Raw genomic sequence first — 72,089 nt, forward strand, 5'->3', positions numbered from 1 at the left:
CACTTAGTAGGGTGGAACCTATGGCTGACTTTAAAACTGACAATATAGAAATGGATATTGGTCCCATTCCTCACTCATAGCCTACACTTTAAAAATAGAAAATATCTAAATTCTACACGTATATGATTGTCATTCACACATTCATTTAATCAGTAAATATTTGAGTGCCTGAATTGCTTAAATCACTATGTTAAATATTGGTGATACAGGAGTGGATGAGTCCTCACGGAATTTATATTCTGGGGCATTGGGGCTGAATGATATCAGGGACAAATGAATTATAGACACTAAATATTATTTAAATAAAATTGTGGTAAGTATTACCGTGGATAATCAGAGGATGCCTTGAGAGTGTACGACTGGGGGACCCAACCTAGGCTGGTGGTCAGGGAAGGCTTCCAGTTTTAACCCAAATCATGATTTTTACTGTGGTAATTCGGTACCTAAAAGACTTGGCTGAATTTTTCAGCCCACATGTGGAATCTTGCGACTGTGGCTTTGCTTACAGCCACAGTGGTTGCCAAGTGAAGCCAAGGTAGATGTTTTTCCAGCATTTGCCTTACTTTCACTTGACTTGAATTTCAGCGCAGCAACATTAGTGGAGCACATTATTGCAGGACTCTGGTTTTGGGAAGTGGAAAAAAGTGAAGAAGGGATTCTATCCTTTATCTACACCAAGATTTACATGTGGTTTTGCCACTCTGTAACCTGGAACCCCTCCTTATGAAAGAGAAACTATTATTTTACAGATGAGGAAGCTGAGCATGGAGGGGTAAGCAACTTGCTCAAAGTCACACAGTTAATAAATGCCAGAGCAAGAATTTGAACTCAATCAATCTGGCTTCAGAATGAAGACATTTAACTTCTGCTTTAAACTGTATTGCCTCTTGTCAGTGCTGGGCTTAATAAGGGGATCTTACTAGGGTATCACGTTCTGAGGTTATTATATAAATCCAATGTGGTATTTTTTTCTGACAGCTTGGGACAGATTGCTGCTTGCTTGGTTGAATACCTGATAAAGTAATTGATGCATGTTTGGGAACCATATTGTTAGAAATGTCCACATCTACAGACACTAGAATCACTTGCAGTTGGTGAAATGGTCACTTTAGGAGGCACAATGATGCTGAACCTGGCCAATGACACATGTCCTTTTCTAAAGAGGGCAGGCAGAATTGATTACACTGTTTATAGATTTTCTATTTGTTTTATTTCCTTTTTCTAAGCCTACATAATTGAATCCTAGCAGGATAGGTACACTTTGGATATAACACCACTGTATGTTGATTTGTTACATTGCTTAAGTAGTAGAGTCCTTTTATAGACAATATTTCTCTCTTCCTCCCAATTTTCCCAATCTCCTAATAGAAATTGTAGGAAACTTGGGAAGGGAGAAAGGAATATTCTTTGAATCAAGTAGGACTCAAATCATACCACTTAGATTACTATTTCTGAGAGGATGATTGAGACACTGCATTTTTAGAATAATTTTTATTGGAGTATAGTTGATTTACAATGTTGTGTTAGTTTCTGCTGTACAGCAAAGTGAATCAGTTATACATATACATATATCCACTCTTTTTTAGATTCTTATCTCATAAAGGTATTGAGTAGAGTTCTTTGTGCTATACAGTAGGTCCTTATTAGTTACCTATTTTATATAAAGTAGTGGGACATTACTTTTTTAAGCAAGCTTCTAAAGTGATTCTTACACAGCCTAAAGTTTGAAAGTTCTCTGTGATTCTGTCCTATCCTAGTGAGAGGATCACAGTGGGTCATTCTATCTACTGGGTTAATAGTGGAATCTACCTTTCATTTTCACATTTCCTACAGTTCTATGACCTGGTATTATATCTGTGACCCTTAGTGCCTATTTCCTGATTGTCAGATCTAATGGATCTCAGTGGACTAAGTAGGTCACTCTTCCTGTGCCAGAGAGAATTTCCCCAAGTTAAGTTCATGCTACACTTAGAACAAGGAGCTTGAGTACCCAAATATCACTCCAGGCAAGATTCATGTCTGTTAACTCTGCCTGTATTAGTCAGGGTTCACAGCTGCAAGCATCAGAAACAACTCTATGTTGAGCCCAAAGGGAACTTCCTAATTACCTGGAAAGCTCTGGGGACTACCAAATCAGTGGGGAACTGGAGGATTAGGTGGAAGAGCAGGCAAGAAGAGAAGAACTCTGGAGGTCTGATGACTAGGAACTAAAGCAAAGATTCTAAAGCAGGAACAGGCTGGTGTTTCTCATTGTACCCCTTAAAATTCACCTCCCAGGAAAGGGTGCCTGACCTGCTGAGCTGGAATCAGGTGCATCTCCTTGTCTGTGCTGAGGCAGGATGGGGTTGGTCTGGACGCCTTAATTCCTACAGAAGGCAATGGGTACCAATTCCCAATGCAGCTGCACACAAGGGAAGCAGCTGCTCTCCCAAAGGGAGGCTCAAGTCGGGTTGGAGGCTGGGCAGAAAAAATGACAAAACTCCCATGCCTACCTGCGAGGCATCCTCCTCCTTGCAGGTAACCACACATCTTATTCTAATTTTGGTACCACAATCTATGCTATTCTTCTCTTCTAAGAATTAGGAGCTTTTAGGGGAATATTCTTGTGAGGAATATATGGCCTCTTAACACAAAGAAAAATACATCCAAAAGGTTCTTTCCCTCTTTTTCTGCATATCAGCCAGTTGCTTTTATACGCCATGGAAAGTAATAAATAAATTAACTAAGCAAGTGGAAATGGTCAGAAGTATGGAATGGCTTAAAGAAAGTACATTTGTTTGTTTTCTCTAATAATTGACTTCTAGATGCCTGAGATCACTTATTCATTCATTCATTCATTCATTTGGTGTGTCCTAGGGTCATGTCATTATTGAAGGTGTCCTGCTGAGTTGGAGCAGCAGCTACTACATGCAGTCTCTTATTTATCACTCCTTTCCTGGATGGCTATGCCTGAGCTCTAAGTTTTGCTCCAGTTTGACTTACCTACCTCTGCCAGCTTGTAAAAGTCTCATTTAATTGTTCATCTGTAACTTTGGAAAAATTATCTTAATCTTTCTACTGGGATTTATTCAACCAAATAGTGTCCTTTGTTAGAGAAGTGTATTTACATCGCTGTTGTTAGTTTCCTCTAACTATAGGAACAAACTTGACATGGCCAAAGGGGCTGGCTGATGGGAGACAGGAAGGAAATATATACTCATAGATAGGTAAAGATACTGAGAGAGAAAGCAATCAGAAATGTGCAAATATTTATGAAGATATGCACTAAAATGTTCCTGTAATTCTGACTCAGATCCTAGGGTGTACATTATAAATAAAATACCAACTATTATTTGGGGGTAAAAATTGATAATCAGCTTACAGTGTTTGAAAGGAAAAAGTGATACTGTTTTGGCAAAGGAAACCAAGGCAGCAGGAAAGTTTTTGATTTGGAGTTGATGACATAGTAGGTAGCAGCTCTACCAAACCAAAGATAGAGTCGGTAAAAGAAATCCAGGCAGGATTCTAACGGTATACCCTTAAGCACACACTTGAAGCCATCATTGAATATGAGGTACAACATGCCACCTTTTGAACTTCATTACCACTTACTCCCCTAAATTGAAGGCATATTTGAAATGCTAAGCAATTTACCCTGTATATCAAGGATTACTGTCTTGCTCAAACTATAGGTGCCAAAAATATTGACACATGACCCAATCAATGCAAACAACCTATTACTTACTTTCTGATTGACATGTAACTTTTGCTTAGTTAAAAATTTCCCTCCAAATCATTCTAACGATTACCTCCTGACTCCTCACGTATGAGAGGAAGGGAAGTCACAATCCCATTTTTACTTTTCCAAGTCAAATTCTTAGCAAATTTATTCCAGATTCAAAAAATAATTGCTATTTTCTTTCTATCTCTTCTCGGGGGGAGAAAACCTTCAAGGGCTGTCGTGCCTTCCTCTCATGGTGTAGCTGGGAAATGTACAACTCAGAGCTGCTAATGCATGGAATAAATGGACAGTCTTGCTAACTCCTATTATCATCATTGTGTCTAGAGTCTGTGTCAGTTCGAAACTAAAAAGTCCTCCTTTGCGTCTACAGTACTTTAAATATCCCAACAGTATCTGCATTTATATAATGCCCATCTGCACAATATCAAATCATCTTGACAAATGTTCCATATTTCTATCTTTGTGTGTGTGTGGCTAAGAAAACTGCGAGGTTAAACAAGAACTTTTGGGGGTTATAAACATGTCTAAAACTTGCAGTCTTCACTGATAGTAAAAGGGTCATGTAACTTGGAGAAAACATGGGCAAAAATGAATTCAAGTAGATCAGAAATGATTAGTCAGCTCCATTTTATTTTCTACCCCACTATTTTACATCATTTATTTTAAATGCAAGAGACTGGAAAAAATGGACTTCTATTTAATGAGATTTGATTTATTCAACCTCTGTTATTACTGAGAATAGGATACCTTGTTGGAAAATAGATTTAAAATAATGCGTTTTGAATAAATTATCAAAATTTATAATTGATGAGTATACAATAATATTGATATTACTTTACATTTGCACAGAATGTTGGCAGTTTACAAAGTAAATTCTTATGCATCATTTTGCTTGATCCTCAGAATTCTCCAGGTATTATTATTCATATTTTATAGACAGGATCTGAAAACTCAGAGAAGGTTAAGTGACAGCTAATAAGTGAAAAGCAAGGAATCAGTCTCTGGTTTTCTGCCTCCAAATCCTTTTCAGTAGTCACTTTTACCCAAAATAACAGAAAGATGGACCTTATTATCTCTTGCCTGCACTGGTTCAATGGCCTCTTATCCACTACTCTGGCACTATCTTCATAGTGCTCTTGATCTTCCCAGAAACAATTCAAATCAGCATTCATTCCTAACAGACTCCTTTTGGAGCTCCTTTGCCTAGAAGTTAAATTTTCAACTCTTACTTTGTCATCCAGTGTCCTTCACAATCCTACTTACGTTTGGCCTCAACCTGGTGCCTCAGTCCCTTGTCCCCACCACATGGCCTATGTTCCAGCCATAGCAACCTTGAGATTTCTTCAACACAGTGTGCTGTTCCACAGCTTGTATTTTTGTATGTGCTCTTTCTTTTCCTTAGGATGCCTTTACTTTATCCTCTACCTAATAAACTTCTACTTTTGACCTGAGAATCAGCCCAAAGATTACTTCCTGGATGAAGCCTTTCCTCCCTTCTTAGGACTCACATACATTAACAGGAAGTTGAAATCACGTGAATGAGCTTCCTAAGGGTATAGACCATGTCTTGTTGATCTTTACATGCCTCCCTCTCCCCCGGACCTAGTACAGTATCTGATATTCGATAACTATTTAGGGAATTAATAAATAAGGTATCAATCATTTCTTTAACTGCAGTAAAAATATCTTCATTTATTAGATATCAAAATTATTTTACAGTATTCTACTTCCAGGTATATATTCAAAAGAATTGAAAGCTGGATCTTAAAAAGATCCATGCATACCCATGTTCTTAGCAGTATTATTCACAATAGCTAGAAAGGTGGCAGTAACAAAAAGCACATCAACAGAAAAAGTGGGTAAACAAAATGTGGTATATGCCCACAATGGAATATTATTGACCCATGAAAAGGAAAGATTTTCTGACATATGCTACAACATGGATGAACCTTGAGATATTATACTAAGTGAAATAACCCAGTCACAAAAATACAAATACTGTATGATCCCACTCACGTGAGGTACCTAGAGTAGTCCAATTCATAGAAGCAGAAAGTAAGAAGATGATTGCCAAGAACTGGAGGTTTTAATGGGTATAGAATTTCAATTTTACAAGACAAAAAAAGATCTGGGTATTGGTTGCACAACAGGATGAATATACTTAATGCTACTGAACTGTATACCGAAAAATGGTTAAAATTTTAAGTTGCATGTACTTACCAGTTTTAAAAAATTAAGTAAAAAAAATCCTTTTTTAAGTAACATTTATTTCATCATGAAATAAATGAATGAACTAAAGAAATTATTTTGAATATTGCTGTATGTATTTGTGGTATAGAGAAAAAGATAAGATGGAGCAAAAAAACAAAACAGAAATATAAAATATTTCTATTCTCAAGAGCTGGCTTTCTAATTGGAGAGACAGAAATCAGATAGAAAAAGTGCCAATATAATTTTAAAACAATAAATTCCCAAAACAATAGTGTAATCACTACTGGAGTCCTGACGTAAGATTGAGTAGAAGAGATTTGAGTTAATTTAGATTGATTGCAGAGCTCTTTGAGGAGGAAGTGAATGTGTAGCCTGGTTTTGAAGATCCAGTCGAGCGAGTATTGACAGAGCAGCAGGCAATGGGCTCTGGAAAGATATAGAGAGGGACATGGATGAGCTATTTATGAGAGGGATATACTTGCTTTACAGGAAGTACTTTACTAAATTCTACAACAGTTATCAAGTAAGTACTACTTAAGATCTCTTTTATTTGAGTAAACTGAGGCACAGATAGGTTAGGTAACTTATCCAAAGAGAATGTATAGTAATTGGTAGAGGAAGGTTTTAAACCCACGTCACCTGGCAGCGACACCAATGTAATTACCCAATAATGTTCTGTGCTCTACAGTCGATGCCATCATAAAGTGATTCTCAATGTCTCAAGTCTATATCCTCTTCCAAATGTCCTATGATTTACAGATGATTTTCAAAAATGGAGCACAATCCTATAGGAATCCAGTTGATTGAAAGTTTACAGACAACTTGATGAAATAAAATAATTTAATAACAATATGACATATTCAGCTTAGAGAAACAAATGTCTTGACGGTGTTTTGTCAGTCCATTTGACATAAAGATTGAGGTTAGGGAATCTACTTCTCTGGGAAATAGTCTCTATCATCATCTGTAGCACTCCAACTCTATAGCTCCATGGCTGTTCTTCACATACAGTACTCTTTCGTGGTTTATGATTTCGTGAAATTTGCTTTGCATCTTGCACAGTATTTTCAGATGTATCAGGCTGCAGACTGTCATCAACATGTCTGACTTTCACCAGAATTTACATAGTTTTTTTGTTTTTTCCATGACTGCAGCAGATGTGTTACATTATTTTCAAATGAAAATAAAATATGGATAATAGGGATTGGGTGTGTATGATTGTGGTGGTAGGAATGGTCAAGAAAAGCCAGCTCTTCCATATTAAATAATATACATTAATATTAAATATGGGAAAAGACATCATGGTTTGGATGCTGGTTACAGAGAAAGAGTGTATTAATCTACATTAAATTATTTAGAGTCAAATAGCGAAAAGAACAAGGTGATGATTATTTAATCTTCATTCTGACACAAACTGGCAAGCTGAGAAGTACTTTACCATATTCAGTTTTTTTTTCTGTTTTAACATAAAAAAAGAGAAGAAAACATATAACTCAGTAAGGTTTTGTTAAATATTTGAAAACTATATTTAAATGGTCAGGTCATAAGAACTTTGATAAAAAAGTGAGAAAAATTGCATATTTTGCTGGGTTTCAAGCTAAAAGGAATCTTTTACTATTTAAGCAACACTAGTTAGAAAATGTCTTTTGGAATCAGATCAGTGGAGACATGAAAGACAAGGAGAAAACTGTTCAAGAACCTCCAAAGCCCTTTTGGACAGCAGACCACTGACAAAATATTTCACTTTATTAACTATAAATGAATTAGAGATATGTGGGTTGTGTTTTCCCCTGAATGAATAAGGGCTTAAAATGTAAAGGAAAATAACTTTTGGCAAATCCTGTCTTGTATTTTGCTAAACCTGAACCATTTTTGCCAAAAGTTTACTTTGGTGGCCGAGTTTGGAATAGAATACAGAAGTACAAAAATAACGCATTGACTTACATAGATGTATGTGTTTTAAAGCTGAAAATGTTATAAAATCAATGACAGTTTAAGATTCTTCTAGGAACAGATGGATTCATGCCAGAAGTCACGAACAGCCTCATTGTCTTTTGGCCCCATGTCTGGGTGTGCCAGAACATTTCAAATTTTGCCTTATAAAATGTAAAGACCTGATGTAAGCCTGAGAGGTAAATATGTTTCAGGAAAGGTTCTCTTTAACAAACTCTAAATTTCGGATCTCTGCCTTCAATTCTTATTTTCTGACCTGTTGTGGCACACGTGTGCCACCTTCACAGGGTCAGCAAAAGCAAGAAGGCTGGTGGGCCGTATGTGCTTAATTGGTGGACCCTGCACTGCTGTGGTAAGATTATGGCAGCTGCCCCAAGATTCCCATGTACAGTAGGTTTATCTTAGGACAATAGTATTATTTTGATAATTTTTTTCATTTAATTTCATTTATTATAAACAGCAGTAGAACTTTATCTTTTTTTTTTTTTTGATCTTTATTTAGGCTATTAAATGTGACCTCGAGAGACTTGAATTTTAAACACATCACAGTGGCAGACCAATGGGAACTCTTTTATTATCTTGAGCTATGTCTATCAATGCCATGGCAAGTGGTTAAGTTAGGGTATGAGGAGTAGATAGGGAGGATCAGGTGTACTGGTCATTTGGTATTGGGTATGGTTCCTTAAGCAGCAGGTCCTCTTCTCATATGACACCTGCCCACTCCCTCCTGCACATACACATCCATGCATATATCAGGAAAACAAACCCCAAAACATTTCTTGTTTTAATAACATTGTCATCATGAAGATACCACTTCAGGATATTTTAGAAGAATAATTAAAATTTCCTCATGTCTACAGTATTCTATCCATAAATCATTCTATTCATGGTGCCTACATCAGTGTTATTATTCCTCAAGAATGGTAAAGCAATTTTTTAATATTTACTTGGAATTCCAAGAGTGAAAGCTCTAGAGATGTATCTTCCAATTTCACCTTTGAAACTTAAGACAAAAACAATAACAAAACAAATAGCAAAAACAATAACAAAACCAAAAGGCATTAGTCAAAGTTTAAAGTCTCATTGTCAACTCATAATTTTCAGTCGTACCTCGGGATGGATGCAAATTCTACAAGAGGATGTCTCATCTATGGATGAGTGAGTTAGGCTATTTATGTTAGCGAGCCCAGAAAAATATAGAAAGATTCTAGAAGTCCTTTGCTCTTCATCTTCCTTCTCATGTGCTTTAAGAAGTAACAAAGACACGCCTACCATTTTGGCTGTATAAATGAATAAATAAAGAACTACTGTGACTGCGACGCTCAACCTGCTTTACTTATAGCCTGCTCACCTAACTGATCTTCCTACATGCTTGTCTGAGGCCCCGGCTCATGATTGCTCTAACTTTAGCCACTTGATAGCTTATCAAAGGGTCGATGAGGGGCGTGCTCCTCTGCTGGTAACCGGTGAGTCAACCTGCCTTCAGTTCCCCCTGTAACTCGTAACCTCCCCCTGCCCTGGGAGGGAAACCTGCTGCCATGCCCTGCCCTGCCATCAGCCACACATGGTGGGGTGTTGCTCCAGGATCTCGCTTTAGATGCGTAAGGTCCTCCATCCATTAAACCATTAAAAAAATTACTGGGTCTGAAATCTTGTAATTCTAATATCTTTTAGTAATCCATTTTCACACTATTTCAGGTGAATTCCTTCCTTTATGTATAAGGAATCTGCACCCCAGTGCCCCAGTGTGCAATAACAGGCTGCAGGCATCCACACATATATAATCAGCTTTGTTCATCATTTATTTATCTGATTTCAGCCTATTAGAACAAGATCACAAAGGATTTGATCTAAAGACAAAATTAATTGTATATACACATACTGGTTCAAAGCCAGTCTTATGCACACATGGATAGGCAACTACCTATATGAGGACATTATAGGATGCTACAAGGCATACCATCTAGGAAAGGGACAGGGATTCTGGCCTTTTGCTACTGCCTTGGTTGAGCATTAAAATTAGCACTGTTCTTTGTAACACATTTGTGAATAGAAGTCCTAGTTTTGAGATAGTTATGAACATGTACATTGGAGAAGCTTTGTGTAATGAGGTAACTGGATGCTAGGGCAGGAGAAGGAACAATTACCAAGTTGTTTGTTTATAGGCTAGTGGTAGCCTTGACTTTCCACTTGGTTTCATATGTTTCAGGGCAAATAGTTTGGATCATAGCATTTAGATTTTTGTAATTAAAATAGGTAATTAGGAGGGAGATGTCATGTAGATGAGGATTGTAAGTGAACATCAACTATGAGCTAGCATTTTCCTTATCTCATTTCATTACCCAAACAACCCTGTGAGGTAGGAATAACCTCCACTGTTCAGATGAGAAGATCAACTTAGAGAGATGAAATATCCTATCCAAAGTCACACAGCTAATATGTAAAAGTATAGAATCTGAGTCCAGGTCTCCGAGGCACAAAATAGTATTCTGTGGCATCCCAAGACCTATACTATAGTTTACGTTCTATATGTAGCTTAAAAAGGTCACATTTCATTGGTAAAATATCACCAACAGCATATAAGAAACAATTCCATTTTGACTTTAGACCCTGCCAGGATATACATCTTCAAACTATTTTGCATCAGAAATGCCTAAAATAATTGTGAGGTTTTTTTTTTTTTTGGGAGGGGGGGAGGTCTATTACAATGGATTTTTTTGTGTCTTAGTCCCTGATGATTGCCAAAACCTGAAATTTAAAAATGCAAGGAGGTTATATGAACATGTTTGAACTTTAGCATTACACTTTTATCATAGGTAAACACAAACTTTTGTTTTTGAAAGAAAACAAAATTCTAGAATATGGATTTTTCTTTTTCTTTCTCTTTTTTTCCCTTTCCCTTAAGTGGCATCCTTCTGGTCTGGAGAGGATTTTAACTTGGGTACTAAAATCTAATGGTGGAAATAGAGATGTTCAAGAAATTGCTAAAATTGCCATATTGTAAAGCAGAGTTTGATTTTGTGTACATATTCCTATAGGAAATTCATAACACATCTGAAGACCCATTACTTATATTGTCACTTTTAAAGTTAGGAAATTGATTTAATAAACAAACCCAGGATTCCCAGTTTTACCGTGTCAAGTTCTTGCCTCTGTGGCCCTTGCACTCAGCCATCTCCCAGTGCTATCTCCAAAAGTTTTAAAATATCAGATCCTTCCAAACATAAGAGGAAAAAGTGAGGCTAATCACCTCCTTGAAGATTAATTATTTCTCAGCCAATGAAACTGAGTTTTTCTTTATCTAAGAAGCTTCATCCACCACAGTACATGAGACAGAGTTAACGCACTGACTTTAGGAAATCCACAGCTCAGAGTGGTTTTACTAGTCCATTTCAGACACTAGAACTAGAGCTAATAGTGTCCGATGATCCCATTTGCTTGTAGAAAGGAACAGCAGACAGAATGCTACTCCTGCTACAAAAAATCGCTTTGCTATGGATTTGAAACAACACAGGTTAAAGCACTATGTACCAGACAACTTACACATATCTCTTGGCATGTTTCAAAGACAAAACAACATGTGCAGAATTAAAGCAGGGAAATCATTAACTAAAATATCACCTTTACATGATAACATTTTCCGTTGAACTACTGAAAACTCCTCTCTCTATGAGGTAGACAGAAGGCTGCTAGCAACTAGTCTTTGAACGCAGCACATTTTCTCAAAGGGAGTAAGAATGAAAGATGTGGTCCCCACACAACTCTCCTTTGTTACTGGTTACCCTTAAGTATTGGAACATTCAGAGGCTTATGTGTGCTAAATGAAAGGCTGCAAAAATTAAAGATGATATGGCAATACTTTGGATTGTATATTAATATGTGGGAGTTTCCTTTGCCAATTTCTACATTTCTCTAACAATGATAACTTTATCACACTGCATACGTTTTCAGAAATTTAAATTTGCCCAATGTTTAGCTCTTCTATTACAAAGTTCCCTTACCCTGTTGTCTTTCATTTGTCCTTCAATAGTTCCCTTTATATGCCCTCTGTTGTGGCTTTCCTTAGGCAGGACATTTCACATTAAACGTTTTCTCTACTGTTATATCTGAAAGTCTCTCCATGAAAGCTTCATCATACACAGTTGAGAAAACTACATTAGAAGTCCATTATAACATGGCTTTTATATAAGTTCTGATATCTTCTTGGTCTGTCACATTTATTCATAGGTTAAATGAAACAACTAATTAACCAAACACTGATATAAAGCTAAGCTGTATTTCAACCAGGTTGATCTTGTTTGGGGAAATACATGAAATCAGGAGCATGTAGGTCACTTCTGGATTACAAGTGAAGATGGTATAATAATCAATGATTGGAAAAGTAGGACAACTGGAAGTCAAGTTGGATCTAGAGTGTTACAAAAAAAATGTCTGTAACTTCTGTAGTTCAGAGTAAGAGCTAAGGATAGTGTATCAGTCAAGAAAACAGTAACCACTCCAGGTAAGAGACATTTTAATACAGGAGAAACCAAAAAGATGACAGTATGATAACCCAGATAATTAGCAATAGCAAAAAGCCACTATCACCACTAGGCTGGAGGGTTAGAGGAAAGGGAAAAGACAGTATTAGTTCCCAGGCTCTGGGGCCACATTCAAAGCAGAAATGTTGTTAGGTGTGCCTGATGATAGCTGAAACCAGTAAGGCAGAAACATCTGGCCTGATTTGGAACAGAGGCCCAGTTGCTGTCATAGATGTCACCTAAGGGAAAGGGAGAGCGTGAAAGAGAGAGACAGATACAGATAGAGACAGAGAAATACATTGATTTTTCCTTTTATGCACCCTCCAGATTTCTTTTGGTGCCTCCTATCAGCTGAACCTAGTTAGAAGTTGGTAAGTAGGACTGGGAGAAGTAATTCCCTGGGATACAGCTAGAGTAGCAGAGGGTAGGGAATGGGTCTGAGGGCAAACAGGCAGATGACATCTCAGATACATAAATTGTGAAGGTAACAGGGGATTAGAATGTAAGAATAAGAACTCAATAACCCAGATGTGTGATCTGATTCTTCAGACAGATCGTTTCATCAGGTATGAAACTTTAAATGGTCAGATATCTACGGGTTAATTGTACCTCGGCTTTTCAAAGGCACTGCCTGGGTCCTAAATGGGTGATTTAGATACTCGATGTGTGCTTTCTTCCTACAAAGGTGAGAATTACTTCTGTGTAATTTTCCTCTGTAATTCTAGGTAGTTTCTCAAGGTGGAACTATTAGATATCAAATTTTCTTCAGTAAAGTATTTAGGGTATTGGATTAGAGTTGACAGAAATCTAGTAAATGAAGTCGTTTTACTCTTTTCAGCTAAAATTAACCTTTTATTTACATGTTATGAACTAATTTAGACTGTGTATTAAGGTGATCTCACTAAAGAGTTAAAACATTAATTTAGATTCTTCCTCCTCTGTTAGCAAATGATATTTGTTTAAATTGAAGACCAATAATCCATTTTTACATATCTTTGAATTTATGTTCAAATCGGTGTTTCTTCAAGTGTTCCCCATAGACTTATATTTTAATCTACTGAGTCAGAATCTTTGAGATAGGGCATGAGAGAGGCTATCTAAGTAGCTCCTGTTTAACCTGAGAAACGCTGGCTCAAATTAACCTTGTTACTGGTAAATAGATGTCATACACTTAACGGTCACACACCTTACAGAACAGAACCATGATGACGTTCCTCATTATGTATGGTAAATCCCCTACATGCAAACCTTCAAGTTGCAAACTTTCAAAGATGCGAACGTGCCTTCCCTCAGCATCAGGTGTGAGTGAGAGCGCAGCCTGCCCTCCCTCTGCTACTGCTGATGATCCCTCAGCGCGACCAGCTCCCGCCCACCCGCCTCCAGCCAGTAACTCTTCTTGCCTGTCCCCTCCGTGGCCGCCCCCGTGTGCCCGCTGTTGCACTGCACTACTGTACTTTTCAAGGTACTGTCCTGTAAGATTGAAAAAATGTTTTCTTTTGTGTGTGTTTGTTTTTTATGTATTATTTGTGTGAAAAGCATAAGCCTATTAGACTACAGTGCTATGTAACCGATTGTGTTAGTTGGGTACCTAGGCTAACTTTGTTGGACTTACTTAATGGACAAATTGGACTTATAAACATGCTCTCAGAACAGAACTCATTCGTATGTAGGGGACTTTTTGTATTCTGTCTCTGTGAAGAATAAGAGTGACCTAGAGGATTACTGTTCTTATGTAGAAAGACCAATGGAATCAACATTATACCTTTTTACACTTACCTCTATTGTAATTTTTGTAGATGTTAAAATAAATACCAGTGCATCTGAGTTAGGGTAAATAGGATACACTTTTCATCCTGTGCCAGTGGTCTTTCATTCTTCCTTATGAGAAAGTCTTGGATATGATTCTCATCTTTCTTTAAGTAAATAAGGAGTTTCAGTGATGTCATGAATCATCATGATCTGGAATGATATATCATTTCATTTGATAGTTTCAACAGTAAGTTACAGAAAACTCAACTGAAAATGTATAGTTGTTTTGGGGGTTGGTTGACTCAGGGGCTCAATGAAATCATCTTTCCTCTGCCATTCTTAGAATGTTAGTGTTCTTCCTTAAGCTAGTTTCCTGCATTCCAATGCAGTTTCAAGCTTTCATGCTCAAACAATAATGGCCTCACATTTCACTGGACAGAATGGCATCATGTGTCTGTTTCTAAAACAACCATGAAAATAGGAATGGAATTTATATGACTAATTTCAACTGAAGTCGATATGCATCTTTGGACAAGGACTTAGCCTCCTTTGAAGGACACAGCCACCAATACTTGGACAAAATCAAGAGCTGGGATAGGAAGAGTGGGAAGGAGTCATGGAGGGAGGGGATATGGGGATATATGTGTAAATACAGCTGATTCACTTTGTTGTACAGCAAAAACTGGCACAACAGTGTAAAGCAATTAAATGCCAATAAAGAGCTTAAAAAAAAAAACAGTTTGTTAATAGTGTTTGTGGTATTAGTAGTAGTGGTAGTTTTAGTAATAGTGGCTAACTCTTAAATGGCATTTACAATGTGCTAGGCACTTTTCCGCTAATTATAGTATATTAACTTATTTAATCACCACAACAAAGATATGAGGTAGTTAGCACTATTATCTATGGTTACAGAGACATTACATAACTTAAGGTCACACAGTTAACTAGTGGTGACACCAGGACTGTAACGCAGGTGTTCTGACCTCAAAGATGGTACCTTAAAAATTAATACTAGGCTGCCTCTGTGGAAAGGTGTGTGTGAGGGGATGAGGCATATGGCTATTAGGTAGACAACCAATAACTTCTGTCATAGTGAACAGAGCCTGCACTTGAAATATTTGTTAAATATGCAAAAAAAGTAAGAATGAATGAGTAAACCCTTCAATAGCCTTCAAATACAATGCCTTGTATCTGATGGTCACTCAATGAATGTTTGGTTGATAGTATACAGTTGTATTTTGGTACAATTTAAGCAGAAAATCTGGAATATGCCACAAGCTGTTCTTCCATTTAATATGCAAAGATAAATGAGGGACAGTTTTCAGAGAGGGGGCAATTTTTTCATGACTAGAGCGGGATAGATTGATGTCAGTTTTACTTAGGAAGCCCCAGAAGTCCAGAAAGTGGTTGTTGTTCATAAAAAATACAAATTGGAAAAAAAAAAAGATACAAATTGGTCCTATTGTTTACACTTGCCTCTATTCAAAAAACTAGACAGATGTATATCCTGTGCTAAAATCCTCTATGAACTCTATCCAGAAGATGTCTGACCATTTTACACTTGCTTTCCAGCCCTTGTTTGGGTTGCCCACTGGAGAGAACACATCTCAGTCACTATAGCTTCAAGTTCCCATAGCACCTGCATAGAGCACAGGGCATATGTGCTGCTCATATTTTTCTTGAAAGGAGAGAGACTATGAACTGGCTTGGTTCTCTTTTACATGCTATTAAGGCTCAGCTCTCATGTATAGTTTGGCAGAGATATACATTATCTCATTTAATATTAAGTAGGAATTCACATGTAGCCATCCACAGTCGTAGGCTTGGGTCTATCCTGTTCCTACTCGAAGACATCCAATGAACGAAAATATGGATTTATAAACCAATATTAAGAAGTGATTATTCTGATTAAAAATAAATTAATAAGCTTCTACCTCTGTTAGCAGGCTAGAGATTATTTACTGGAGTTTAGATTAGAGTAAAAAACATAGAAAAGAAAAAACAACTTACAAGTTTATCTGTTATAGAAGATCACTAGGAAGTGCCTTCCTAGGTCTCTAGAGCCAAAGGAATAATATAACAATTGATGCCATCAATAACTTTCTCTACAGTATTTAATGTCAACTATTGATTCCCGGAAAAGCCAACCCTGCTCCAAATGTGTTCTTTTAATTTATGAGCAGTTCATTCATCACATCTTTCCCCCTCATCCACAGCAGGCAAGTCACCATTAAGTTCATAGTTTCCCAATTATTGAGAATGGGAAAGCCTCTCATAGATCATTCAACTCTGAATTGTTGTTAGTAATACAGAGAAAAAGGCCTCGTTACTACCCCAGGGCTACACAGCTAACAAAGTACAGAACCAGGAAAATTTTAGTCTAGGGTTCTTTCTTGTCACCCTATTACATATTACATAATGAATTCCTCTTCATGCCAAAGTCACTGCAACTTAGACTTCATTGACTACACAACTTTACACAATACCTAAAATACTATCCCCCAACCCAGATGACTCCTGTATTTGTGGTTTTCTTTAATCGCCTTTGATTCCAGATTGCAGAAGGCTCTTGGAGGATATAGTAGATCATATTTTCTGAAGATAGTCACATAATATTTCCCATTTCACATACTCTTCTACATTGTGACCTTTCCATTTCCCCATTAAGAGTTTATTTCTCCAACTTCTTTGGATCTGAATGAACCCTGTGCTTGTTCTCTTCAATAGGGCACAAAGGAAGTGGTGCTGTGCCACTTCTGAGCACAACCCTTCAGTAGCCTGGCAGCTTTTGCTTCCTGCTTTTTTGGAGCATTTGCTGTTGAGACATTTCCCCTCAGAAGTCAGTCTCTACACTGTGAGAAGCCATGGAGCCACATGGCAAAGGCATGTCTAGATGCTCCAGCCCCTCTAAGCTTCCAGCTGACAGCCAGTATTAGCAGCTAGCCATGGGAGTGTGCCGTCTTGAACATCCAGCCCCCGTTGAGTTTCAGATGACTCCAGACCCAGCTGACAGCTGCCTGTAAGTGCATGAGAGACCCCAAGTGAAAACTGCCCAGATGAGACCAGTTAATTCACAGACCTTAAGATACACTAATTTTTATTTTAATTCTACTAAATTTTAAAGTGGTTTGTTACATAGCCAAGGCAACTGGAATAGTTGGCACAGAAGTCAGCAGTCCTGGCTGCCCACAGATTCACAATATCAAACCTCAGATGCACTCTCAGCTCTGCCAGGCAAGCCTCTTGTCAAGCCTCACTGACTCCCATGCACACTGCTCACCTTGACAGATCCAGATCTCCCACTCTTCCTGTTAGTGAAAGCTGTCAGGTTTGAAACTGATGGCTGGGTATGTGGATTTTCAATAGAAATTTTAGGAAACTTCGAAGTTTCTTAACATAGAAAAAGAATACGCTACTTCACCATATGGGTATCTCCCTTAGGTAACAAGAGTCAACAGAGGTCATAGAGTCCATGAGCAAGGTGGATATAATGTTGACCTTTCTAGAAGGCATAGAACTAAATTTAATACTCAACATCGTAACTATTTTAACCTGGAGGGACAGTATATTTGCTTTCTCTTTCTACAAGTTTCTGATATTTATATTTTTTACCTCAACATTCTTTTTGCATACATGTCTTAAGTCACCTTTAAATCCTTCTGATGCAGGATCTAAATTGCAAATAAATAATATTAAGTCCCTTCCCCTGGTCCCTGCTGGCCAGGTCCTCCTCCAAAATCTGTGACAGACATTTCACTTTTCATATTGAGAATAGAGTTCCCAAAGCACAGGACTTGTACCAAAGGCAAAACATGAGGAATTTTAAGGTAGACCAGAGATTCCTAAATTTTTAATATTAACAGTTTTGTGTTTATTTTGCTGGAAAAGATAAAAGTGAGATACCACATATATTACTACACAGAGCGAGGCTAAGTAGAAAAATAACTAGGTTGATTTAAGTACAAAACTAATTTAAAAATACTTGTGGATATGCCTAAATCGTAAAGGTGGTAAATAAATCATTGGGAAACACTGATTCGGAATTTCCGAAAAACTGTCAGGTTCTAGGTTTCCCTTTTCTTACCAATGATTTGTTGCTGGATAGTGATACCTTTCTGGCTTATTGATTTCCTGCCTTCTTTTTGAGTCAGCAAGCTATTACCTGCCACAATTGGAACTCATATAACCGACATTTTCCCTATATCTCATTTCAACAGCAAGCTTAATTCATATTTTTTTCCATTTAGTAAGAGCTTACCAAGGCCAGCTCAGCAACATCTCCATGGACTAACGACCTACTTTCTAGAGAAACTCTTGCTTTTCAGAAGTTTCCCAGAGCTACGGAGCATAGGGTTGGATCTCCAGACCGTGCTCAGCCTAAGAGAGCCTTGTAGCTGAGACAGAGGCATTACTCTCTCTCCCATCCCCTTGCCGCCTCTGCCATAGCCTCACCCTCAGATTCTTAAGATGACTGATTGAGCCTATACTCTGGCCTCCTGCCTCTACCTCCCCATTTAGTAGCCACCATCATTTTCTTTGTCTCTGCATCTTCATCTGCCCCCTGCCACCTTCACCTTACACATTTTACATTAGAGTTGGAAGTAGTGTATTAACACTTTCTGCAAAGTTACAATTCATGTGAACCATATAAATAAATTGCTATTGAAAATGATTCTGGAGACATCTTTAAAAGGATAGCTTATTATGTTCTTTTATCAAAGGGAAAATGAACTGTTTCCATTTTGGGACTTCAAGTACCGCTTAGGAATGCGCGCCTCTTCAATCTTAACATCAAATCAACTAACCCCTGTAAGCCAGATCAAGATCCACGGGCGCATGCCCTGGTCTTAGATGCCTCACAGACGTCCTCATTTAAGACCTTTGAATTTACCGCCTGCTCTGGAGATACGGTTCTCATCAATTTCCATTTATTAGTAGGTGCTTAAAAGGAGGCACTTTCTGACATGCAATAAAAAGCAAACCTAATGAGCAAATGGCAGTGAACTTGAGGGGCACTTTAGGAGAAGGTCTATCAGTATTCATAACTCTGACACACTATAAAAGACACTTTAGTGCAACGAAAATGTGTCAGAAAAGATACTGAGTTAACTGAAGGGAGAATTTTCTGGTAAAACACATAAGAGCACCCATTTCAAGTGATCTGCAGCATTAATATATTGTCACCTTTACTGACAACTCATTTACCAAGTGTCAGATGAATGGCACTGGAGACAGCCCTGATATTAACTCCCAAATGAGGTTCTGTAACAATGGAAGGTGCATAAGTATTCCTCCCTAGCATCTTCTCTGTAATTAATGCCCTTGGCCTTGCTTAGGCAGCTGATGCCACTCAAAAATTAGAAAAATTATCTTTGGAAATAATTCTTATCATGCTATAAATGGTACATTATAGTTTACTTTTCACACAACTTTATCTTTCACATGATACAGACAAAAGTTAGGATGTCTTTAGATTCTTAAGGCAACAATACAAATTTCAAAGCTCCATAAATAACATCACATTAAAATTTCTTAGTCAATATTTCTTTTCTCAAAAGAGTTTTTTTTAAATCAACTCATCAGAAACAAAGCCCAAAACCTAAATATCAATAACAAAGTCAAGGCAAACCCTCTGCATCTCACATCATGGAGGGGGAAATGTATAATCATATTTGCACTTAATTAATATTATAGTAAGCATGGTCAATAAATGTAACCACTCCCTAAATCATACTGGTATGTTATTTATATAAAATAATGGGAAAGTTTTCTCTTTTTTATCCTTTTTTTCAATAATAAAAGTCTAATTAGCTTTCTGTTTAGCTCGATTTATAGCAACTATATTTTTGTATTATTCTTTAAAGCATACATATACGAATGCTGCACATTATAAACGTTAATAATAATATTCACAGCAAATGGAATACAGTGGTTGGAAGCAACATGAATAACAAACCTAATAAGAGCATACTGTGAGTTTTACTGCCACAGCATTAGACTCAATTATTAATAGTTTTCTGTAGGATTTCCACAGGTGGCAATGTGGATTATGGAAGAGCAGCATATTTCCAGAACTATTACCTCTTTTGATCTCTATGTCATATAAATGAAAATACAGCTCATAAAGGTAATTTGATTAAATACTGGACTTTCTCAATTAAAATCCAGAGGAAAAGAAAAGGCAAAGGGGAAGAAAGCAAATCATTCTATGGCATTGGCCAGAATTCAGGACCATCTAAACTCCATTTAATGGTGAAACACAAAAGACTCCAAGTTAGTCTGCATTACATTTCTATATTCACTATAAATTTGCTATGAAAGCCATGAGGCCACTTCATCCAGAAAATTGCAAAAATAGACATAAGAATTTCACTGGATAATTCCAGGTCAAACTAAGTCTATTTGCTTTTTAGCTAGTGTAGGTGGTAAAGACATGTTTTATGTTATCATGAATCTTTGATTCATTTATTCCTTCATCATTTATTCCTTCATCTATTTGCTCATGTATTTGTCATTTTACCATAATTTACCGAGCACGTAACATGGACCTGGTTCTCTGCTAAGGCTTGGGACTTCAAAGATGACTCAGATGTGGTTTATCACCCTCACACAGTTTAGAGTCTATGGGGAAGCTGAATGGAGAGAAGATACTCTCGAAACAATGTGGTAAATATCATATTAGTGCTTAGCCAGGGTGCACAATCATTGTGTGTGTGGATATGTGGGAGTGTGGTGGTAGGGTGAGAGAGGAGTTAGCAGGGAAAGATTCCCCGAGGAGAACTCTGGACAGAATTTTCAAGGATGAGCAGGAAATAGCATCATTTAAAGGACATTCAGAAGACAAGTACCATCCAGCAGAAGGAGACCATTAACTATTAATATTTAGGGAGGTAGGATGAAAAGCAGAGTAGAGATTGAAGGCAAGGAAGGAACAAATATTGAGTGTATTTTGATCTCTATAGGAAAAGATATTGAAGATTCAATGAAATATTTTAACTGGTAATTGGTAGAACTGAGGTGTTAGCTCCTGGGTGCAATGGTGAGCTTTGCTGTGGATTTCTGTTTGAGGTAGCAGTGAGCCATATGTTGGGATACCAAATATCTAGTTGAAAGTATGTGTCTGAGAAACAAGAGTTTTCATTCCTGTGTTTGTTTCTTTGTTTATATGTCAAGAACATAAATTATTCTAGAGGTTAAAGCAGTAGACATAGGACACAGCTCAAAATCCCTGCTCTCATGGAGTTTATATTCTAGTGGGAATGGGGTGAGGAGGGGGGAGAGATAATATTAAAATATATGGCATGTGAATAATATTCAGTGTCAATGAGAAAATAAAGAAGGTAACAGGGATGGTGGCATTATAGTTTTGAGTAGGTGACCAGTAAAGACCTCGATGAGATGACATTTGTAAAGGAGGCAGGGAAGTATGTCATGTGGATATCAAGGGAAAAGTGGATATCAAGGGAAGACAGAACAGCAAGTACGGGGCCCCAAGCCTGGAACATGCCCTGCAAGTTTGTGAGAAAGGAGGAAGAGCAGTGAGGCTAGAGCACAGTGAGGGAGTGACTAGCAAGAGGAAGTGCAGAGCAAGCCAGATCATATAGGATCTTGTAGGACATTGCAAATGTTTTGGCCTTTCTTCTCACTGAGAAACCATTATAGAGTTTTGAGCAGAAGCATGATGTGATCTGACTCACATTTTAACAGGATTACTTTGGCTGTTGTGTTGAGAACAGACTAAATAGGACAAGGGCTGGAAGCAGGAAAAATTAGTTGGGAGGCCATTGTGATAATCCTGGAGAGAGATGATGGTGGTTAGACAGGGTGGTAGAGGTGGAAGAGGCAAGAAGCAGTGAGCTTCTGGATGTATTCTGAGGAAGAACCAACAGTATTTGCTAATGGATTAGATGTGGAGTGTGAGTGAAATAGAAGAGGGGACAATGACTCCCTGGTTTTTGGCTTGAGCAAATGGAAAGATAGAGTTGCCAGTAACTAAGATGGTGTGGGGCGTGAAGAACATAGAAAACTGGTTTTGAAAATGCTAAATTGAAATGGGTATTAGACACCCAAATGGAGATGTTTAATAGTTGGTATATGAATCTGGCATTCAGATGAGAGATCCAAACTAGAAGTATACACTGATAGTCACCCATGATATTTATGATGATATTTAAAGCCTTGTTATAGGATGCGATCACCAACTAGTATAGATGTAAAAGGGACAAAGTCCAGAGTGAGCCCTGGGACACTTGACAGTTGAGAAGTTAGGGAGGTAAGAAGTAATCTGGCAAGAGAATGGGAAGAAACAACTAAAGAGGCAGGAGGAGTGTAACATTCCAAAAGCAAAGTAAAGAAAGTATTCCAAGAAGGAAGCGATACCTTTGTCAAATGCTGCTGATAGGTCAAGTAGGATGAGGAATGGTCATTGACCTGTGGGTTTATCTATATGAAATCCTTTGGGACTCATTAATATATAGGTGACACAAGCAGCCAGTTTGAAAATTAACTAGTTTCAAAGATTGATGGGGTCAGCAATCAGATTACAGAATTAAGGGTGAAAAGGAGGTGAGAAATTAGAGGCAGCAAATGATGGCTATTCTTTCCAGAAGCTTGATTTTAAGAAAAGAAATAGGCAGAAATCCTTGTGATGAGTAGGATACCAACGTGGCATGGAGAAAATATATATTTTGTAAAGGCAGGTAGGCCAGAATTTATTCCTCTTGGCTAACAAGAGGAAGGAGCTAGGCAACAAGGAAAGGCTGAAGTTTAGAGGAGAAACAGTGTGACAAAGGTTCCTGTGTGATTTCAGAGCTCCTTCATCTCCTAGCTTCTACATTCATATTTGCCAATGAATTGTCAACCTAGCAAATTCTTCAATAACCTGATGAATGCAGCCAATTGTCAGGGTACCATAGTCCGTGTGATCATCAATAAATGTGATGAAAGGATGTAAGTAGTAGACATATACACATATGGATAAATAAGTATGCCAACTGGTATGTACGTGTGTGTGTATGTCTGTCTGTATGTGTCTCTGTGTATATATAAATGAGTATATATATGTATATATTATAAAGAGTTTATATTCATATATAAAATATAAAAATACATTTCCTTCCTTCCATTCTTCCTTCCTTCTTCCCTTCCTCCCTCCCTCTTCCTTCCTTCCCTCCTTCCTTCCTTCCTTACCAGTATTACACTTGAAGGAAAAGTATAAGAAAATTCACATTAATTGCTTTCACTAGGAAAGGGATCTGCTAAATATATCCATAAAAGAATATTTGGCTGAGCCTGGGACCCACTAAAATTCTACGGTTCTCAAATGAAAGCTAAACTGAATTGTTTATAATCCAGTTTATACATCCAGTAAAGTAAAATACCAGCAAGGATAACACAGACACTTCCAAGACACGTGTCCTCAGAGACAGCAAACATATCTCTGATAATATTGCAGTAAACTCAGAGTTTTATAAGAAATAGATTACATTTCCTTTATCATATAGAATAAACAATAGCATGAGCTGGGTTTTCTCTATTCAGTGAAAATAATTGAAATATAGAATGAAGTGTGTCTCATCTTTTCCCACATGCAAAGAAAGCCAATCACAAGGGGCTGGTGTGGGTATAATGGAGGTAATTTGAGTTTGATTTCTGGATATTTTATCTCTTTCAAACACATTTTGTTTACCAAATCTAAAAAGAAAAGCAGCATAAAAACAAAAAACCCTTTCACATCTTAGATGAAAGCTTAGCTATCTTCGTGTCATACTTACCAGTGCCCCAAAGTGCTAGCATAAATTGAAAATTAAACAAACTACAGTGTTGTCTGAAATAATCACACACCAGGCCGGCCCTCCCACTTCTTTTCCTCTCCTACACAAAGAAGCTACAGTGCTGCAACAGAACAAGCCCCTTAAATCTTTATTGTATTTTGCCTCTGGGGTTTGCTCATCACCGCAGGTCTAAAAGTGTCTGTTACGGTCAGAAATAACTTTAAAAAAATATTGCACCACTGAGCCAAAGAGGAGTTCAAATGACTCCAAAATTGTACACTTGTAAAATGTAAGGTAGAGTAAGCACTCCAGCATTTGGAATAAACTGACTACTTCACTATGTCATCCTCAGTGTTCCTGTTTTATGAAGACTAGAAATACTAAGCTGAAGCAAGAGAACCTATAAAGCCCCTGGAGGTACATAAGAGTGGTCTTTCCTTCCTTGCCACGAAGATGAATAGCAGTCTGGATTGTGCAGCTGAAAGCTGTTCTTGAAATCTGCTGCTCACTTCACAGAATGCTTTCCACACGCCTGAGTGGAGAATGGCTGGGTGAAAAACATTCTGAACTGAGAATTAGAAACCTGTGTTTCTTAGAAACCTGTATTTTTAGACCTAACCACATGCAAAAGGGGCCTTCTGATATCATTTAAGACAGTTCACGAGTATTGCTTCTCAGTTTCTTCCTGACAACCGTGAGAAGAATTTTCATGATTTTATGTTTTCATATTACTGATATTGTTGCACCATTTGCTTATTGTTCTGTTTTTAGTTTAGTATCTAAAAGACATAAAGTTTGCTTTAAGAATGAGTTTACAGAGAGTGGGAGTACATGGTTTTGTCTACAGGTGAAATTTTTATTAAAATAATGTTTACACATTTCAAAAGCAATACATGACTTCATGTTGGTTAGTCGATCTAGTTGGAAGTTGTGATCAATCCAAATAAGTAAAAATGAATATGATATTGAGAACTTAGCATAATAAAAGGCCGCATTTCTTACTTTTTTTTAATTAATTTTTTATTAATTACAAGAGAAGTTCGACATATGCTTTGATGATGTCATTCCCTTAATTTGGCTTTGGCTTTGGTTTAGCTGTCACAAATGCTGCTTATATTTGGACAAGACTGAGAAGTACTATGTGTATGTGTGTGTATAAATATATATATACAGATTTTTAATATATATACATACACACATATGTAGATATATGTGTATATAGTGTATATATGTATCTATATACACTCTTTGTATATATGTATGTGTGTATAAATACATTCATACAGAGAGAGCAAGAGTGAGCATGGGTCTTGGGCAGCATTTCTTGGAACATTTGGCCTTTAGCCCACAAGGCTAAAACTTGTTAGAAAGTATAAATTATTTGTCACCAGGGGAAATCTCTGGTAAACCTAGAAGCGCATCTCACTTCCAGATTTACATGATTAAAATTAAGGTGCCATATAGTTGGCATTTGTGCAGGAGGATATGATTGCATAGCACTGGAGATTGCACACAGGAGTTGGCAGGCAAATGTGTTATTATCCAATTCTGAATCCATGAGATCTATGTCTTCAGAGTTTAATGACAAGGCCATGGCACTCTGTTTATACTACCGGATCCCAAAGTACAGCTCGTACGACCTTAGACCAGTTCAATCTAGCACTAGGACTCCTCGTGCTCTTTTCCTTCTTCTAGGCCCAAGGCTATGCAACAGCAGTTCTATGGAAGCTCTTAATTGCATCTTTTGGAAACACATACTTTTTAATTATTTACTTTATATTGGAGTATAGTTGATTTACAATGTTGTGTTAGTTTCAGGTGTGCAGCTAAGTGGTTCAGTTTATATATACATATATCCATTCTTTTTCAAATTCTTTTCCCATATAGATTATTACAGAATATTGAGCAGAGTTCCCCATGCTATCCAGTAGGTCCTTGCTGATTATCTGTTTTATCGAGATATATAGTAGTGTGTGTATGTTAATCCCCAACTCCTAATTTATCTCTTCCCCCAACCTTTCCCCTTTGGTAACCGTAAGTTTGTTTTCTAAGTCTATGAGTCTGTTTCTGTTTTGTAAATAAGCTCATTTGTATCATTTTTTTTATTCCATGTATAAGTGATATATGATATTTGTCTTTCTTGTCTGACTTAATTCACTTAGTATGATAATCTCTAGGTCCATTCATGTTGCTGAAAATGCCATCATTTCATTCTTTTTTATGGCTGAGTGATATTCCATTGTATATATGTACCACATCTTCTTTATCCATTCCTCTGTCAATGGACATTTAGGTTGCTTCTATGACCTGGCTATTGTAAATAGTGCTGCAATGAACATTGGGGTGCATGTATCTTTTCAAATTATGATTTTCTCTGGATATATGTCCAGGAGTAGGATTGCTGGATCATAAGGTAGTTCTATTTTTAGTTCTTTAAGGAAAATTCATACTGTTCTCCATAGTGGTTGTACCAATTTACATTCCCACCAACAGACCAAATTAAATATAAAAAGTACTTTAAATACTCTGTCCAAAGTCACACAGTAAATCTTTGTAAAACCAAGATTCAAATCCAGATTTGCCTACTTCCAAGGCACATGTTCTTTTAAATAAACATTTTTTAACTTTGTATTTTGATAGAAGTTTAGACTTTAAATTTGAAAAAGTATAAAATGTTTTGTATATCCTTTCACCAGCTTCCTCTGAAGTTATTATTTCACATAAACATAGATTAACTACTTCAACCAGAAAATGAACATTCACACAATATTATTTATTAATCTGTAGGCTTTATTCAGATTTTGCTCATTTTCCCACTAATGCCCTTTTTCTTGTTCACAATCCAGTACAGAATCCTATGTTGCATTTGGTGTCACGTCTCCTTAATCTCCTCTAGTATACAACAACTCCTCTGTTCTTCTTTGCCTTTTAATGCTTTGACACTTAAAAAAAGTATTGATCATTTTTTGGGTGAAATGTTCTACAATTTGGGTTTGATGTTTTCTCATAGTTAAGGTTATGAATTTTTGAAAACTTAGTAGAACCAGGAGACACATACATAAAGATATGACAAAATTTAAAATATTTCAAAGACTAGAATTACCGTAAGAGACAAATCTAGTAATTCCTAGAGAGTCATGTTTAAGAATTAGGATGGAATAATAATAATAATAACGTTTTCTTTTCCTCACATCTTTAAATAGTAAAGTTATTTGATTCAAAGCATGAAAGGATGTCATTTTAAGTTGCCCAATTTCTGAGACCCCAGAAGTTCTGATTCATATGCCTCGGAGAGATTTGATGTGGAAATGACAGGAAGCGGGCAGGCTGTGGGGGTCATGGGCTGTGGTCCGTGATCTGCCCAGTTGCCTTTTATTTTTACCCACTTATTTTATTCCCAAAAATGTCTTTGCCAGAATGTGAATAAACTGCATCCTTTTGGAAAAAAAAAAGTAACTTCAAAAACATAGGATGAGATAGTGCTTGCATAAGAGTCAAAAAAAAAAAAAACCGTCCTCTGCCTTACCTCAGTTAATTTTGGTAGCACAAAATTTCCTTAACTCCTCGTTCACTAGGACACCATTAGATTGGAAATCAGTTTAATAATACACTCTTGCCTTCTTTAATGCTTATTTTGCTAATGATGTCACAGATAATCTTGTAGAGGCTGTTGGCAGGAGACTCATAAATGCCAATTTTAATTGAAAACTATTTTTTAAACATATCCCACAGTACAAATTTGGCTTCAAACACTTTTTCAAAATTTAAATTTTCACATGCTATTCTGAAAGAAGAATATATGAAAACTCCTATATATGAAAACTGCTTTCAGTTATTAGATTTACTAATCAAATATTAAGTGTATTTAAAACAACTGACAGGTAGCATTTACATCCCATACTTTTTCTACACAGATCCCAATATCCATTTAAAGGGATCAATTTCACATAAGAGTATTTTTTTCAAATATGTCATTATCTCTATGTTGATTTAAAAGTTATAATGTTTTATGCATACTGTGAAGGGCAGAATGGCCTCCCAAAAATGCCCACATTCGAATCTCCAAAACCTACCTAGAAAAAAAGACTTTGTGGATGTGATTAAGGACCTTAAAATTGGGAGATTCTCCTGGATTATCTGGGCCCATTATAATTACAAGGGTCCTTATAAATGGGAGGCAGAAGGGTTAGAATCAGAGAAGGAGACGTAACAATAGAAGCAGAGGTCAGAGTAATGTGGCCACAAACCAAGGAGTGCAGGCAGTCTTGAGAAGCTAGACAAAGCAAGGAATGATTTCTCTGATAGAGACTCCAGAGGAACTCAGCTCTTCTGACACCTTGATTTTTAGCCCCATAAGACCCATTTTAGACTTTTGACCTCCTGCACTGTAAAATAATAAATTTATGCTATTTTAAATCACTACATCGATGGTAGTTTAATAAGCATCAGTAGGAAACTAATACACACATAAAACACACTTTCATTGGGGTTAGCTTCATTCCTTTATTTTATGATTCATTTTGGCCTCCATCTTCCTCATCTTTCTCACCTTCTTCACTGAATATGTATGACCATTCAGGGAAAAGGTGTATATTATACTTATAGGCTTGGTGTTCAAAGTGAGACTGATGATTACTGTGTATATCTAAAATAAATATTCCATCTGAAATCATAGTAAGTGTATTTTCAAAATATTTGCAGCCATCATTTAAATGAGAAGCCCTTACTTAGAAAAATTACACTCACATAATTAAAAGGTTTTCTGTGTCAAAATGTGCAAGCATTTAAAATATTTCTTCTCTGAAAAATAACAACTTATTACTTTGTGGTTTATTGGTATCAACACAAATGCCAGATAGTAAAAAAAAGTGCTTTGCTGTTGGGAATCTCTTAGCTGACACTATCGCTATGAAAGAGTAGAAATTAGTGGAAGAAATTATAACCCTAAAGTCCTACAAGATTTTTTAAAATTAATTAATTAATTAATTAATTTTATTTTTATTGGCTGTGTTGGGTCTTTGTTGCTGCCTGTGGGCTTTCTCCAGTTGCGGGGAGTGGGGGCTACTCTTCGTTATGGTGCACGGGCTTCTCATTGCAGTGGCTTCTCTTATTGTGGAGCATAGGCTCTAGGTGTGTGGGCTTCAGTAGTTGTGGCACCATGTGGGCTCTAGAGCACAGGCTCAGCAGTTGTGGTGCACGGGCTTAGTTGCTCCTTGACATGTGGGATCTTCCTGGCCCAGAGATGGAACCAGTATCCCCTGCTTTGGCAGGAAGATTCTTAACCACTGCACCACCAGGGAAGTCCAGTCTTACAAGATTTTGAAGTGCTCTTTGAATTAATGTTTATTTAAATTCTCTCATGAATTAAATACATTTTTTTTCAGGGTTTGAATTCTTGTAAATTAGAAACCAGAAAATTAAATTAATTAGAATGCTCCTTTCCATCATCACAAATAGAATATGATGGAATAAGGGTTATTTTAAAATAAATTTACTTTTTTAAAATTTATTTATTGGCTGCATTGGGTCTTCATTGCTGCACATGGGCTTTCTCTAGTTGCGGAGAGCAGGGGGCTACTCTTCATTGTGGTGCGTAGGCTCCTCACTGTGGTGGCTTCTCTTGTTGCAGAGTACAGGCTCTAAGCTCAAGGGCTTTCATAGTTGCAGCACATGGGCTCAATAGTTGTGGCTCGCAGGCTCTAGAGAGCAGGCTCAATAATTGTGTCGCATGGGCCTAGTTGCTCCGGGGCATGTGGAATCTTCCTGGGGCAGGCGTTGAACCCATGTCCCCTGCACTGGCAGGTGGATTCCCAACCACTGCGCCACCTAGGAAGTCCCATGGAATAAGTTTTTAAAACCTTATTCTGTTTAAAGAATTAAAGCTTAATTTTAACTTTAGGTAGTACATATCTGATCTAATATTTAAGTAACCATGTAGGATAGAAAGAACCATGAGCTAGGAATCAGAAAACCAGGTTCAAGCCCCAGATTAGTACATAATCTTGGAAAACCATTTAATAGTCCCCAATACCATTCCATTTGTAGTATTACTTGCCCTAGCTACCTTTCAGGAAATAAGTGGGTTACAATAAGTTTAAAACATACATTGTAGACTGTAAATTACTATTCAGAAGAAATATATAACTCAAGAAGGATTCTGAAATATCCCATAGAATTGTAATACCTGGAAGCAAAATGTCCCTCAAAGAGATTCTTTCTTTTTCTCATTTGGAATCGTGTGTGGGGTGTGTGTGTGTGTGTGTGTATGTGTATCCCAGGCTTCTTATCGCTGGCTAACAAATTTTAGAACACAGATTTTTACAATAACTATAGATATTAATTTTGAGATAATTTAATCCTATTTTTCAAAGTTAAGAAGTAATAGAGATTTACTTATTTGATTGTAGATATCTAGAAATAAAAAATAAGCAAAACTGTGGTAAGCCTCTAAAGATGTTGTTATGCTTAGAGTTAAGGTTCAGTTGATCTTTTTAATATTGCAACAAGCTCACACATCATTAATCACTTAGAAGTGGCCCCAGGTCACGGTAAATGGATGGCCTAATAATCAGATGAGATGTTTGCTTTTTCCAAATTATTGTCAGTGACTAGAACGAGGAGGTGACAATTCAATAACTAATGCTTATTAACTGGACTTTTTATTTTTTTAATGCTAATCAAGAACATAAGAAGTAGGAAGGTAAACTGGAAGCATACTACATATAATTACAGACACATGCACAAAGGCAGGAACAATCATGGTAAAAGATGTGTTCGTTAAAAACAACTCGCAACTATCATTATATATGCGTTGTTCTATAGTTGGATACATTTTTTTCTGGTTGTCTTAACTGTGTGTATGCAAGCCCAAAATGGACTCGAAATCTTTTTTATTCTGAAAGAGGCAAGAAAATAGTGGTGATGGGAGTATATAGAAAGCATGAAGAGGATGCATGGGGATTGAGAAAAACAGAATGCTAGAGGGGCATGCACGTGGAAATAGAAAGGAAAATGAAATATTAAAAAAATGAATGGCAAAATGGGAGGAAAAAGACAAGAGGTTGAGAGGAAACACGATGGGAATATAGTCAATGCGAACAATTTTGGTAATAAAAGAGGGTTTGAGGCCAAGTACATAATCAGATATAGAGCATATCTGGTCGTACTGTGCTTTGTTTCCAACCAACAAACCATGATATAGAATGAACTCGAGAAAATTACAGTGTGGTATTCGACGTGAAGAATGGTCTGCACTCTTAGGAGCCTGGTCTCCTGGTATTAGAATGCTATAGGAAAAGCTGGGAAAGTATTGCAGAACACAATAAAATGAAAAACAAACATTAGCATTGGCCCAGAAACCATCTGATAAACAAAATTAAAGGAAGAATTCTCATTAAATAGAGAGACCAGGGGTCCTGGGTAGGCCTGGATAAGCGTGGGATAAGGAAGAGGGAGCCAAAAGGAAATTGCCAGACAGGGAAATAGAGACAAAAGCAACCATTTTGATGTTTTTAACTTCTATTAGTACAGTGAGGTAAAATGGAACTTGTGCACTTACAAAAAACAAATGGTATAGGTTCAAATTCCAATTTTGGTCTTGGAGAGATGGGCATGGCTAGTTGAGAAAAGCACTGACCTCCGAGTAAAAAAACCTATGTTCAAAGCCCAGCTGAATCAAGAACTAGCTAAGTAAGATCTTTTATAACACAAGTAGCTGAAAGTCTAAGATTTAATTGGTTTCTTGGTCTTTAAAATGAGGATATTAACAGTCCAAACCTCTAAATTCTGTGAGAATTAGAAAGAGAAAGCCCATGAAAAAGTCATAGTATTTATGTTGATGGTAATGCTAGCTAAACCACTATTAATATTAATTATAGAACCTTAAGAAAATCCCTGAAACTCTGTCCATCTTGCCTAATACATAAAATGAAAGTGATAACACATCCATGGTCTGGAGGGAGCCCTAAATGAGCCCACTAATGTAAAGTGTCTGACATACTATAGGCTCAAAGTAAGTAGTAGCTTAGTATTTTTAAATACACTGGTTTCAAAATAACCATTCCAGTTTGTTCAAATAACAAAAATATATTTAGAATGCCTGATTTATTTTTTAATTTATATGCTTGATGCATTTTATATCAAGAAGAAGGGATCCCACACAGATTGATAGAGATATTTATACTTTTCTTAGGAAAAGCTCTGAAAATAAATAGCTTCTGAAAGTCATTGGACCACCAAAATTCTGTTTGTCAAATTAGCTTTAATCCTGGTTTCAATTTTCATAATTCCATCCACCTCTTCTTAACCATTATCATGTCTTCTGCTAGTAAAAAGACATAAGTAGTTGGCTCTGGGAAATAGTTTTGGATATACCAAGAGTTTTAAGATTTGTTCTCTAAAAGAATTGATGGAAAAAGACAAAATTAAATTTATTTTAAAAACATTGCCTGATTTCCATTTACCCTTTTTTCCTTCATAGTGCCATCATTTTTTCATATGCTAATATGCTATACAGCTAGCACATGCTGAGTGCATAGAAGCCATGATGTAATTATTCATTCGGGTGTTTAGAAACATAAGGCTGAGTTTTCCTCACAATATTTTCTATTTAATTGTATTCAAACACCCACAGCAGCCATGTTTTGCAAAGAGATTTAGTGTAGGTTCTTAACTAGAAGCTACATTATTATAGTTGATTTCCAAATTTTAAAAAATGCACACACAAATTTAAATGGTTATAATTAGAGTAAAATACAACCCAGTCTTCTTTATTGGGGATCCATATTGCTGTCATTATAAATGTCACTTTTCAGCACCATGTCTCTTACCAAACAGAGCTCAATTTGAAATGCCAGTTTTTGTGAAAAACTTTATCCATTTGTCCAAATGGTATTTGGACAAGAGAAGAAGTTTTTCTCTTTGGGTTCATTTTCAGGTTGTTAGCCTAACCTAAAATAGAGCTTCTTTAAAAGTCTGCCGGAATGTTTACTTAAAACAGAGAAGGGACAGCTGACTGTTGAGTGGTAGTGTTACATTGAGTGAAGACAGGACTGTAAATAACTCTGCAGTCTGCAAATGAATGATGCTTTTGACAGAGACAATTATGTCGTATTGACAACATTGATGTCAAACTTGGAGTGAAAATATGAGATTGACTATCAGCAGTTTCCACCAGTGATCACTTGAAATAGCTTCTCTGAGATAAAGGAACAGTAGCAAATGTATTCCTTTTGCTCCTTCTACTTATACCCTTTTTCTTCCTTCAGAGCTAGCTTAGTGCAGTTCCATTTTGGGGGAAAAGGATCTAGTGTTCACACTTCATCAAAGGAGGATCAAATACTCTTAGGTGTTTCTTTTTAAGTTAATCGTTTCCAGGGCATCATTAGTCACTTTTCTCCCTAAACGAGGGAAGACAAAATACCCAAGAAAAGAAGTCAATATTTTTTCTTTGTGTTTAATTGTCATTAGTTTGATTCATATGTGTCTTGGTGTATTTCTCCTTGGGTTTATCCTGTATGGGACTCTCTGTGCTTCTTGGACTTGGTTCATTATTTCCTTTCCCATGTTGGGGAAGTTTTCCACTATAACCTCTTCAAATATTTTCTCAGACCCTTTCTTGTTTTCTTCTTCTTCTGGGATGCCTATAATTCGAATGTTGGTACGCTTAATGTTATCACTGAGGTCTCTCAGACTGTCTTCTATTCTTTTTATTCTTTTTTCTTTTTCCTGCTCTGTGGCGTTTATTTCCCCCATTCTATCTTCCAACTCACTTATTCATTCTTCTGCCTCAGTCATTCTGCTGGTTATAGCATCTAGAGTATTTTTAATTTCAGTTATTTTGTTATCCATTGCTGTTTGTTTTTCTGAGTTCTTATGAACTGTTTCTTGTTCTTTCTCTATTTTGTTATCGAGATTTTGTATCATTTTTACTATCATTACTCTAAATTCTTGTTCAGGCATTTTTCCTATTTCCTCCTCATTTATTTGGTCTTGTGGGTTTTTTTCCTGCTCCTTTGCCTGCATGATGTTTCTTTGTTTCCTCATGGTTGTCCAAACTTTTGGGGTTGCTTGTCCTGGCGATAGAGGTGTTTATAGAAGACTGTCCAAGCCTCAGACTAATGTCCAAGTATTGGATTAAATGAATATTAAGCCTAGGAAACACATACATGTATAAGACACACAATTACTGAATCCGTTAGGACATAAGGCTCACTACTCAGCTATAAAAAGGGATGAGATGGAGCTATATGTAATGAGGTGGATAGAACTACAATCTGTCATACAGAGTGAAGTAAGTCAGAAAGAGAAGGACAAATATTGTATGCTAACTCACATATACGGAATCTAAAAATGGTACTGATGAACTCAGTGACAAGAACAAGGATGCAGATACAGAGAATGGACTGGAGAACTCGAGGTATGGGAGGGGGTGGGGGGTGAAGGGGAAACTGAGACGAAGCGAGAGAGTAGCACAGACATATATATACTGCCAACTGTAAAATAGTCAGTGGGAAGTTGTTGTATAACAAAGGGAGTCCAACTCGAGGATGGAAGATGCCTTAGAGGACTGGGGCAGGGAGGGTGGGGGGGGACTCGAGGCGGGGGGAGTCAAGGAAGGGAGGGAATACGGGGATATGCGTATAAAAACAGATGATTGAACCTGGTGTATCCCCCCCCCAAAAAAATAAAATAAATAAAAAAAAAAAAGAAAAGAAGTCAAGCCCTGAACTTCTATAGAAATAGTTACAATTTCCAAGTTAGACCTGACATATCTGAAATAAGGTCTTTGTAATGAAAACATCACATGGGGCTCTTAGCAGCCTTCAAAGTCATTGTTCACATAACTGCTCAATACTGGCTTACATTTCTGGGATGGAGAATATTCTGCATGTAAGTTTTCCAGCTTGAAAAAAATGACACATATTGGAGAGTCTTGATGAGAAAATAATTTCTTCCATATCTATATCTCCATTCCATTCATTTGTTGTATTATTAAAGATCTTTGATAGTATTTTTATTGAATGGAAATTATACTCTTTTTAGTATGCACTAAAAGTGCTTGCATTCTTTAATATTCATATTTAAGCATATAACATCATTTTAATATTTATTAAATTTAGGATACAGCATAAGAGTTGGCAGACCATGTTTACATTCCAGAGTTAAATAATATACTGTGCATAAGATCTGTGAGTCACTAAATCTGGATTTGGTCAGAAGAATTTGGAGAGGAATTTGTTAGAGCATTGAATGTCTGTATGGAAAATGTTTGGCCTCTCAGAACACTCTCAGAAGTTACAATGGGATATTTATCTTGGCGTAGAGCAGTGTTACTTATGCCCTTGAGTTAATCCTGCTGTTGTAGCGTTTCACGTTGCCATACGGCAGTGGTGCAGGTCATCTATAGAAATCACACTTCTTACAACATGATCTTCCTATTCGGGGTGGGGAGATAGATCAGTGACTCTTTTGTTTTGAAAAACAAATGGAGTGAGCTTTCTGTAAAGGATATGTGATTTTTCACATGGCAAAGAAAGTATCCAGTATATGATGCTAGAGCCAAACTGTTTAAAGCAAATACTCCTCTGTGAAATATGTGTCAGTTTTTGAAGTCTCAAAACTCAGTGAGAGATTTATGAATTCATTGTCAGAATCACTTACATAGAGATATCTTCTTCATAAACTGAAAAATCAAAGCCATCAAAGGGGAGAAACCTAACCAAGAACACATTTTAATCAAAGAAAATAAAGTAATTCATTAACTATATGACAGTGGTTGATACATTATTTCACTGAAAAAATGCTTTGAAATGTAATTTAATAATTCACTTTTCAACTGGGTTCTACAAATCTGAATGTGTATTTTTTCACCACAACATCTTAATTTTATCCCTCATATGGGACAGGTGGGTAGAAGATCTTAGTATAAAAGATTATCTAAAGATCATCTTCTTATAGACAGTATATTTTTATTTCTAAAGAAGTACGTATTATTAAGATTTTGTATTAGTCATTATAAAATAAATATTTTTCTAATAGACCTGTCTCATTATGCAGAAACTTGAGAAACAATTCATTACTGTGGACTTTCTAACTTTATCTCCAGTCCTTGTATCTCAGCTCCCTTCCTATAAGATGATAGAACTGAACTAGCTCATGTCCAGGGACTTCTGGCTCTAAGACCATCAATCTATGATCCTTAATCAGAGAACTAATTTGGTATGTATTCTCATATGAATGCTTTTTTGTTCTAAGCTAAATTTTTCATGAAGTATTTTATCCTTTTATTTAATTTATTGTTTTGAGAAAGCTAATAAAACTCCCCTTTTGATCAAGGCATTTTAAACCATTTTCTGTGTGGAACTTGTCTCCATTGTGTTTAAATGGTTTTGTTCATTTTCACAAAGTACTAGAAAATTTTATGTGCACCTCATATGTTGGTGTTTTTTTTTTTCCAACATCTTCATTGCACTCTATTAGGTTAGAGTGAGAAGAAGTTTTGTATTGATTTGGTTTTAGAAAATTAGTGTGTTAAAAGGCCTTGATTGGTATTTCTCTCTCCTCTGTTCTCCATTCTTTTAACAATATTAGAGAACACCCACAACCCACAGTGGGGTCTAGCGCTATGCTGGAATATACATTATTAGGTGGAGGATATGTTTTCTTACCCTCATGCTCACTTTTAATGGGGAAGGTATGTACTAACAAATGACTGTACAAAAAAAATAATTACATTAAAAATGAAAGTGAGAGAATACCAAAAAAGGAAACATCCTAGTGGAAGTGATTTATATGACGAAAGTGAAAAAAGCCTGTTTTAGAAGGTGGCCTTAAGTGAACCCTTGATGAAAGAGTAGGAGTTGACCAAGTGGAGGGTCCAAGAGAGTGTTCTATACTCAGGGAGCAGGGTGTGCAAGGACCCTGAAGCAGAAATGTTTGGTGCTTGTAAGTTTGTCAGTGTGTAATAATGTGAGATGAGTTTGGAGTAAGTCTAATTACAGGAATTTGTTTTTAAGAGTAGGGTTGGGAGATTGAGATTGCCATATACACATTACTAATAAGAAAAAAATATCAAATTGTACACTTTAAATATATGCAGTTTATTGTATGTCAATTGTATCTCAATAAAAGTTCTTAAAAAATTAAACAAATAAATAAAATGAACCACTAAAAAAAAAAGAGAGTAGGGTGACCATATGATTTATTGTCCAAAATGGGGTCCTTTGGAGAATGAAAGTGGACACTGCTAATAAGCTGGTACAAACCAGGACTTGTCCCAAGAACACCAGCACAAATTGTTATCTACTTAAAGATAATATGAAGACAAATCCTTCAAGCAGGGGAATAATAAAATGTGATTTATGTTTTTGAAAGATCATTCTGTCTACTTGTGCAGAGTGGATTGGAGGAAAGCAAAAATGGAAGTAGACTCTTGCAGTAGCCTAGATGAGGAAGGAGATAATAAAAATTGGACACATTTGAGACATAATTTGGCAGTAGTATTAACAGAACTTGGTGGTGGATTGGATGCAGGTAGGCAGAAGAAGGGGGTTGTCAAATGACTCCCAGGTTTGCATTTGTATAAAAGTCAGCAAATGGAAGTGCCACTTATTAAGATGTGAAAAATTAAAGAAGAGGCAGCTTTGGGCCAGAAGTGGGGAAAGATCAAGAGATTAGTTTAGGAATCCTAAATATGAGATGCCTGATGAACCTCCACATGGAGATATCAGGTAGAAAGCTGTACTTGGAATAACAATCTACACTGCTGATAAAAACCTAAGGTTTGTAAACATGTTAATGCTATTCATAGCATAAGGATGTCTGCGATTACTAGGAAGGGATAATACAGTGGAAAGAGAAGATGGCCCAGGACTGAGTTCTGAAGAACACAAAAATTAAATGATAAGTACAGAAGGAAGAAACAGCAAAGTCTTTTAGACAATTAAGGGGAAGCATTTTGTACACTTCTCAGGAGGTCTGAGAGGAATTAATCTCTTTGCCCCTCTTTCCTACCATGTTGACCTTGATAACACATTTATATTGCTTTAACCTCTTTGCCTATCTTACTCTACAAAGTCTAGGAACAGCTGTTCCCTTGGATCACCTCTCAAATCAACTGCTTGCACACAAATCCTCATCTCAGGCTCTGCTTTGGATCAAAGAAGGAAGAACGAAAGGAACAGAAACATGACCAGGAGAGTGTATTACTGCAGAAACAAAGAGATTTTTTCAGGAAGGGATGAGTGAGAAAGGATTTGGAATGTAATTAAGAGGTTGAGTAATACAAGAACTGGGCTGATGACATAAATCATTGATGATCCAAGAAAGAGCCGGAATGGTGGGAATTTAAGCAAGATTGCCTTGGGAAGTAATAGCGTTGAGCTTGGGTTAAATTTTAAAAAATGTTACTGGAAACACTGAAAAAGAATTTTGGAAGAAGGCTTGCTTCCTCTTTTGTAATAAAAGGGAAGAAGGAGATGACCAGATGACTACAGATGCAGATTTGGTCATGAGAAGATTATGTAGTATTTATTATGTCGTTTCTATATTCTCGGTGAACCATGAGGTTGGCGCTGAGAACAAAAGGGGGTGGGGTAATTGAAGGGGCACGGAGAAGGTGTTGAAAAGTAACTGTGGTGATGAGTGGGAAATCATTTTAGTCTCTGTTGAATGACAATGTGAGGCTGGTGAGCATGAATGACCCATGATCCCAGTCTTCTCTGGTGTAAGATTTTTGCCCAGCAGTGCTTAGTTCTGTGGATGCTACTCCGAGAAAATGCATTGTTGGATTCATCACTGGGGTTTGCAAAGTGAATATGATGGAAGGAGAAAGAGCTCAGAGAATTGAGGACATTTGCAAAAGAGTCATTATAAAGAAGGGCTCTGGAACAAGAGCTATTGAAGGAGGGAAATGAATTCCTGAAGGGGTTGGTAGATAGAAATGAAGCAGTGGGATAAAGGATTGGAGTTCTCTGTGAGGTCAGTATCACAGTGGGAATGCTCCAGGAGAATACAAGGTGTTATAAGAGAAGAGGATCTCTAAAAGAATGATTTTGCTTGTGGTATAGTTGTTGATGATGAACTCTGTTAGATACTACATTACTCTAAGCTCCTACAAATTCCGTTCTACGCTTTGATAGGGCTGTGCAGGGATAATATACAATATACATTTTATTTTGGCCTAGAAAAAACTGCCTTTACTTCTTTATTTGTCAAAGGCACGCCTTTGAACTGGGCTTGACTGATCACATTACCTGTTTCCGGAAAGAATCATGAATCTGACGTGTTGTTCTAAGATTCCAGGATGCATACTTGTCTCCATCTGCAATACCCTGGGACTTCAGGGATGCACTAAGTTGAGGATATTCTGGTGCTGAAGGCAAATGACATGACTTCCTCCCAGGAATTTATAAGGTCCAAATTCAGCAATATGCCAACTGTCATCTTATGTTCTTTATATGCCAAACTACTGACAGCTGCGCAACAATGTCGTGTTGTTGTTTTCTTCTGGGCCTTTGTATACGCCTTTGCCTGAAATGACTTCCTTCTATTATCTCATAGTCTTCCTTCAAAAACTGTTCAAACATTATCTTCTGTGTGATATCCAACTTGACCATTCCTGACCTTCCACTGAGTTGGTGAGTTCATCCATCCTTTGTGCCCAAGCGGAATTTTATATTTTATTTTTGTCATACTCTTATAATAAGAATTTATTTACGTGACTGTCTCTTTACTTGATTGTGAGTTTTTGAAGGCAGAGAACATGTTTATTCATCTTTGTATTCTTAATGCCTAGCTCAGTTCCTGGCGTATTTTAGGTGTTAAGCAAATATTTGTTTTAAAAAAATTAAGAAATGAGCTAATGAATTCCATTTACCTTTTTATAAAGCGTGCAGCCATCACTAGCAACCATCACGAGATTAAATCGCATACACAATTATAAGCGTGTTTACTGAATCTTACATTGTTGACTGTCAGAAAAAAAGTGTCACCAAACACATTTTCGTAATGAAGCAGATCTATAAGCTGGCATTTTATAATTCCTGTGCTGTTGTGGACTGACTGTAGTTTTAGGAGGTGGAGAGAAAGGGGAGATGCTGCAGTACTTTCCGATATATGAGAGGATTGAGGAGCAGAGATTAAAATGCAGAATGGCAGTCAGATTAAAAGGGCTGATGAGATCCTAAATACATCCCTCAAGCCACAGGAGAGCCTGGGGGGAGCAATCTTGGGAGGACTACAGGCTATTGAGAGGAAGAAAAAAACTAGGCTTCCCACTACTAAAATAACAAGATAAAATGAAACCCACTTATCAGATTTTAGAATTTTATCTGGACATAGAAAACCTTCAAATTATTTATTTATACATAGTGATATCAAGCTCTATCTACTTCCACTCCAAAGGGAACTCTTAAATAATCAAATAAAATGTTGAGGTTTCCTGCCCGAGTTATTCAAAGACGAAGAAGAAGAAGAAAAAGGCACTCAAGATTTTGAGATTCTTTTCCTAATAACATATGTTTAAATGAAATATCGAGTTATTAGTTGTTTTATTTTAATAGAGAAAATGCTCAGTTTTTTACTAAGTACATTCTATGTAGCAAATCTACATATTATTAGTTTTATATAAGCCTAAGTAAATACGTCCTTTTATCTTTATGTTGCAGAAAAATAGACGTTTGCTAAATGAGAAAATCCTTCAAATAGATCAGTTTTTACTCAAAGTTAGGGTTTAAATGTTTATATATTCTAATATACAATAAAACCTTTTAAAATTATTATTTGTTTCCTTTTAAACATTTTAAATCATTTTAACCACTTGTGTTAGCATACATCTTAGATGCTTGAATAACATGCTTTTAGTAATGCCAATTTTACAGTCACATCAGCTTTATTTTGACTTTAAAAATACAGTTCCTTTTTAACATAGTAGCTTAAACTATTAAATCTGTTAACAGTTTCTGGAGAATGATGGGGTAAATGATGGATATTTTTCCACATAGGGGAAACTGAGGGAGAGAACTTATCAGAGATCATTGCCAAAACTTGGGAAGTAAATAACAAGTTTGGGTTTCCAAAACACAAAGGCGAACTAATGACACAAATAGATTTGAATGCCCTAGTGCCCAAACAGATAGATTTTTATTTACATGTCTGTCTTTGTTTCTCCAACTTTAAGAGATTCTAGGTTTGCAGATGAGGGAAAGGGGCCAGCTGGGTAGCTGCAGAATATCTGAGAATGATTTTAGATTTAAACAAGAAGCTGGGAGAAAATAATAAAAAGGAAAGACAAAAGGAAGTAGGAGGATAGGATGATAGGAAGGAGGAAAAAAAAAAAGGAAAAATGCAATGAAAGCTGTCAAACATGGTTGGGATTCTAGGGTTCCAATGATCACCTTCAAACCCTAGCAACCCTCTGCTCAAATGGCCCCATTTTAGACAAAAGGCAAATAGAAAGTCTCCTGATGACAATTAACCAGGTTCATAATCTGCTTTATTTGGAGTGACAAAGAATAATGACAATAATGACAATGTCTACCTGACAGAGACCAAGAGTTAAGTTACATGACATGGGAGTTGACATGAACCATAGCCAGATCTTCCAGGCTGCGAGACAGAAAGTAAACCTCAGATTCGGGCTCATGCATTTGAAGGAGAAGGAAAAGTAAAAACAAAACCTTGAATCGTTTCTCCCGATTTCCATATTTCTAAGTGTAATAGAAGTTAACTTCCTGAACCTCAAGTTGTCACTTACAGATCACTGACTTCCCTCATTTATTTGGAAATTGCTCTCTTTTTTTGATTGCCATGCATTAGATGATAGTGTTTTCATCTTTTCCTCGTGGATATTTTCTACCAATCACCAGGGCACTTGCCTGTATCCATTGAATAATTAATCACCCCCCCCGCCCAACCCCGCCTAGACATTTTCTCATATCGGTTCTATTCCTTATCCTGGAAGATTTCCACACTCATGTGGCCGACATATTCAGCACCCTTCTTTAACTGCTACTGCAATGGTCTTGATCTTTCCCCCTCTTCAGTCACCCAGTTCATGGCTAGAAATGACATTCAAACAGTACACCCTGGCTGTTGAAATAGTAAAACGTGTGTTGCTGGATGCTAAACACTGTCTACCCAGGTGTTCGCTCCACCTCTGCCATGTCCCTCCACTCCTGCGGGACCTCTCCAGAATTCTCCACAGGCGAGCAACTGGAGGGAAGATCCCTGATTCTGAGGAACAGCCAGACACTGCTCCAGCTTCAGGGGCAGCCTGACCTCTCTATACCCATCATGAAATGGTTTGAATGGCAGCTCTGTACACAGCCATATACACAGTTTGATCACCATCTGAGACTACTTCACCTCTGAAATGATATGTCCCTAATTTACACTCTAATCCCTCAATTCCGTCTTTCCATTTGTCGTATGCATCTGCTCTTCTTGGCCTATTCTCCCACCTCACTGAGACCCCCGCTCCACTGAGTGCTCTGGTTTGCTCTCAGACTAACAGCTTCCCTCCACCTTCACTTGCTTCTCTATTCAACTTGGTCTGGTACTTTCACTGTCTTCTCTCTCCAATAACCTCTTTTTATTGCCTTGAGCGTCTCCCACATCAACTCTGTAAGATGTAAATTAAATTAAGCTCACAATCCATCTTCTTTGAGCTTACAACCACCCATGCTTTGAAAAGAGCTAGAGAACCAAATAAGTTCACAGACCATTATGTGCCTCTGTGCTACTGGTGGCCTTTACAGTCCTTGGTCAACTTCCTGTCCCTTGTTATTTATTCCAAATCCTTAGCTCTCTTCTCTAGTGCCTAACCTGCTTCTCAGTTTAGCCCCTTCACTTTCACCAGAGATTTCCCTCCAGTTTTAGAGGAAATTTGATATTCTCTGGCAGGAATACACTCATCTTTATGTACTGCTACCTCAGGCTTCTAGAATGTTGACCATTCATTTAGGTCCCTCCTTTCAGCGCCAAGGGAAGATGTTTCCCTTTATTGTCCAAGGCTAGGACCCACTTAGAACTTTTTCTTTTTTTTCTATTTCATCCTTTTCCATTACCTCTTAGACTCTCCTCCATCAATAATTCTTTCTTCCTCTGCACCGGGTCACTTCTCTAAGCTTGAAAATGTGGTCATGCCCCTTCCATATTAAAAAAGAAAACCCAGTTCTTTTCTACCTGATGACTCACATTGCTACCACATTGTTTCTCCTTTTACACAATCAATTTAGTTATTGCCTCAGCTCCCTTTCACTCTTCCACCTCCTGAAAAGAGACTTTTGCCCAAGTCATTGAAGCCATTCTAGTTAAGGTCACCAGTGTCTTCCCATTTGTCAAATACAATGGACATCTTTTGACTTTTACCTAACCTTTCTGAATCATGTGATACTGTTGACAGCTTCCTCTATCTTAAGCTGCTGTACACCCTTGACCTCTAATAAATTCTGCTTTTCTTTCTGTATGATTATTCCTTAGCTTTATCGAGTTCTTCTATCAACTAAATATTTGTATTCTCCTGGATTCTATTAGTCCTTGTTTCTTCAAATGTTCCTCTCTCTCTGGATGATATTATCTGTAATAAAGTTTTAACAACCATCTGTATGGTAGTTTCATCTGTCTATGGAATACCCCCAGCTAGCTAATGATGATAGCATTAAAATTAATAATAATTATTAATATTATTAACGTTTATTAATCACTTTCAGACACTGTGCTAAGGTCTTTTCTTGCATTAAAAGATTAACTTAACAAAATTCCTAATTTTTTCCCCCACTCTTACATCAGAGAAGTAAAGCCACTTGTTCATGTCACGCAGAAATTAAGTGGAAAAATTAAGCTTCAAACCCAGTTTATCTGACACCAAAGCCCATACTTTTAACCACTTTACTAAACCTGATATATCCAAAATTTAGTGCACATTCCCTAAATTAATCGTCTCCTTAAATAATCCTTTTCAGCTAACACAGTCATCTGTAGCAGGAGCCAAAACAGAAAATTGGAAGTCATGCTAGATTCCCCCCTTCTCCAAGCAGTAGACCACCAGATCCTGCTAAATTTGTGTACCTCTTCCCTGCACTCTTGTCTACTGGCACTTAGTTCAGTGGCCTCGTTATTTCCCTGATGCCCCACGGACAAAGCATCCCGATTGGATTATGCACATCCTTTTCGTCTTGGTGTCCTCCAGTTTATCCTCTTCAGGGAACTGTTTATCTTCTTATACAGTATGTCTGATTACATCACTCCCCTGATAAAATGACTTCTAGTACATATACTGCAGCAGTTTCTCAGAGTGAGTTTTGTGTATCACCTTCCATCAGAATCACCTGGAGAGCTTGTTCGACAGCAGCGTCTCCGGGATCACCCGCAGGATTTCTGAATTAAAATTGATGGTGGTAGACCTAGGCTCTGCATTTTTAACAAGCTCCCTACGTGATTCTTTTTCCCTAAAATGTGAGCATGTCTTCCCTCCACATCAGGTGCAAACACTTCAGAATTGCTGATAAACACCACCTGACTCTGGCTTTTCTCCTTTTCCTCGGTTCTTCCCACTCCTCCACGTACTCTCTGCACTCCAGGTATGCCAAATGTTTTGCAGCTCCCCCCAATACCAAGCTTTCTTAAATGTCGGTGACTTCATATGTGCTGTGTCTTCTACCTAAAGGCCCTTTTCCCTGTGTGTCTGGCAAGTTGCTTTGTGTGTGTTTGTGTGAATGTGTGTGTGTGTTGTGTACCTTGAGTTCTCATTAGACTGAAAGTTTCTCCAAGGACAGTGTGAGCTATTTAGTCATAGGATCTGTGTGTCCTGAAATCATTAAAAAAATATCATTCCAAGTTCAGGCTGTGTGCAACACTACGTTATAGCCTGGAAAAATAGAATTAATGTGAATTTTGTGTGTGCTCAGTATGTAGGTACTTGAATCTTTTAGCAATTTGTAGTTCATGCCTGAGCATTTGATTGACAATTCATACAAGCTTTTTGGAGGGAAAGTTCATGTTTGTTGGTATCTCTACCAATGAGCACACTAGTGGAAATGGAATTAAAAGAAGCTATTTTGGTCCTCTACAGAAAGCCCTAATCAGAGAAATGTTGGAAAGAGTAATTTAATTGAAATCTCTCTATGGTCTATTTATACCGATATTTCACACTCCTTCTAACATGAATAATCCAAGGGAGGGAGGGATATGAATAATTGTGTTTATGTGTTAGATGTTGAACTAAGCATTACTCTTCACGATTTGCCTGTAAATGTGTTATCCTTTTAGAGATAAGACTGTGCTCAGAGATGTCAAGCGACTTAGAAGAATCACGTAGCTAATAGGAGACAAATTTGGAATTTGTAGGTATCTTTTTTCCTTTCTTCTACTATACCTATATTGCTTTATTTTGGAGTACATATGTTTGAAGATTTTGCCTTAATAAGTAGAAGTTGGTTCAGACATTTTTTCCTGTGAAGAGCGGAAATATTCTATTGGATTTTTCCAAGAAAAGACAGTTTTACCTACCACGTAAATTAGGTTATTTCTCCAAGTTTTAGAAAACAACATTAAGGATATATATTTTTAAAATTCCTAGTAGATCTTTGACCTTCAACAAGCACAGAGAAGAGTAATACCGTGCCCATTACTTAGTGAGGGAGCCATTTCAGGCTTATTGCCAGATTGGTTACCTGACCGATGGTGACAAAGGTGGAAAATGAAATTTGGGGGCTACAATCAAGGATTTCCCCAAACCCTTCCTTTCCTCCTCCTTCCCAGCACCCTCTCTCTTCCTATGCCCCATCTCCAGGAAACTGGGACAGCTGGTTATCCATCTCATTTCCCTAACAGTCGCGTGCTGACTCTGTCACCAAGCTGTGCGTTTGCTAGAACAGTGGATTTTCTTTATAAGACTAATGAAGAAGAGAAAACGTACTGTTCATTGTTTCTCTTAAGGTTCATCATGCTCTGTGCGCGTGTGTGTGTGTGTGTGTCCCCTTAAGTCAGGGCGAAACTATTAGGGGAGAGCCAGATCTCTTTAATGAGCCTAGAGGTAATGCAAAATTCATGTGCTTTCACCTGCAGCTGGGTGAAGCCTGGTGCACAACAGAAAGAGGGAGGTGGGAAGAGTCGGTTATTTATGCTTTTGCTGAAGCAGGTACCCTGGCTGCTACTGGGCATCCTGACCCACTTGTTCATTTTTTAGGAAGAAGTGAATACTTTCAATGGGGAAAAACTCAAGGATCAGATTTGCTCCTTGGAGCATTAATAAAAGGGCTCAGTTAGCTTCATCTCATTATTTTACTATGAGTATTGACTTTGGCCTAGAGTCATGTATAGATAAAATGGTGCAAGGGCTTGTCCTAAGTGATTACTCAGAATTACAAATCATTTCACGTGTAACTGAATACTGCAGTCTCGCTGGCACCCTGCCCCTTGCTTCTCCCCCCTCCCCTTTCTCTAATAGGAGCGCAAATCCAGCTTTGTCTGAAGAGGCAATTAATCTTATTCACTGAAAGCTGAATTTTAATTCACCAGCATGTGGAGGACATATTTGCCTATCACACAGAATTAGTTTAACAGAATTCAGAAAAAAAATATTGGAGGTCTTGGCATCCTTGGGCAGGCAAAGTATCTTGTAGGTACATTCCTTTATTAGCTATCTACATACTACAGATCAGCTTCTTTTTGTAATGATAACTCTTAGGGTAAACTGGGTTTATTTTGCATTTGAAAGTGGCTGATAACATTTTGTTTTATATAAAGAAATCCACAAGATACATGTGTTTTGGAAGAAAATGAATATAAGGTGAGAAAGATAAATTTCAGTTTTCTAGAGATTCTAAAAGGCTATTATTTTTAAGGGTGCAGTTCAGAAATGATCAGAAAAAAAAGGGGACACATAAAAATCCTAGACAGCCTACATACATCCACATCAAATCACACAGAGGGGTAAGTGGTGAAGTACAAAATAGACCATGCCTTGGAGACTTGTGCAAAATCTGTTAGGCAAATACTGGGTTTCTGTAGTGCTTCTACTGTGCTATGTTTTAACAGTTTTCCCCTGAGCAAGACCCCAGCCTTTTGTCTGAGATTTGTTTCCCATGTAGACAAAATGTTTTAAAAAAAAAGAAAATACAAAAAAACAAAAAACCCAACAACGTCCTGAGGCAGTTTCTTAATTCAAGAGATTTGGACAAGAATATGATTTAATGTATGTCCATGCTTAGTTAGATATCAAATTCTCGTAAGGTCAGAAAACATGTGGGCCTGGTTTTGTACTTCTACTTAACATGGCACTCGTCAAAGACTACTTTAAGGTACAAGCAGATATCAAAACATGTAACTGTTTCTCCCCAGTGAAAAGAAGGAATTTAATAACTGTAAAAAGCACAGATGATCTTCTATGCCAAGTAATAATTAATACAGTATAAGTCTTGAGTTTAAAAGCTGCTATTGGCTTTTCTGTGGCTCCTTCTCCTCTTGTGACTGTCTCCCTGGAATAAACCCCCAAATATGATTGCTTCCATGACCTCTTCCAAGGTTGCACTTTTGAATATTTAATAATGAGATGAGGTCTCAGAGAACAATGGAACTCTTCAAAAATTGTCCTAATGTTCTGAGAGTTTTTTTTTTTTTTTTAAACTCTTGGTGGGTGTGGAGTGGGAGTGGACCAAGTACAGGGAAGCTATCAGATTAAGTGTGCCTAATGGTCACCAAATGTCATGGCATAACTGTTTAAGCACAGGGCTGTAAAGTCACAAAGCTTTATTGCCTTGTCAAACCATTTGCAGTGCTAAACCAGGCACTTATCCTTAAAGGAAACATTTAAAATCCAAGGTTTTCACATTATTACCAGAGAATGTTTCATTAAGTAGTATCAGTTCCATACAGGTAGACTTTTGGAGTCCACATGTGAACACTGCATTATCTACATAATGTTTAGAATTTAAAATATGCAAAATTGGAATTTGGAGACCTGAAACCCCAGAAACACATATTTGCAAATAAACACTTGCAAATGTTCCAAGACTTGAACGACACATTGAAGGTACAGCAGTGTTCATCCATTATTTAATTTTTTTGTAAGCTCTGCCACTGTACTAGGTACTTAAGCTTATTTTGAGAGAAGAGGTCCTCTTCTGCAATTCTTTTGTCTATTTTACGGTCAGATCTTCAGTGCTGCAACTATTTGACCAGGGAGAAAAATCAAAGGTGAGATGAAATCAATGAAAAGGCAGCGCTTTCAATATTTCTCGTTGCTTCTCAAAGTATATAAAAACGTTCTATTTCCATTCCTATTCACAGACATAACATGAAACACACATCCTTTAGGGGAGGTTGTGGGTGATACTCGACTCTGTCATCTCAGCTTGGCAGGGCTCATCAGTAGTGTCCTTTCCAGTAAAAAGGTGAAGAGGCCCCACATCAGCACGCCTTTCGGATAGAAGGCTTTTTTCTCCCATCTCCTTCAAAAGATGCAAGATTCTACACAGCATTCTTAATGAGGCCCCAAATAAGTAGGTATATTTCCATGCAGAATTATTCCTTGTAAGCTTATAATCCTCTGTCTGGATTATCCTGAGCATTCCCAAAGTCTGTCTATTGGCAGTCTGTCTGGCAAGGTAAATTTAATTGAAGTTTTAACGAATATAAAATAAGTTTACTACAATCTGGGCTAACTATGTTCCAGGTATAAGCTTATGAGGCAGGTTCTATTACATCCATTTGCAGATGGGAAACAGAGGCCCTAATAGTTACGTGTCATATAATTTGCAAAAGGTAAAGATCATAAGATTTGAACAAGGACTTTTGATTGCAGAGCCTATGCTTTAAACTACTTTGCTATCTTGCTTTAAACTACTTTGCTATCTTACCTTTTTATAAGCTACAGAGAAAAAATAACTTCAGTGGTTTAAGAAATTAAAGTGACAAAATGAAAAGCAGAGAGAGAACTAAAATCAGGAGTGAAATTTCTTTCCATGTCTTAAAATCCTAGATTCCATCTCTGTTACAGCAGAAAGTGAAGATTTTCAGATGATTCCTTAAACCTCTTGCCAAACAGCCCTCAGAGTTTAGGGGCCTCAGATAAGGATCACCCACTGCAGCATATGAAACCAAATTCCTAGGTTCAGAGGAGCAGAGCAAGGGGTGTTTTTTAAATTCATTTTGAGGAATGTTAGGATGTTTTAGGTTGCAATTCATCAGAAAACTCAAAATATCTCAAACAGTATGGAGTTTTTAAAAATGTCATATAATAAGTCTGAAGGTATGCAATCACAGGATTCAGTAATATAGCAGCTTAATTGCATCACTGAGAATGCAGATCCTATTCCTTTTCCCACTCTGCCATCCTCAGTGTAACTATTATCTCTATTGGTCTCAAGATGGGCACTTAATTCCAGGTATCACATCTCCATACACCAATACTAGAGGCAGAAAATGCAACTGCCTGTATCTTGTATTTTTGTTAAAGAAAGAAAACTTTCCTAGAAGTATCTCTAGAATATTTCCCCTCACGCATAACATATATTGTCACCTACAGCTTGGTTGCCTGTCTACCCCAAAACCAACCACTGGTAAAGGGAATGAAGGAATATCAATGTGTACTGGATATCTCATTTGAGAGTCTAATATCCTAAGGTGTATCCTATGTCCTGTTCCCCTTGCTTCTGTGGAGAGAGGATGAGTGGGCAACATGCTAAAGTTTACCGTCTATTCCTAGTAAATATAGAGTGAATGCTTCCATGTGCTATGGGCTGTGTCAGGTGCTGGAGTGAGGATAGAAAAGTAGTAAACAAGTCAGAAAGGTGAATGAGACTCTAGTGAACTTCTGGACCTTTCTCCTGGGCAAATCAGATGGGCTTTTCTGAGATCAGTGAACTGTAACACACTAATATATAGTATTACTTTTTTGGGAGATCCAACTGGAAGCAGATGGAAGGGGCTCATGTTCTCTGTTATAGTTTCATGTTGCTATCGTTCCTATAATTGAGTGCTCTTAGAGAGGGGCTTCCCACTGGAAAAGATTCCCATACTCTTTATTCCCTACCTTTTCTTAAAGATCTTCAAGCCATAAAAGGATTGCAAAGACAAATCCCTTTTTAGGTAGATGTGATTGTCATCAGTTGTCTGGTTCCTTAAGGCCTATAGGAATTCAGCCCTTCCACCAAAGGAAGGCAAGTCCTGCCAGATTATCTAAGCAGAGCCATGTTTCTATTTGAAAGAAGACTTAACTTTAAAAATATTTCTATATAAAAAACTTCCGACTTATGGTGACATCTAAAAAGCTGCTGTTTATCCAACGTGTTCTCTGAACGATTTTTAAATTTAAAAAATGCTCAAATTTATATATCTAAATAACTAGTCAATAAAATGTGTCCTAAAAATAAATGTCATAGGACCTAAATACAACTTCAGAAGAGAAGTTCCAGTTTTTCTGTTTTTAGTGGTACCTGTTTTGTTGGGATAAGTAAATAGCCTATGAAGGTGACTGAGTACTCCTCTGTATAATTAAAAAATGATTGACTTTCATTGTGCTTTAGGTTAATGCTTCATATAAAGAAGTTCCCCTTTCCCTCTGTATTAGTGCCTGGTTAATGATCCAACTGACAGTGGTTGGAATAAAACTTGTTGGATGCCTAGCATTTGAGGAAATGAAATATGGAGAAATGGGATATCTACCATAATATCAATAATGTTTTTTTCAACAAGCAAAAGGAGAGTGAAGAGGAAATGGAAGAAGAATAAGAGGATGGGAAAAGAAGAAGAAGCAGAAGTAGAAAAAATAAGAAAGAGGAACATATATCTGAAATCCCAATGGGTTATTATAAAAGTTTCAAGGATAACTACAGAAGTAAAGTCTAGATATTTATGTAAAGAGATAATACACGAGGAACCTTTGAGAATTACAGTTGCTGACAACTGAATTTAAAACGATGTTATACTTATTGTGAAATTGCATTGCTTCTACTTATTTCATAAAATATATGCCTTTCGGGACTCTGGTTAACATAGTTTGGTTGATTATTGTGTTGTTTTAACATCCTGTGGTGAAAGCAATCTGGCAAACTAACCACATTGCAGGACAAATTCTAAGGAAATTTACCAAAAGAAAGAAATCTGTCTGCTCCAACTCTATTTGTACTTGGTGGCCCTGTTGAGAATATGATTTGGAAACACTTCTAAGAACTTAGACTCTCTGAAATACATCAAACATTCAACTACATGGTGCTTGATACTTGTATTATCAACTTGTAAATATCAGGCATGAAGCTCTGATTTCTATTTTACACATGCTGGATGCAAAGGTTATTAAGATATAAATCCCTCTTCCAAGGAGCTTATAGTTTGGCGTGCCAAATAAGCATTTAGGCTTCTGTGAGAGGAAATAAAACCTAGAAGTTATGCTTCTATGGTTATTATAGATTTACTGGGTCTTAGAGATTATTTTTCTATTACACTAACAATTTGAATATGTCATGTGACCTACTAATATGACTTACTAATTTAACCTTGTAGAATTTCTCGTGTTCTTTGACATTGGTCTGAAATAGCCTGACATGAGATTGGGGTAACAAAAAGTTAGGAATGAGTTATGGGCAGGGGAGTACAAAAAAGGTTTTTCTTTACAATTGATTTGACAAAAATTTTTTGAGCTTTACACATTAATAATACTAGATTAGATATTGGTTACCCTAGCCTAGAGAGTTGTTAAGATGTTGGTGAGAGGTATCTTGGGGGACTCTGGGATGAATGTGTGGCCCAGATGATCTGAGTTAGAGCATGGAGATAAAGATCTTCACTGACCAAGAGGTTATTGCCTCTTTACAGCAGGCTCAGGTTCTAATTCATTAGAACTTTGATTCCTAGAAGCACTGGGAAAAAAAACTTTAAAACTGAGTTGTTAAAGATGACCACTTTATTGCTCTTTGAGATGAAGGAAGCAAATTTACAAATTGCTTGTAAATGTGTTTTTAAACATTTTAGAAAAATCTAGCATAAATACCAGATCTCTTAATCTCCACCTTGTTTTTCTGAACACTGGCATTTTCTTATTACATTGTTACTTTGGATTTTAAAATAAAAATGATATTGATAAACAGCATAAATTCTGTATCCAAAAGTCATATAGTTCTAGTGAAGATATAAATTATTCACTAAATGTAGAGGGAGAAATCTAAATAAACAAATTGCTAGTAAAGATTCAAAGCATCCCAAATTAATTCCTGTCTGTTTTTCTCCTGTATCTTTGTCTTTCTCTTCCTAAGAACAAGGTCCAATGTGATTTCAGCCCCGAATACATTTCCTCTTGCTTTGGTAGGGTTGAACAAAACGTAAGTTAATAAAAATATGTTTAGAAAATACAGTTAACTTAGGTTAATTTTGTAGATCTACTTTTGCAGAAGTAAGATTGTATTTTGTGGCACTTCTGGTCTTTAAGAATATTGACTGAGGTTAAATCCCTGTTAAATCAAAGTTTCATTCATATCTATGGAATTCAAACATAGCATATCGTTGTTGAGGGTACATAGTTACTATTGCATAAGGGTGTATTGAATTGATTGTCTAAGTTATAACAAAAACAAAATAAAGCTCAATTGGAATGAACAATTTTCTATTTGATAAGACACGGACGCTTTCATGTGAGCGGCTGTTCAAGTATGTAGATGAGTCCAAATTTGTCCTGTGGCATGGCCACTAGACACAAACATGCTTATTTTCTTTTTTATTTGACCAAGTTAATTAGCCCCACCTGGCTGAGTTATAGCTCAGTGAAAGGGAATCCTGAAGATTTTGTCTTTGTTAGTTTCATGTTTGAAGTAAACACCCTGAACCTTTTATAAATGTAATGATTTTTCTCTTGAAAACTCACTCATATTATAACTAGACTAATAAAAGCATAATGTATATTATTAGGTCTGAACTCTTGGTCATGGGTATCTGTGCATTTTAGAGATGGTCTGTGCACAAGTGTCATAAATGACCATTTTATAGATAGATAATGTTCTTAATCCATAATTCTTTATTGCTGATGGTTATTGCATTAGATGATGACCCATAGCTATTAAGAGTCAGTTTTTAATATCACAACCATTTAGAAAGGTTAATGGACTCAGTTTTGAGACTTAACCTTTGGATGCTGCAGGTTAAGAGGTTATATTTGTGCACTAAAATGCCAGAAAATATCTACTTATTTTCATTTCTCTATGTACTTTTAGTAGTGTGGTTATGTACAGTAACTGTTATTTACCAAGCAAACTGAAAAAAAGTGTGTGACACATAAGATAAGTTTCTAGAGCAGTGAGATTCTTTCAAAATATACATTTCATATTCGGCTTCTATTATTTTTCATTTAGACACAAGAATTGAAATGTGAACAGATGTAACCTAAGTTAGTTGAGAAATATTTATCATGGTTGTTCAAAAAAAAAAGACACAAGATTATAATTCATAGTTTTCTTGGCTAGTCTGAAAAGTTCACATGCATTGTAATGGGGAACTGGTCATTTAAGAAAATCATGAGTCCCTTCTGGATAATACCTACCTACAGCCCAGAATTTTCAGAGGTATAAAGTAGTGTCAATCTGGATTCAGTTAATTTCATTTCAGAAATCTAAATAGGGTTCCATGGTGGCCATTTATCATTTATTTTGCCACCCATTATGCATTTTCTTCTTAATATTACCCTATTCCCTTTTATTTCATTAATTGGTTCATTGTGAATCAGCTTTGTGGGAAGAAAATGGTAGGCTCTTCCCTTCTATTACGGAAACCAGAAGCTGAATGTGTAGATAGAGTGAGGGCTCCCAGTGAATTACGCTGCCTTGTACCCACTGGGTTATGTCTCCCGTCCATGCTGACGCTGGGCTTGACCATGTGACTTGTTTTGGCCAATAGGACATAAGTAAACATGAGGCAAGCAGAGGCTTTAAAAAGTGCTCTTCCATTAGATTACCCTCTCTTGCTTGCTCCTTTTAGAACCCATACACAATGTGAGAAGGCCTAGGCTGTGAGGTATGAAGAGAGACTCCTGAACCAGTGGCTTCTTTGCAAAATGATCATCAGACATGGGAGTGAGGTTGCCGAGAACCAGACAATCCTCAGCTGATCTGCCTGTCCCCATTTCCTGTTACCTAAACTCTCATTGGCTCTCTGAGCTTCTTGACAGTTTTCCAAGAAATTGCCCTTTACTAATTTAGCCAAAATTAGTCACTAATGCAACCAAAAACCCGAAATAACATAGGGACTTTGAAAATACAAACAGATTACTTGAGATTAAAACACAACCACCATGAACATCATGACACAGACTCACTTAGAAGTTATGAGTGAATCATATGTGTATTAATTAATTTTAAAGCTTTGGTTATCAACTATTCCTTACAAGAGAGTGGTTGATAGAACATTTTATGAGGCAGACAGTAGTACTAACTTAGCAACCTCTGGGTAGGAATCTGAGTTTCCATTTCTCATTTACTTTTTACATATGTTGTACAGAGCTCAGTCTAGAAGTTACTCAAAGAATAGGTACAGTATTTGAAGCCTTCCTGTCCTCAGCAGCGTCCCTTCTTTATTCATGTATCCTCTTGTACTTTTTTGTGTGTCTGTTTTTTCCCTTTGCCCCGTGTTTCTGTGTTCTATTCCCCATGCCGTCTGGGGATTCTGGGCTTGCAAATTGCACTATCCCAGGTCCTCCCAGTGTTGTTCTCCAGTTTGTCATGTGCTGTTGCTCTCTTTTCACATATCCTCTGAGCTCATCATCTGCTTTATGCTATTGGAAACTAAGTGTAAAATTCACATACAACATGTGAATTATCCTAAAAGACACCGTGCATTTTTTTTTTCCATCCATAGCTCTTCTTACAGGCTGAACTGCATATTGATACATGTTTCTGTCTTTACCACTTTAAGGACAGTAGCTCATTATCATTTTATTGCTTCAGTTCTAACCTGGGGTTGATGGGTAGCTAAACTGTGGCATGTGTGGATGTAGGCAATTTACAGTGAGAAGATCCTGGCTTTTAAAGTTGACTATCACCATGAAGAGGCAAAGAATCATGGTACTACTGTCAGGCACACTGCTTTATAGGTAGATGATGCTCAACAGATGTTCACTGAATTGAAATTAAATAATTTTCCAAATTTGGAGAATTGGTCTTCATTCTAGAACAAAGGAACCCATAGTTTCTGATATTATAAAACCACTTCCATAGTAAAAAGAAAGTTATTTCCTTTTGATACACAGATAAGCATTCAGTCACAAAAGATAAGGAGCCATGAGAAGACAGAGAGGAACATGAAATCTAAAATCCAAGAGAGAAAGAGGCCTTCGAGGTTAAGTAACATTTCCCTTTTCTTGCACAGCATCACTCCACCAAAGCTGTCACAATCTATTCAAAGACTGTAAATATGGCATTTTGTACATTAGAAGGCACATTCAACTGACAATGCTAGGAAATCCATTTTTACAACTTAACAATTTCTGTCAACGTTTAAAAAATGTTTTCTGTATCCATTTCTAGGGAGACTCATAAAGCTGGCTTTCCTGAGTGTTCTTGGTTTCTGCTGTTTGTTCATTCTTTATTTTTTTCCTGCCATTTCAAGAAAAGCTGTTGGCCATTTTCTCACCTTCTTTGGCTTTGGCTGTGATGCTAGGTGATTCCAATATAATTAGGTGAGATTTTTATAGGCCCTCAAAGGCTAACAAAATAATAAATGTGGCAGTTCAAATAATTGCAATCATAGCAGGTCAAGCAAAAAAAAAAAAACACCTTTGGACTGAGATTCACAAACCTTGACATCATCAGAGTTTGGAAATGCAACACTCTTTCCTTATTTTTAGTTTTTTTAAAACTTTTTTTTTGTATTGCATAGGGATATTTTCATTGTGTCTCAACTGTTACTGGCTTCTTTTAAAATTTTCAGTGCATAGATTCTGCTTACTAAGAAAGACAACTATTATTGCAAAATGAATCCTTTTCCTTGATTATATTTTTTCTAGACTCTTTCAAAGGATAACTATTTGTCTAATTATTCTTATAATTCAAGATGTTACAAATGTCTTTGAAATGCTTTTTTATTCGATTTTAAAAGTAATGTGTTTATTGCAGAAAATTACACTACAGAAAAGCACAAAGTACAATCATCATTTTCCTAGTGATAACTAGCATTACCCTTTTATTTTGTATCTTTCTAGTCTTTTTTCTATAGACTAGATGTACGCATATACATGACATATATGCAACTGGAATCATGCTTTTTGAGTAAGCAGTATGAAATATAAATTTCTTGACAAAAAACATAAAGGCTTATAAAACTTCAAGTAATAAAATTTCAAATGGAACCCTTTTATGATTAAAACATGACAAAAATCTATCAAATTTCTATTGTTTAGGTGGGAGTAAAATTACTCTTTAGGTACGAATAGTTCTTGTTGTTTTGATGGGAGCTTGTCAAAAAAATTAACTATGGCACTACAAATAATGTCCTGAGATCCATTTTGATACTTATTTTCCAAATGACTTTAAGGCTGCTTACCTCTCAGTCCTCACCTGGCATTTTTTTCTTATGAAATTCAGCTGTTACATATAACTGGTCAAAATAAGCAAAAATAAAACTCACAGAATTTTACCTTTTTAAGCATAGCTTTATTCATTTTTTTCCATCAACACTTAAAAACGTGGCCTCTGAAAGATAACAAGGCATGGTTTCAGAGCGTGCCGTAGCCTCTCTCGGTCTCCTCCGCTCAGTGCTAACTCTTTTGTTTGTACAATATTCTTTTATTCTGAGCAATATAACATTTTAGTTCTTGTAATAAATGCCTTCATGTGAAGCAGTTCAGCTAAGAGAATGTTATTAGACTGTGCTCCCAGGCAGCGCACCTCCACACGATCAATACAAAGCTGGGCCTCAGCTCATTCCCTCTTTGCTTAAATTCCCTGCAAATGTGCAAGAGAAGCAGCAGAGGGTGTCATCAATCACAGGCCACCGTGACATATGCTGAAACCTGACCAGGGCTGAGATGTTTTAATAAGGCATCCATTAAAACCCTCAAATAAATTGCAATTTGAAAACAGAACATAATACCAGCCAAGTTTTCCTCATCCATCTTGTGGCATGTCATGTAATGTAATTGCGTTGTTAATTTATCCAAGAACTTTCTCAGTACACTATTTCGTTGGCACCGCTTAATTTCCCTGTAGACTGTGTGTGTGTGTGCGCGTGCACGTGTGCATGTGAGACAGAGAAAGCAAGGGAGTGAGCAACTGGAGGAGAAAAAAAGAATCTGTGTTTATTTCTGTGTGTGTGTGTCTGTGTGTCTGTTGGTTCCTTGGAGGAAACAGTCATGTTTCTGCTTAGCATGGCATGAGCCAGAGAGCTAGTCAGAAATTTGAAACGTCTGACGTTTTGTCAATGGCCTCTGAGCATCCTGTGGCTGCCTCACCAGCTCTGGCCTACAGCAGGACCATCTCCTTCCCTGCTCAGCTCGCCATGGGTTTATGCCCCTCTACAGTGGGATCACTCAGAGTGCCTGTGGATCCCATCAATAAATATTGACAAAACTCTTTAGGGGCTGCTTAGGATCACTACACAGTGACACTCAGAACAGTACTGATTTTGGTTCCCTAGCTCTTGGGTTATAAGTGAAAAGTTTTGACAAGTGTAAGAAAAATAAGAATTTATAAATCAATAGGAGAGAATGAAAAAGTATTTCTCTAGAATAATATCAAAGTGATTGCATTGAATATATGTGTATATATGTATGTATTTTTAAGAGCTTGGAGGAAAGATGCAGGCAAGGGCTCACATAGATTTCTTTGTCTTCTAAGCATAAATCTAAAAATAAAGTAATGCAATTCTTCATGTAGGGCTGCATCAGCAGATTCTTCATTTTTATTTATTCTTCTAGGTTTTCTTAATCTGTTTTTTTTTTCTCTAAGAGAAACCATTGGAAGGCAGAGGGTAAATCCACCTCACACGTTCCATCTATATCTAGGATGTCACAGGAATCATGTTGCCAATCAAATATTGGTTTAAAACTGTCAAATGTCTTTCCTAGGCCTACTGTTTTGAAGTGATAAGTTGTTGAACTAATGTCAGAGGAGAGAAGACAGTGTGACAAAAGGGGAAAAAAAATCCACTATAAATCTACTTGTGTTGCTGTTGTTTTATGATTATTAATGAAGAGTAAAATAGTTATTTGAGACCCAGTTTTAAAAAAAGACAGATGTAAAGCATGCCAGTTAATAAATTAACAGCCACCTTCTCTCAATAGATCCTTATGTCTAAAGTTGTATTATAAGTTGGCCCTAAGAACGTGGTGACATTCTAATGTGCAACCTGCATACAAACCATTCTCCAAGGCTCCACCTCATCACTATGCAAACTATTAGACAATCGCTGAGTATGAGAGGTGCCAGGGAAAGCCAGATTAGTTTCTGCTTTCTGCTAATGGATGACCTTTGTGATTTAGATCAGGAGCTGAAATTCACTTAGTCAGAAAGGCAGGAGAGTGGGGAAAACACCTAAAATCATTTTCTCTCCCTATAGAGGAGACGCCTGCCTACCACCTGCCCAATAAATGTCAGTCGGGTTATTTTTTTTCAAGTAAAAGCAGCCTGATTCAAAAGCATGGAATGCTTGGTTGAGAGGTACAGGGCAGTAGGAGTGAAACTGCTTAAAAATATAAAAGCAAAAGCCATAAAGCATTTATATATAATGTAAAAAAGAAAACCATTAAAAAGTAGACATGAGAATGGTTAGCTCTTTCCTAGGGACTTTAACACCTCAGTGTTCTACATAGATTCTTAAAGCTTTACTGAAATTTGAGCTGATTTATTATGCTTAGGAGAAATCATGTTTGGTTTCTTATAGTTGAAAATATTTTGAGGTTTAGCTGAAATTTGTTTGGAATTGGGAGTGTAATACCCCAAGCAACATTCAAGGGATCAGAACCAACAGGAACTGGAATATACAAAAACACTGCTTCTTTAGCTCCACGTGAGCCTGGGTTGCCAACTTTCACATGCTTCTAATGTTAGCTCAAGCTTTCTGGCAGTCCCATTGTAAGCTCCATTTCACAGGCATCCTCTGCTATTTTGGCATTTTAATGTTGGCCTTGCTGCTTTTTATTTCCTTGTCCAGGAATATAGTCATTTTAAAAACAGCATAATTATTATTGGATGTGCATTTTTTTTTAAAGTTCCAGCTTGAGATGAATTCTTTCTTGCATTTAGCTACTACCCTTGAAATGCACAGAAGGAATAAAACGTTAAAGGCACCAAGGACATGGACCTTTAATTCCTCCTGTGTATTGCAAGGGCAAGAATGAAATGTCAGTTCCCAAGGTGATTATATAGTGCATGTTGGCAAGAATGGAATAATTGTGTCCTAGCCAGGGTGTGAGAAATGTATACATGGGGAGATAAAATTGTAAGGGGACAGACAATATAGGGTAAGCACATGTACAGCACAAAAGAATTCAATTGGGTGGATGACACAGGTCTTTGGCCTTTGTGGAAATCAATGAACTGCTGTTTAGGTGTCTTTTTCAAAGCACAGGGATGTTGAAAGGATAAAGCCTTGACTCTCTGATCCATTGAGGCTTGCTCAGTTAACCCTAGGATATTTTTAAGAAAGTTGATTTGTTTTTCTTTTTGATTTCCTTTTTCTCTCGGCTTCCTTGAACTGATTTACAATTCCTGCATCTATTGCTGCCTTTAGCTATGAGCGCCATTATTCAGCTACCCTTTTTGTAATTAAATTCTGCTTGAATGGCTTATAGGCCTAACCCTCCTTAACTTCTATCTGTGACCTCCTGTTTCCAAGTTTGTTAGTGACATTGTATTGGACACACCATGAATAACCTTTCCTGGCTGCTAAAATACCCAGGTCTGAATTCAATTTGAGGTTTCTTTGTACAAAATTCCCTGCAAACTTGTATGCAAATGCAAAGCCTCATCCATAAAAATCTTCTAGCAATATCATTCTAATTTCAGAAGCCTAGTGAGATGAAGCCATGTGTTATGTTATAAACACCCCAACAAAAGAACTGTGATCTTACCATGTTATTTTTTTCCCCAACGTCATTTTGTAAATGTTGTTGATTCTGCCTCACCATTTGGAGACGCTTGCATGTGTTCCTCTTCCAAATTCCCTGCTTTAAAATTCCCTAGAGCCCCACAAGTGCTGGGTTTCTTAGAGAAATAGGTTATCCTCACCCCTACCCCCCACACACCCCACTCCTCCAAAAACAATCCCCACACAAAAGTGCCAATAAACTAACTCAGCCGCATACAATGATATTGTGAAGAAAACCTCAGGAGCAAACCATTTAAATTTCATGGCATAAATCTGAGCTCTTGGCCAACCTTCCGTTAGCAAGTGGCAAGCACAAGTCTCATGCTAATTCTCCACCAAACCTCGAGTTTTATGAAAGCTACATTTTATCTGTTTGCTTATTTGCAGGCACCCGAGAGTTGGAAAAGGAATATTAGCACCACTCACATTTTATTGTGGGAGTCACAGTACTGGGTTGACCCCCTTTTCAGGTCCTATTGAATTTCCTATACAAAGGAAATGAAAATGTTTTATATTTAATACAGCAGCACATAACGAGAGGCTTAGTTATTACACAGAGAGCTGCAATTTTCTGCCTTTGTTTCAGCTATTACTGTGGAGCTGAAATTTCCAAGCACATTTTTTATGATTTGTTTATTGCTGGCTTTAGAGATGACAGTGAGGGGGAATGCCACCTTTATGCTACCTACTCTACAGTAAAGAGCTTTCTGTTCATACTTATTTATCCCATGAAAGATTGGTCCAGATTTTTACTGATGTCCCAGTTTCTTGCAGACAGATCAACTTAAAAAGTTAAAAAAAAAAAGTGATCTGGCAGAAACCATGGATTGAACAGAGAGCCTTTTCCTGATTTTACTCCCATGTGCCCTGAGGTTACGCCGGGGTGAGAAATCCAGTTGGGCTCTTGGCATGGGCCAGGCCCTGGTGCTAAGCACTTCATCATTATTATTCAATTATTCAGTGATGACATGGAATAACAGGTGGGTATTCTTATAATTATTAACCTCTTTCTATAAATGAGGAAACTGAGGCTCAGGGAGGTTTTCTAACTGGCCCAATGTTGCCAACTAGGATTGGAAACTGACCTGTCTGATTTCAGAGCCGGCTCCTCCCTCCTTTTTTTTTTTTTTTTTTTTTTGATAATAATAGTCATTTATTCTATTTTTAGAAATTTACTTTCCTTGCTGCTTCTTTAACATTTAAAATTATTTTCTTTTAAAAAGTAGTATACAACAAACACACACATACCTTTCAGCTAGATTCATCAGTGTTGGTAATCTGTTCTTTTCCCCCTCTCCTCACATCACACACACATACATATGAATACATACACACACAGGGTATACTCTTATACTCATCTGTGTGTGTATTTCTTTCACATGGCTAAACTATCTGAAAGTAAGTTAAAGTCATTGTGATACTTCTGAAAATAAGAACGTTCTCCCATTTAACCACAATGCCATTGCCACACCATAAAACATTCATTCAATAATGTGATCTACTAGCCAGTCTATAAGCAAATTTCCCAAATTGCCTCCAAAATGACGTTTTGACCCTATTTTTGACCCAGGGTCTGCTCAAGGAAGAGCTTGTCCTCTTAACTATTCTATCTACAGCCTCTCCAGAATACTGGATGTGCAGCAAGATCTTCACCGGTTAAAAGAGTTAAGTACAAAAGCTTGTGCCCAAGTGCAGCTATTATATTGATTTATATATTATCATAGTAGGTCTACACATTCTAAAGGCCCTGTCCACTCTGGCAGTCTTGGAACCTGTGATGCTATGGCACTGGCTATCCAAAGAGTGGAATAATGAAGTAGTTTGGTGATTCCCCAAGCTGTTCTACAGTCATTTAGTCTCAGTTAGTCACAGTGACCATATTTAGCCTGATTCTATCTTGTCATTGCTTAGATGATTCTAAACCGGCCTCAGCAAATCTGTTCCTAAACAGCTAACTCCTGACACTCCAGGATTCAAAAAGTCATTATTGAGGGATAAGAAAAGGGAAAAAATGAATAAGAAACCAGAAATGGGGGAGAACTAGGGAGAGAATGCGAAGAGGAGAAAAAAAAAAAAGAATTAGAATCAAGTTGATTAAATTTATAATTACAACAACATAGCAATAAATGGCCAAAACATATTAGTGCTTAGCATGCCTGGCAGAATAATGAGGGTTTTAAATATAGTATTTCATTTAATCCTTAAAAATAATGTTCCAAAATAGGTTGCTATTACCCTTTCACAATTTTATGGAAGAATTATTGAGTCTCACAAAGGTTAAGTATCTTGTCCAAGGTCACTCAGAGAATAAAATGCAGCTGTGCTCAAACCCAAGCTGAAGAAGTGGGGAGGGAAAGAGCAGGAACTAAGGAATGGTGACATTGGCGGGGATGAGAGGGCACTTCTGGTCCAACTGTGCCCTCTCTTCTCACAAGTTCTTAGTCAACACGTTCCTGTCACTGGTTGAGGATCTCATTTTTCTCTTTGTGTCTGCTACCGCTGCTTTAGTGCAAGCCAACGCCATCTTTTCACCAGATGCCTGCAATAACTCTTAACAGACTCCCTGCCGCCAGCCTCTCCCTCCTTTAGTCTCTACTATACTGGTCAGAATGTTCTTCCCGGTGATTTGTTTGAAATTCTTTGACTATTTATCCCTTAGACCAGTGGTTGTTAACCGTACCTGCACATGAAAAGCCTGGAGAGCTTTAAGAAACGCTGGTGGCCAGGCCTCTACCTCAGAGATTGTAATTTGATCATTCTGAGGGGGTAGGTTTCCCAGAAAATAAATACAGGATACCCAGTTAAGTTTGAATCTCAAGTAAACAAATACTTTTACTATAGGTATGTTCCAAATACTGCACTGGACATACTTAAAAAAAAAAAAAAACTACTAAAAATAGTGTTTATCTAAAATTCTGATCTAGCTGTGTATCTTGTATTTTTATTTGCAAAATCTGGCTGTGTGTTTGCATGTGTTGTGAGGAAGCTGAACATAAGTATTTAAAAAATCTCCCCAGGTAAGTTGTGTATGGAACGGAAACCACTGGCTTATAGGAAAACATTTGAATAAAATAATATCTAAATGTCTTCTTATGGCATAAAAGACACTTCAGACTTTGGCCTCTGCCTCTTTTCCAAGTCTCACCCTACCCTGTACATCACCTTCACCCTCCTAAATGCTGTATAGTCTATCTCTGTGTCTTTGCACGTGCTGTCTCCCAAGCCTGGGATTTCCTTTCTGGGGAGTTTGATGAACTCCCAGTCATCCTTTAAGACCCAAATCTGACTTCCTTAAGTGAAGTGAACTGCACGGTGTTCTCCACTCCCGCCGTGTTTTGGGTGTGCACCTACTCTACTGTTCTGACTGCTGCTGACAGTTGTACGCATTGTTTATCTGCTGTTTACTAAGCACTGTATTAGTTACTTCATATATTAATCTCAAACTCACATCAGTTTTGTGCAGATTAACGTGTTATACTTTTAACTTTAGTGTATTCTAAGATAGTAATATATATTAAAAGCAACGTATACTAGAATTACACACTTTTTTACCAAGATTCCTTTCTTTCCCTCCTACCCACCAGTCAACTGAACAGAGCAAAACAAGCTTAGACAAACACAGGTCTCCATGACTTCAACATTTAAAAAGATGTTTATATTTCTCATCTCTCCAGCTACAACTTCCTAGTGGCACTACAGTTTTCCTCAATAACATTTTGGATGTGTCATTTATGAATTTATGTAAATCTTTGTTAAATGTAATTAAATGTTACCATATGTGGTATTATACATTTTGATGTATTTTCCCCATACCCAACAATGTTAACATGTCATATGGTAAAATTCCATTAATTTTGGATTCCATTATTAATAATAGATTATGATTTGGGAAAAGATTGTGTTGTGATTACTTCTCATACTCAATGTTCATTTTACCAGATCACTTCTTTTGGAGTTGGAAACAGGAAGAAAGGTAGAAATGTCAGCTGTTTCAACCAGTCCCTAGGTTGAAACCTAATCTAAGATTTCCAGTTGAGTAATGAGAGAAAAGGCCACTGAAGGAGGGAAGTCCGGTGGTCACAGTTGCCCCAAATATGTCTTTCATGTTTGCGTTTCCCATTTGGAAGGCAGATGGAACCTTCAGAGCAGGATGGTGACTTTTCCTATTTAAGCTCTGGGATTTAGAGAAACTGCTGACAAAATTGATTTTTGATAAATTTTTGTCAACTGCTGTATGACTTTGTAGCATTTCTCATCAATTTACAAAGCAACCCAAAGTGTGCAATGTGATCTAAATTTTTGATTGTATAGGCATGATGTATTTCACTTCTTTGTAGCAGGGGAATAAAGTCCTGCTTTGCTGAGCTTTCTTCCTGTCCTATGTTTCCTGTTTTCATCTGGTAGTGGATAATGGCCACTTTCTTCCACTTGCACTTAGGTAGTGTCAGGCTTCTCCTGCTTGATGTTAAGCATTTCTAACTTCACCTGTTGGTTAAATGCCTGGCTCCTCACTAGGTGGTGACCTCCTTAAAGAAAGACTCATTTTCTCTATCCCAGTGCCAAGTATTGTGCTACCACAAACCAGATTTTCAGTATGCTAATTTGTTCAAAAGCTGACATGTGACATACAAAGTGCAACTAACAATGGTAGTTGTCATTAACTTGAAATAACAAATCAACAAATGATTACATTTTAATCACGAGAATTTGAGAGATTCAACATAAAGAACTAAATAAATTGCTTGGCAAAAAGCAAATAGACAATGCATACAATTGTTAGTAGGAGTAGTCAGAGAAGTAGATGTGCATGCAAAACCCTGCAGGAAGAGTAAGGACTGTACATTCACTTTGCCTAGAGAAGTCAGATTTGGGTCTTAAAGGACCAGTGGGAGTTCATCAAACAGTTGAAAGAAAATCCCAGGTTTGGAAGATAGCACGTGCAAAGACAAGATAAGAAAGTGTAGGACATCTAGGAAGATAGGTGTGAGGTATGGAGGGACAGAGGAGATAAGACTTAAAGGCAGCAGAAAATGAAGACATACAAATGGCCAACAGGTACATGAATAGATGCTAAATGTCACTGATAATTAGTGAACTGCAATCAGGAGATACCACCTCATACTTGTTAGAGCATCAATAAGACCAGAGATAACAAGTGTTGTCAAGGAAGCAGAGAAAAGGGAACGCTTGTGAACTGTTGGTGGGAATGTAAATTGGTACAGCTATTATGGAAAATAGCTTGGAGGTTACTCAAAAAATTTAAAAAAGAACCACCATATGATCCAGCAATTCTACTTCTGGGTATGTATCCAAAGGAAATGAGAACTTGATCTCCAAGAGATACTTGCACTTCATGTTCACTGCAGCATTATTCACAATAACCAAGATATCAAAACAACCTGTGTTCACTGATGGATGGATGGATAAAGAAAATGTGTTGTGTGTGTATATATATAATAAAATCTTATACAGCCATGAGAAAGAAAAATCCTGCAATTAGCAGCAACATGGGTAGACCTTGAAGGGATTATGCTAAGTAAAATAAGTTAGAGAAAGACCAATACTGTATGATATCACTTATATGTGAATCTAAAAAAGGCAAACTCATAGAAACAGAAAGGTAGCAACACAGCTTAGCGGGGTGGCAGAAATACAGATGTTAGTCGAAGGATACCAGTTCTAAGATCAGTAAGTTCTGGGGAATCTAATGTGCAGCATGGTGATTTTAGTTAGCAATACTGTATTATTATATACTTGGAAGTTGCTATGTGAGTAGGTGTCAAATGTTCTCACATGTACAAGATACAGTGATTACGGGAAGTAATGGATATGTAAGCTAATGCTACAGTGGAATCATTTTATGATACATAAGTGTATCAAATCTATACATTATATACATTAAACTTAACAATGTTATGTGTCCATTATGTCTCAATAAAGCTGGGAGATAAAAGGAGCCAGGGTCCAAACTCTGAAGGACATTTTATACCATAATAAAGAATTTAGGTAACACTTCATTCGTAACTTTTTCTGTAAGCCAGTGGTTTCAACCCTGCATGTACTCTTGACTTACCTGCATGTGTTTATTCACTAAATGATTAAACACTGATCTCTTTCTAGACCCACAGCGTCTATTTTTCACATGACTCATCCGCCTAATACTCTGATGTTTTTAAAAAATCTGTTAGAATAATATCATTCACATTTGCGTAGTACTTTATACCTTTCAGAACAAGTAGTTTTCAAAGAAAAAATAATTTATTTTGATCCTCACAACAACTTTGTGAAATTGCATAGGGAAGGTGTTAAAGTTGAAAAGCTAAATTACCTTTTGATTCAATTCAGACCATCTCCTGCCTCATTGCTCATTCTCTTTTTTTTTTTCCAGCTTCACTGAGATATAATTGACATGTTGTATAAGTTTAAGGTTCTTCTGTTATTTCCAGTTTTATTGATATGTAGTTCACATATAGCACTGTATAAGTTTAAGGTATACAACATAATGATTTGACATACATATCAATACATCATGAAATGATTACCACCATAAATTTAGTGAACACCTATTATCTATTGAACATGGAGTTACAATGCAAACAATACACAGAATATTTTAGTTTCTTAGTAGTTGGTCTGAGAATTCCTTGAAGGGAAAAGTCCACATTTGTTGGGACCCTTCCATGATGAGCCCCTTGAAATGAGTCTAAGACTTTTAAAGAGCATGCTAAAGACACAAGAAATAGCTTCTATTTTGTTTACAAAGACTAGTAGGGTCTGTCAGGTCTTTGTTTTAAATGAACAAAGATGTGCCATTGTGGGATATAATTTTGATCTAGTTGAATTTCTCTGTGTAATAGAAGGGAGAGGCATTTGAGGTTGGAGATTATCATGTCTGGGAAGGAAGAAGCAAGAGCCAACAAAACTAGATCACATGGGAAGAAGAGACTGCCCCATCTTATACCAAAAAGAGATAAGAACAAGAGTTATGTCTGAGGTTGTAAATATGATTGGAATTCTCCCTTGCACCTCCCTAAGTCATCTTCACTTTTATACATTGCTCACTAATAATTATGTATGGAAGCTAAAAATGAGAATGAAAGGATACCTGGTATTTGGTGCCATAACATAGTCTTATAGATTAAGGCAATTTATGTACAGTATAAAGACTATGGATTTTGAAATCAGGCAAACACACTACCTGTGTGACTAAGGAGATCTGTTTCCTAAACTGGGATGATGATACTTATGGCAGGGGAACATCTCAAGGTTTAAAGTAGTAATAAAATATGTATGGAAGCTAGACTGAGATTGGTACCCTATGGCATGCAATAAACCATGGCTACAATTATTGATGCAAATAGACTCATCTAAATTGACAGGTCATAGAAACTCACATATTGATGTCAAGAGACCCTTGGTGCTGGAAGCCAGAGCACAAGGTAGTCCTGGACAGAATAAATAGTCTAGGTTCAGTGAGCCATTTTTATGTCGTTATGTCCCTCTGCCTCCGTAAATCTTTATATGTTCTCCACTTTTACATTTTTTAGACAAGGATTAAAATCTCATTTACACTTAGGTTTTAAGATACAAGTAGCTTACAAGGTTCAATGATATCTTTCTAGGGGTTGAAAAAGCATTTTATGGGTGATGAAAGTAAAATGAATCTTTGATAATGGAATTTCAAGCATCAAAAGCTGAAGCAGTGGGATTGAGAAACACCTCAAGCACTTGAACTCATACAAAGCTGATAGTCCCTTACTCTACTTGTGCATGAGGTCTGCACGGTTCCTTTGCTAAGATCACTTTCAGAGGGTCTTAGAGTCCTATTATCAAGCAGTATCCATGCAGGATACATGTACTTGGGAGGCACACCTTTCCAAAGTCTATGTAGCAGCAATAATTTTAAAGAAATTGATTTCCTGGTTTTCAACATCCATATGAACTTTTGTCTGGTAATGAGTGTGTGGCTGATGCATTATCCTGGTTCTTTTTCATATCTCCTCTTTAACAATTATTCTCCTACTTTATAGAAGAAAGTCATATCACTCAGCATTCTGGCCCCAGGTGTACATAGGTCCAGCATACCAAGAGAAGGGATAATTTTTAATACTGTTTGTCTGTGAAGCTGCCTATAACCAAAGTGCTGTAAGAATAAAGAGTGATATTAGAAAGGGATGGTGTGCTCTTGCACTGTTGGTGGGAATGTAAATTGATACAGCCACTATGGAGAACAGTATGGAGGTTCCTTGAAAAGCTAAAAATAGAGTTACCACATGACCCAGCAATCCCACTACTGGGCATATATGCAGAGAACACCATAATTCAAAAAGACACATGCACTCCAATGTTCATTGCAGCACTGTTTACAATAGCCAGGACATGGAAGCAGCCTAAATGTCCATCAACAGATGAATGGATAAAGAAGATGTGGTACATATATACAATAGAATATGACTCAGCTATAAAAAGGAATGAAATTGGGACATTTGTAGAGACATGGATGGACCTAGAGACTGTCATACAGAGTGAAGTGAGTCAGAAACAGAAAAACAAATATCATATATTAACCCTTATATGCAGAACATAGAAAAATGGTACAAATCAACTGGTTTCCAAGTCAGAAATAGAGACACAGATGTGAAGAACAAACATATGGACACCAAGTGGGGAAAGCTGGGGCGGCGGGGGTTGGTTGGAGGGGAATGAACTGGGAGATTGGGATTGCTATATATACATTACTAATAAGAAAAAAAACACCAAATCGTACTCTTTAAATATATGCAGTTTATTGTATATCAATAGTATCTCAATAAAAGTTCTTAAAGAAAAAAAGGAAAGGGATGGTGTGGCACAAGATGACATATTCTTTCTTTTTCAATTGAAGTATAGTTGATTTACAATGTTGTGTTAGTTTCAGGTGTACAGCTAAGTGATTCAGTTATACATATACATACATATTCTTTTTCACTTTCTTTTCCCTTATAGGTTATTACAAAATATTGAGTATAGTTCCCTGTGCTATACAATAGGCCCTTGTTGGTTATCTATTTTATACGTAGTATTGTGTATATGTTAATCCCAAACACCTCATTTATCTCTTCCCACCTTTCCCCTTTCGTAACCATAAGTTTGTTTTTGATGTATGTGGATCTATTGATGTTTTGTAAATAAGTTCATTTGTATACATTTTTTTAGATTCCACATGTAAGCAATAACATATGATACTTGTCTTTCTCTGAGATGACATATTCTAATTCAAATATACTTGTAAATTTAGGTAGCAGAGGTTATATTTTCTTCCAAGCATCTTGTCTTTCCTTTGCGAACTATTGTCAAAGAATGAATGATTCTCACTGGGGAGACCCTTGGGAGCAAAGCAAAGAGAGACTGTGAAAAATCTGGAGGGTCATGAGGTAACAGATTTATGGCAAATCTTCATGCCTGATCTATCTTTATAACTACCTACCTATCTACCTACTTACTGACCTACCTAGTGTATCTTAGAGCTAGAATCCAGGAGTGATGTGTTGTAACAGGGAACATAATAACATCAGACATTTTTCTGTTAAAGTTAAATTTGATTTGATCGATTGGTTAGACTATAAGAACTGGCTTTGCCAAGTAGGTTAAATGGCGAACATTTTCGAAAAATGGAATAAACTAAATCTTCAGCTCTAAGTTTTGACAAAAATATAGTCAAAGCATGTGATAAGAGATAAAAGCATTTTATTTAAAAATATATTGGCAAAACGTGTATTGAAATTCACCATATTTTAATTTTCCCAGCCTTCCTTTGAGTATATCAGGACTCATACAAAGTGCTTCAAAGTAAAAGAGTGGTAGGAATAATTAATAGTTATTTGATAGGTATTGATAAAACTTTCTTGGTATACTTCCCAGAAACTGAGACAATGAATGATTCTAATGACTGGGTGACAAAGCCTTTCACAAGACAGGTTGTTTATAATTCTTTGTTTTCAGTAAAATTAAAGGAGCACCTAGTCAAGTTGTTAGCTGATAGAGCAGTAGAAATATTTTTTGATGATAGATCACTATTTAATATTTTGGCATATAACTCAGAGGAATACCAAGAATTGAGTGACGATGCTATAATAAAATTCCTCCCATTTCCACCTACCTGCAGAAGATTTTGCAGTGTTTATATTTATAAACAAGGAAAGGAATAGAACTGATGCTCAACTCTGTTTCCTTCTGGCAGTAATATTCACCCATAAAGACATGAATCAATTGAAAATGAAACCAGTCCCATCCGTCTCATTATGAAATGCATTTACAGTGAAATTTATCATATATAATTATTATTTATCCAGATTTATTACTTATTTCTACTTTCTTCATCCTTTGTTTACCAGTACTAATAATATTTGTAATAATAACCAAATTGAAAATATTTTTAGTAGAGCCTTACGCCAAAGAGAAAGAAATAAGGTTTTAATTTACACACATTTTTATTACAGAGAAGTAACGTAGAACAATCAATAAAAGACCTTCACAAATAAAAATGTGTATATTGGGATTAAAATTTAGTTGGGAAATTGGAATAAATATACAATTTGAGGAGAAAGAGGAAGGCTATAAAATTCTCAACTGTTAAAGGCAATCTCATATATGTTTTTTTAAAGTAGATTATAGTAGATTAAAATTCCAGAAGTATTTAGGGATTTTGTTTTTTAAATGTCAATATTCATAGCAAACCAGAAATATTTAACTTATGAAAAGTTTTAGATTTCGACTTTAAAGAGATTTTAATAATTATTTCTGGAATCAGAAGAGCAAAAAAAAAAAGAAAAAGAAAAGAAAATTTAAATACTGTAAAGGAGAAGAGGCAGTTGTGAAATTTCGAGCCATTTCCTTTTGCCTGTTAAATGAGGTTCTCTAGCTACAGTCAGGTCCTTACCCAACTGCTCGTAAAAGCATCCCCAATGCCCCTTCTGCTATGAGAATGCGCAATAAAAATGCACCTGGGTAGCCGTATACCAGCACGTTTTTAAAGGTATCGAAGAGGGACCAAAAAAAAAAACAAATTCTAGTGTCATTATCTTACATTAAGATACAAATATTGCTAAAGTAGAAACTTAGACCCCAAGTGCTCATTGTTTTGAAACAGTACACATTGAGTTTTTATGAAGACACTTGCCTCCTCAGTTCCTTTATCATTCTTTTCCAGTGGAATCCAATGAACATGACTGATATAAAGTTTAATGGGGATGTGGCCACAATCCAAATATACACTAACCAGGGGAAACCTGGAACATAACACGGTGCTGATTCTACAGAAAATCCCTTTGCTCTTATTAAGAATAGTTGATTCAGGAGTTAAGGATGAGCAGCTAAATTTTATCCAGATGTACTAGGAAATGGCATTTTCATGAATACAGATGCAACTAGAAGTAGTCCCCTATAAAGATTTTAAAGACTACATAAGGTATATAGCCTTGACTAAAGACAGGTTATAATGAATCAAATGACTGTAATAATTAGTGTTCTTAAAAAAATAATAATAGGGTGGAGGAAAGAAGGATTGGGAGTTTGGGATTAGCAGATGCAAACTGCTGTGTATAGGGTGGATAAACAAAAAGGTCCTTTGTATAGCACAGGGAACGATATTAAATATCCTGTGATAAACCATAATGGAAAAGAATATGAAAAAGAATACATATATGTATCACTGAGTCACTTTGCCATACAGCAGAAATTAACACAACATTGTAAATCAACTATACTTCAATAAAGTTAAAAATAAATAAATAAATAATAGCCAACCATTTGAGGTCTTATACTGTGCTTGTCCTAATGCTTACCAACGCTGCTTTGAATACATTACCCACGTTATCTGAGGTAATCCTCACAATAAATCTAAGTTAGACAAATATTACCCTCATTTTATAAATGGGGAATCCAAGGTACAGAGAGGTTTAGTAACCTTCCAAAGGTCATGTAGCAAAGAAGTGGCAGAACTGCGGTTTGGACTTAATCTGTGTAGTCCTAGAGCCTTGCACTTAACCCCTCTATTACCCATTGCTTTATGAAAACTCTGCTGCCATAGACAAAGAAATTTATACTTCTTGAAGGTGG

This window comes from Hippopotamus amphibius, chromosome 2 (genome assembly GCF_030028045.1).
Source record: "Hippopotamus amphibius kiboko isolate mHipAmp2 chromosome 2, mHipAmp2.hap2, whole genome shotgun sequence".
Taxonomy (NCBI): Eukaryota; Metazoa; Chordata; class Mammalia; order Artiodactyla; family Hippopotamidae; genus Hippopotamus; species Hippopotamus amphibius.